This window comes from Mus musculus, chromosome 9 (genome assembly GCF_000001635.26).
Source record: "Mus musculus strain C57BL/6J chromosome 9, GRCm38.p6 C57BL/6J".
Taxonomy (NCBI): Eukaryota; Metazoa; Chordata; class Mammalia; order Rodentia; family Muridae; genus Mus; species Mus musculus.
In genome coordinates, this window is record NC_000075.6 from 69,876,631 (window position 1) to 69,948,719 (window position 72,089).

General features: G+C 43.1%; 2 long non-coding RNA genes across 5 annotated transcripts; both read left to right on the top strand.

The window, feature by feature from the left end:
• Window positions 1–11,023: 11,023 nt before the first annotated feature.
• On the top strand, window positions 11,024–28,808 carry Gm39368. The gene is made up of 4 exons (XR_870886.1): window positions 11,024–11,117; window positions 20,519–20,593; window positions 26,294–26,358; window positions 28,428–28,808. It is a non-coding gene; the product is annotated as a predicted gene, 39368 (long non-coding RNA).
• A 1,781-nt stretch (window positions 28,809–30,589) lies between these two features.
• Window positions 30,590–36,033, top strand: Gm31587. 4 transcript variants are annotated; one of them, XR_870888.2, is made up of 5 exons: window positions 30,590–31,050; window positions 31,811–31,914; window positions 34,341–34,492; window positions 34,932–35,154; window positions 35,461–36,033. It is a non-coding gene; the product is annotated as a predicted gene, 31587 (long non-coding RNA). The 4 variants fall into 4 exon arrangements; XR_870887.2 differs by having other exon boundaries at window positions 34,341–35,154; XR_870889.2 differs by having other exon boundaries at window positions 34,341–35,154; window positions 35,743–36,033.
• Window positions 36,034–72,089: the final 36,056 nt, after the last annotated feature.

A 72,089-nucleotide genomic window follows, 5' to 3' on the forward strand; every position in this document is an offset into this window, starting at 1 on the left:
CATACAAAGGAAAGAGGAGGCCGGAACAGGAACATCCATCTCTCTTGTGTTCCCAGTCACTGACACGCATGACCAACTACTTTCTGTTCCTGCCACCATTCTTTTCCTGTCAGGATGGGCTGTCTACCCTCAGTCTGTAAGCCAAGATGACTCCTCTTTGTGCAAGTCCCTTCAGTGGTCAGTTATTATGTCAGTAATGAGTAAGGCTACTAGCCCATCGCTCAGCACTTGGCTCTCTTGTCACATCAGCAATTAGGTTGAACCTTGCAAATCCCCTTACAGAACTGGCATCCAAATTAGTTTTAAGAAAGACAGGAAGGAAGGAAGGAAGGAAGGAAGGAAGGAAGGAAGGAAGGAAGGAAGGAAGGAGAGAGGGGGAAGGAAGGAAGGAAGGAAGGAAGGGAGGAAGGAAGGAAGGAAGGAAGGAAGGAAGGAAGGAAGGAAGGAAGGAGAGAGGGGGGAAGGAAGGAAGGAAGGAAGGAAGAAAGGAAGGAAGGAAGGAAGGGAGGGAGGGAGGGAGGGAGGGAGAGAAAGAGAGAGAGAGAGAGAGAGAGAGAGAGAGAGAGAGAGAAAGAGAAAGAGAAAGAGAAAGAGAAAAAGAAAAAGAGAGAGAGAGAGAGAGAGTGAGCAAACAGAATCTTCCCTGTGGGGGAATGGTATAACGTGGGACTCTACAGACAGACCTTTCTGTTGCAGCCTGGACCTTCTGAAAGGTTCCCTGAAGGTGATGTGTTCCCTCAGGATGAAAATGACCACCCTTTGTCACGATGAACTGTGATGCCTTTTGAAAGAAGGGCTGCGAATGTGAGATCAGATTTCAGCTTGGAGCCCAAGGCTTGCAGTGAAGTGTGAACACGGAGAGGTAACAATAGGGGGTGAGATATGCTAAAAGTGTTGCATATGAATTTACATTCAATAAAAAACCCTCCCAGCTATAATTATCACATTTTTGCTAATATTGAGATTCTAGATGTCAGATTTAATATTTGAGTAAACCAATTAAGGAATGTTTCTTCCTCAGCTTTGACAAACAATCTTGCCGAAAGTTTCAAATGTGCTTTTTTAGGTTGATTTTTTTTTCTTTTTCTTTTTCTTTGTTTTTTTTTTTTTTTTTTTTTTTTTTTTGGTCTGTTGATGTCACTTTGTTTTTGAAACCATATCCTGTAGGCCAGGCTGGGCCCCAAACTCACTGTATAACCAAGGATGACCTTGAACGTTTGATGCTCCCCTGGAGGGCTGGGATTATAGGCATATACATTGTCATAGGTATGTGTCATGGTGCCAAGACATTCTAAATGCTAAACATGTATTCTGCCAACTGAGCTACGTCCCCAGTCCCCAAGTATGCTTAAGAAGTAAAGCACCAGGTCAGGGGATGGGGCTGAAACGGGACTAATTGTCATTGTCTATGATGAAATTGCCAGAGTCTCACTCACACCTTTTGCTTCAACTTCTCCAGCCTTTCCATAGCCCCAAACCCACAGCTCTGTTTGCTTTCCTCTAAGTCTTAGCACCTAAGGGTGCGACCCTCAGACTCACCTCTTTAATGTTTGTGCTCGGGTGGATAGGATCGCCTCAGCAGATCAATTCTTTGGCTGTGGTGCCTCCAGACTCAAGTTGTCCTGTTCAGTGGGGCTGTTGTCACATTAAAATGGAGACACGTTTTGGCGTGCGTTACAGAACACGATGGGATCTCCTCTAAGAAGCTCGGGGATCAGAGTGCAGGAAAAAAGATTAATTTCTATGCACCGAGTCATTATAGAGGGAGAAGGAGACACGAAGATTGCTGGAGAGGTTTTCTCATCTAATATCAACACAGAGCTGTGCGCAGAGGACCGTGGGCTCAGGCCTCAGATCTGTCTTTACCTTTAACTCCACATCTAGGTCGTAAGCTTGTTTACACATATTTCAGGTCTCCGAAAGAGCCTCCTTTTCAAAAAGATATCATTTTCCCAGGATTTAGGAACATCTCAAAATATTTTGATTGTTCCTACTCCATAAAAATGCACAGCCACATTTCAGGCTGTATTGAAATAAAAGGGAAAATAACCACCACTCCTTCCCCTCCTCTCCTAATCCAGCCGCTCTGCGATTCTTCTTCATCTTGATATTATACCTGAAGGAATGTATATGTGATCTTCCATTCTGTCTCATTTGTTCCCCGATTTGATGCCACAGACGGTTTTCCAGGCCTTTACATAGATTCTATCATACACATATGCCAATTAATTAAGCTTTTTCTATTGATAAGCATTTGGGAAACCTCCAGTTTGTTCTATACACACAGACACACACACTTGCTGTAAATTGGTAGATAATTATGAAGTTCTTCACTAGATGTAGGTAAACAATTGGTTAGTTTGTGAGATACAGTTTCACTGTGTAATACAAGATGGCCTCAAACGCATGACCCTCCAGGCCTCCACCTGCTGAGGACCAGGACTACAGGCCAATTTAATTAGTGAAACGGACTAATCTGGTTTCTTAGTTTGCTTTTCTGTTGCTGTGATGAACACCATGACCAAAAGCAACTTGGGGAGGAAAGGTTTTATTTCAGCCAAGCTCCTGTCACTAACAGAAGTCATGGCAGGAACTCCAAAGCAGGAACATAAAGGCAGGAACTGAAGTAGAGGCCCTGGAGGAGTGGTGCTTACTGGCTTCCTTTCTGTGGCTTACTCGGCCTGTTTTATTATAACAGGACCAGCTGTCCAGGAGTGGCATAACCCACTATAGGCTGAGCCCTTTAGAATCAGTCATTAATCAAGAAAATCCTCCTACAAACTTGCCTACAGGCCAATATGATGGAGGTATTTTTGTTGTTGTTGTTTTGGTTTTGGTTTTTTTTTTTTTTTGTCCATTTTTTTATTTAGATATTTTCTTTATTTACATTTCAAATGTTTTCCCCTTTTCTGGTTTCCCCTCTGAAAACCCCCTATCCCCTCCCACCCCCTCTTGCTCACCAACCCACCCACTCCTGCTTCCTGGCCCTGGCATTCACCTATACTGGCCATCTTGCTGAAATCAATCTACAGATTCAATGCAATCCCCATCAAAATTCCAACTCAATTCTTCACAGAGTTAGAAAGGGCAATTTGCAAATTTGTCTGGAATAACAAAAAAAAATCTAGGATAGCAAAAACTATTCTTAACAATAAAAGAACCTCTGGTGGAATCACCATTTCTGACCTCAAGCTGTACTACAGAGCAATTGTGATAAAAACTGCATGGTACTGGTACAGTGACAGACAGGTAGATCAATGGAATGGAATTGAAGACCCAGAAATGAACCCACACACCTATGGTCTCTTGATCTTTGACAAAGGAGCTAAAACCATCCAGTGGAAAAAAGACAGCATTTTCAACAAATGGTGCTGGCTCAACTGGTGGTTATCATGTAGAAAAATGTGAATAGATCCATTCTTATCTCCTTGAACAAAGCTCAAGTCCAAGTGGATCAAGGAGGTATGCTCTTAATTGAGACTCCCCTTTCCCTAATGGCTCTAGCTTGTGTCATGTTCATAAAACACTAAGCAGAACAGAGAAAACAAGTTATATAGAGATTCCTATTCCCAGGTCAGCACAGATGGCTAAGCTGATGCCCTATACCAGTTAAAGTCTCTAAGTCACAGTGGACAGCACAAGATGCACTCAGCTTAAAAACCCTGCAGTTGGGGCTGGAGAGATGGCTCAGCAGTTAAGAACATTGACTGCTGTTCCAGAGGTCCTGGATTCAATTCCCAGCAACCACATGGTGGCTCACAATCATCTGTAATGGGATCTGATGTTCCCTTTGTGTGTGTCTGAAGACAGCAACAGTGTATTCATATAAACAAATAAAACAACAACAAAAAAAAAAAACAAAAATATCCTCTGCAGTTCGCAGATGTGGTGTTACACAGCTTTATCCTAGCACTTGGCAGAGGCGGAGGCGGAGGCGGAGGCGGAGGCGGAGGCAGAGGCAGATGGATCTCCTTGAGTTTAAGGCCAATTTGGTCTATATAGAGAGTTCGAGGCCAGCAAAGGCTACAAAGTGAGACCTTTGTCTACAAACAAATCCCTATAGTTAGAAAAGGATAGGAAGTGTTTGGGATGACAAACTCCTTTCTTCTTCTTCTTCTCCTTCTCCTTCTCCTTCTCCTTCTCCTTCTCCTTCTCCTTCTTCTTCTTCCTCTTCTCCTCCTCCTCCTTCTTTTCCTCTTCCTCCTCCTCCCCCTCCTCCTCCTCCTTTCCCTTCCTCCTTCTCCGCTACTTTTCCTTTTTCTGCACAGGCTCATCCTGAAAGAGGAAACTGCACAGTGGCTGTGAGCTACACAGGTAACTGAAAAGTGGGTGTAGGTAAAACAGGCTGGTGCCATCCCTGTAGTCCTTCAGGCTGAGTCAGGAGGATCACTTAAGTCCAGTTTAAGGTCCGTCTGGGCAATATGGCACAATCTAGTCTGAATAAAATAAATAAATAAATGTAAATAAAACCAAAGCATTCAACTCTATTAAACTTAACACACATGCATTCCCTCTCCAGTTGCCCAGGCCCGATATGATTCTCTTTAGCTTGTCTCTTTCCTCCTTATCTCTCCCTCCCTTGAGTTGAGTGAACAAAGGATATTATTTAAAAAAAAAAAAGCAAAACAACAACAACAAAAAACAACCCTGAGTAAATGGTAAATAAAAGTTTTTATAGAACAGACCCACTTTGGAGATTAAACTACTTGAGTGTGAGGCCCCCAATACCCTAACTTTGTTCCTGTCTCTTTATCAGTGCATGAAATAATAACCACTAGTCACAGATGTCCAGGCAAAACACTACAGTTTTGGAAGTGTTCCCTCACCTAATCAATGCACCCCAGAGTCTCCAAGACACAACAGCTTTGACTCTACCCTGTAGCTACTCACTCAGATATGAGTGTGTCCACATCAGCAGCTGCCACAGATTGTAGGGCACTGGAGTTTTGTACCATGAGCCTGCTTTGTGGCAGGTGAAACTAACTTCTGAAAAGGGGCAATGTCACTTGACTGGACCAAAATAGTCACCCCCTTATTAATAACTATCGCAGATATCTTCCTTTGTTTTCCTTTTCAGCTGAACTGCCTCCCCTACCTCTGTGGGTGGAGAGATACCTGTTCTACACACCGTTGGGAGACAAATCCACCATGCTACACTGAAGTCCCTTTTGACTTAGAGTTCCTGATACTGTCGCTCAGGGGGAGTCAGGTGACTCGGCAGGAGTCAGGTGACTCAGCTAAACCTAATCAGCAAACCTCCCAGGGTAGCTTCAGCTGAGATTTCCTTTGCTAATAACTTTATTTTGGATTTCTGACCAAATGGCACCTAGAAAGGTGAGTAGATGCATCTGGATAGAGTTGCAAAAATGGGTTTAGCCAGAGAAATAATCTTATGCATAGCCACTGGTGTTCCTAAAACTGAGAGAGGGGAGCTGGTAGCTGGGACCCACCCATTTGGAATGGTGCTGTATAGCTGTTGCCAAGATCTGCACAGCCAGCTACTGGTACTTTAGCATCTTATGCTATACACAGAGAGTAATATCTGGTCCCTTCTGATAAGTTATCAGACACGCGCTGTAGGGTTATTCGGTCCCGCCTCCACCTGGCCGCCGGGCACAGCTGCTCAGGGAGGCAGGACTCCATAGTTTTGACTTTGCTTGCCCCACACTGTTGCTGGGCAGGTGTTGGGCTGTGGGGAGCCGTGGGACACTGCTCCAGGGGTGGGGAAGCACAGTCTGAGGTCCCTGAGCTGACTTGGGGGTCCCCGAGCCTGCAAGGAGGCCGGGGCCATCTGGGTCTCAGGCTCTCGAGAACACCCAGGTGCCCCTTGGCTTGTCATCAGCTGGCTTGGGCTTGAGCTTGGTGGTGGCTGTCGATGGCCTGGGATCTCAGAGAGACCTTCTCCATGCCCCCCCCCCCCATAGCGGATCCTGATGAAAAGAGGCAGTCCATGGTTTTAAGGTATTTATTGTCATGGTGGAAAGTGGATATGTAAAACCCCGCCTTTCAGGGCAGGCCTGAGAGAGGAGTGTTTGGGAAGGAGAGTTTATTGGTTAAGTTCTCCAGCCATTTAGGTACCTTAATAAAATGGAGAGCTGTCTTGAGCCTACATGACCACAGGTCACGTCCTCTACCTGTGGAGGGGTTTGGGGTGTTGCCCTTACATGACTGATGGCCACAAAGCTATGGAGGGCTGTGACCTCATGCCAGAAGCCCGGTGCTCTGGAATCAGATGAAACGCCTACTGTCCCTTTAGAGTCATGGGGTTTCCAAGCCTTAGCTCAACCAGGAACCAGGCTGCCTTTCACAGTCCTACAATGGTCAGCAAATGTACTCAATAAGCTCTGAATCGTTGAGTCAGGAGCAAAAGAAAAAGAATTTAATCAAAACATGTCTTTTTCTCACACTCTCAAAATAAAGTGCAGCCTAATTCAACATAATTTCAGCCAAAGCATGAACTAGGCTGTGCCTTCTCTTGCCATTTCTTCATAGGAAGCTACCCACCTCCTCCTCCACCACTCTGTGCTTTCTGCAGATAATGATGCCATTCATCATGCTGTGATTGACAGGTACTTTCAAGTGGATAAACACACCCCCACATCACGGGGCCTTCTGGGGACTTTGTGCTATATCCCTGTTGTGCAGATGGAGAAACTGAGATTCAGATGATAACTTAGATGTTTTTCTCTTCCTTAATCCATGTGACATGGAAGACCTGGAATGAGGCTCTAGAGCTCCAACTGCCCAGAATGCTTTCTTCTTTACCTTAGGAATGCTACTGAATCCAACCTGTGGCCCATGGGCCACATGCATCCCAAGGGCCCAATACATTTGTAGATGCCAATGGTATGTCATAATGTCAAAAGGTTGGATACCCCCTCCCCATGTCTTGTGTGTTGCCTTCACTGCCTATTGTTTTGAAATATTGGTTTACAGCTCCTCTGCTGGGATGGCAAATTTAACTCAACACAACCTGGAATCAATGAAAGATTGTCTAGATGAGGTTGGCCTGTAGCCCTGTCTGTGGGGGATAGTCTTGATTATGTTAACTAATGTACAAAGGCGAAGTCCACTGTGGGCATCACCATTCCCTACAGGTAGGGAGGGGAGCTGAACTGTTCAAGAGTGAGAAATTGAGCTGAACATAAGCATACAAGCAAGAAAGCATGCGCACATTCATTTCTCACTGCTCTTAGCTGTAGATGCAATGTGAATGGATGTCTTAGCTTCCTACCGCTTTCTCTGCAATCGACCCAAACCTGGAATTGTGAACTGAAATAAACCTCATTCTTCCTTAAATTTCTTTTTGTCAGGGTATTTCATCTCAGCATCAAAAACAAAGCCAGGACACATATGGGTCTGTATGATACCACAGGAACAAAGGAGAAAAAACAAAACAGTACACCACCAAACTTCCTTTGCTCCTCACTTTACCTGGTGAACATTTGCCTTCACTCATCACTTCTGCTGGAAAGTGGCTGCCCTTCACAGGGCAGAGGACACAGCTGTCCACATGGAGAAGTTTTATAGAAGCATCTGAAGGGTCCCTGTGCTCCAGGCCCTTCTGTATCCAAGGACCGTGGTCTAAAAGTCCCTGTTCTTTTGGGTCCCCCACTCTCAGAATCTCACTGAAAACACAAACATCCTTGAACAGGTGACATTGATTTCATCTGTGCCACCAATTCGCTCAATTCCCCTTCACACAGAGACCCCTGGCACAGCTGGGAAGAGTCCTGCATAGAACTAGAAGGGCAGACGGCGAAGGTGAAGAGCAGCGCTTAAGTCAACACAGGTGTGTCCAGAAAGATCTCAGGCAGCAGTTCTTGTAACTGAGAGCCCAGAAGTCCAGACTCCAGCACATGGCCATCCAGGGGGTCATGAGTACCAGCCCCACCTCTGTGGCTAGCAAAAGAACCTTGCTAGCAAGAAGAGACCTGGGCTTCTTGTCATCTAAGTTCAGGTCTCCTAGTGGCCAGCCTTATCTGGGCTGCATTAGCAGGCATAGGAGCAGTGGTTGTAGACAGCGCCAACATGGTCCCTGGGTGAACTCCCAAGCTGTCTGGCTATGGAAGCCAGAAGTAGAAATTCTTTTGCTCTTGAGGAAGCCTTATGTTGCTCCTGGCATGATGACTGATGCAGTCATCCTGGAAATGGGTACAAAGAGAGGTACTTTTCAGGGAAGAGCTACTGGTAATTGCCTTAAACTGATAAAGATTTGGGATTAAGGTTTAGGGATCTGCAGCCTCTGGTCCTTTTGTGGGTTGCTGTTCATAGGCAGAGAAATGTGGAGTTTGTCATGTTGGGCTTGAGGCAGCAACATCCAGGGAGGAACTGCCTCCCTGCCTGTTTGTGGTCTTCTAGGTGTATGTTTCAGTCCCCTTTGACTTTCTGGAAGATTTTCTAGCCAATTTGTTAATTGTCTTGTGCCACTTTTAATGCCCAAACAAAATAATTTGAGTCCAGTGCTGTGTGAGAGGCACATACGACTCCAAAATGAAAGGGAAGTGCCTTTGGGAGTTTGTCTTCCATCCTCGATCTCCCAAAATGAGAAAGGACTTCAGTCCCGTCGTGTGAATCAGATCCTCATAATTGCCCGGGATGCTCCCCAACCTGAGCCATCTTTCCAGCTCTTATAAATTCCTTTCCACAGACTCTGCATCTGTCAGAGAAGATGAACTGGAGAGATGATGTGGCTAAATCCTTGTGAGAACAACTGCAGACTCTAGAAGATATAGCATCCTGTAGACATACCAACCCTTTGTCCTGCAACTACTCCTGGCTCTGAACTGTTTATTCCAGAGTACCTACCAAGTATGATGCTTTAAATAAAAATTGTCCCCTAGAGACCCATACATTTGAACATTTGGTCCCTGGATGGTGGTGCTGTTTGGGGAGTTTATGGATATGGAATCTTGCTAGAGGAAATACATCACTGAGGGACAGGTTCTGAGTAGCCTCTCCCCACTTTCTGCTACTCTCTGCTTTCTCTGTGTATCTGTAGATGAGAGCTCTCAGTTTCCCACTCTACTATCTGCTGCCATGCCTCCAGACTCTCTCTCTCCGGGACTGTAATTCAAAATATGCCCCTCTCTCCCAATAAGATTCATTTGCTCATAGTATTTTATCACAGTAAAAGAAAAGTAATGAATGCACTCAGTTGTAAAAGGGCAAGGAACCCAAGAAAATACTTCAGTCCCCTAAACCATCAGAGTTCTCTGTAGAAACACAAGCTGGAGGGGTGGTGATAGTGATGAACAGAGAGGGTCCTGATCCTCTTGCACGAGTGATTGGGGTGCATCGTCCTGCAATCTCACCACAGGACAGGGTGCTTGAAATGGAATGTGCTAGAGAAAGCCAGGAAGCACAGGCTGTAATTACTAAGTGAATTTGTACAGCCTAATGTGCTTCTGTCCAAGACACTCAGCTTATTCTAGAAACATTTTTATAGTCCAGGAATTTCAGTTCGGTGTTTTCCTCGAGCCATGCAAAAGATAGTCTGGGTGAAACTCCCTGAAGGGCTTATCACAAAGATGGAATGAGTTAACAGGTGGGAGAGATACACACGGTCAGCTAGTGCCTGCTGCTGCCTGTGCGGGTCACCCTGACTGCTTCAGCTCCCTGAGAAGGAAACTGAGGCTCAGGAATGCCCGGCCTTCTCGGCACATCACAGAACGCTGGTGTTGGAGCTGAGACTGGACCCTCACGACCCTGGTGATTCCCACACATTGCTCATTAAGTCTTTTCTTAGGTGCAGACTCCAGCTGGGGACACGAAGCCCAGCAGGAGCTTCTTGAAGGTGCGAGTGAAGAGTGCAACCCATACATATCACAGATGACACCTGGCTGGGGCCTGTAGGTGATTCCCCAGTGATGCAAGTAGTTTTAAAATTGCCAGTGAATACTTTGAATAGTTGTCATTCCCGACACCAGTCATAACGATTTATTTTTAAATGCTTCAGAGTGTGTAGACATCTGTGGGGTGTTTGTGTGATTCATCACCTATTCAAACATGCCTCAAAGAGATGAGTGTCCACACTGGCAACCCTTTGCCACCCACTCCTTCTAGGCACCATCTTTAGGATGCTTTCCTCAGAAGCACGATGGACTTCCCCAGAATCTGTTTCATTTTTCTAGATCCTCTTGAAAGGATATCAGAATATGTAAGGACAGTGAGGGCTGGTGCTGGATGCCACATCCATCGCCTCCTCTTCCAAGTCCCTTCCTCCCCCCTTTTCCTTCCCTTCCCTTCCCCTTTGCAACCTCCCTTACCTTTTCTCTTTCCCCTTCCCTTTCTCTCTTCCTTCCCTTCTTCCCTTTTCCCTCCACCTTTCCTTTCTCTTCCTTTCCCCTTCTCCTTTAGCTTCCCTTTCCCCTTTTCCCTTTCCCTCCCCCCACTCTTCTACCTTCCCTTCTGCACACACCCCAGCATCCCCTACCTTTCTCCTTTCCTTTCTCTTCCAACTTAGTTAAAATAAATGGAAATCAATAAATAATAAACAGATGATTAGAAGTTAAATTAAGTACCATGTGAATCACTGCATACAAACTGACTTCAGCCACTGCAAGGACCTGAGAAAGGTACAATACCAGCATTGCCCTGGTGGCATGATCCCATATGATGAGGGTAAGCCTTTCCTGGCCTTGCTTATCAGAGACTCTGCCCCACACCAACACTGCACAGGTATCCTCTGGTGCCTGTGTTGAGGTGGATTGACTTGACTTTCTCATGAGAATATTATTGCTTTCCTTCTTTGTAAAACCCCTCTGGATAATGTCCCTTGTCATACATAGTGACTCACACCAGGAAGTCAGTGAGTCTTCTTGGAGGTGGAGATGCTGGTTAGTTTTTGTCCAGTGACACAAACTGGAGTCAGTCTGGAAGAGGGAACCTCATTTGAGAGATGGTCTGTGAGGCATTCTCTTGATCACTGGTTGATGTGAGATAGCCCAGCCCACTATGGGTGGTGCCATTCCTAGGCAGGTGGCCCTCAGCTGTAAAACAAAGATAGTTGAGCAAGCCAAGGGAAAAGCAATCCCAGTAAGAAACATTCCGTCTCATCTGGTAGTTCTACCTCTGCTCCTGCTTGAGTTCCCTCGGATGGATTATGACCTGCAAGGGTAAGCCAAACCAACCCTTTCCTGCACAAGTTGTATTTGGTTAGAGTTCTTTGTTCATTTGTTTTAATGTGTATGGGTATTTTGCCTGTATGTATGCCTGTGTACCACATTTATGCCCTGTGTGTATTCTTGGTGTCCCCAGAGGCCAAAAGAGAGTGTCAGGACCTCTTGGAACTAAAGTTATAGACAGTTGAAAGCTGCCTTCTGGTTGCTGGGAATCAAACCTGGGTCCTCTAGGAAAAGCAGTCAGCACTCTTAACCACTGAGCCATCTCTTCAGTCAGTCTCTTACCACAGCATCAGAAAAGCAAACTAGGGCAATATGGGTAGAATTTTAATCATGAAAGGAATCAAATACTTATAGAATCTAGGCAGAGAAGCTTTGGAAAGAAGAAAATCCAAAAACCTGGAAAAACCAAGAATTACTGTTTTGTTTCTAAGAGCAAATTCATGTTTAAAGCATAATTTAACAACAGCTTCCCATTAAAACATAGTCATGACAGCCACCCAGCGTTTTATTTATTTCTGTCACCCAGCATTTTAAAGATGCTTCTAGATGCAAGGGATCTGGGTCTCTGCAAATTGGAGAGAACGGACTTTGCTTCCTCAGAATCTAATCTAAAAGGGACTTCGGAGGCCACCACCCCCCTGAGGAGAGGGGAAAGGATTTGTGAACATCCACCCAGCTCTTTAGGGACTGTGTTATAACCAGAACTCGGGGCTTTTTCTATTCTGAGGGAATGGGAAACTTTGAAGGCACGATTCAGAACATTATAATAACCCTCCATCAAACTGATTCTGTCATCTGTACCAGGCCTGATCAGAGATACTGAGAAGGTAGCTATACAGCTGCCCTTCTAAGATTCTGGCTGGAGCAAATTTGGTCATAGTAGCCAGAGTTGTTAAAGGGAGTGGCTTTTCTTTTCATGGTCAAACTCCAGCTGAACCTCCATAGAAAAAGGGCCGGGGGGGGGGGCGGGGGGGGGGAGCGGGGCTCAATTTGGGAGATAATGACCAACTTTTGATAGGAAGAGTAAGGAAACCAAAGAGGAAGGAAAACAACAGCAAGAGTTAAAATGTAGAGCGGACACCCAGCCTGGAGGCTGGGTCCCCTTTCCAACCTCACAACCCATCACTGGCAGAGAACAGCGACACTTTGGGACCAGCACTTTCACAGTCAGTCAGCACCAGGCAGGGTGTGGGAGACACAGCACTGAAGGAACCTAGGATGAGGAAAAAAAAAAAAAACCCACTCATAAATACTTTGGCAAGATGGAATTTCTAACACATTGTGTGCCTGGGGCTTGCAGGTGGACTTTTGCGATCTTTCCTCGGGGTTTGGCAGCATCACAGTGACTCTCTGTGGGCCTTTATTGATGTATCCATTAGAAAGTGACATGATTTGCTTGCTAAGTTTCTGTTTAATTTGCATCTTAATGTCCTATCATTAGGGTTTAAATACAGGCATTGGGGATTGAGCGATTTAGAAAGTCCCTCTGGGGATTGGTAACTCGGAACTCTGAACACACAGCACAGAAGGCGGGGGCTCGGAAGACATCTGAGCCAGTCGTTGAAGTTCTGAGGGGAGCTTGCTGGAGGTAGCATCTAAAGGGAAGTACTTGGCAGCCTCTGATGATGTCAGAGGTCTGAGGTCAGGGGGAGTGCTCCGTGGTCTAGGAAGTCTCAGTTGGACATGTTTTCCTCTTTGTATTTTGGGATCCTAAGATTTGTAGACAAGACCACATCCTCTGCTTCTGTGCGTTTCTGAGAATCCAAACTCGAGTTCTTAGCTCACAGAGCAAGTGCTTTAACCGCTGAGCCCCCTTGCCAGCCATGTTCTATACACTTTACAAAGCAAAATGGTAACCACTAAAACCCATGTCTTTCTTTCAGTTCCATGACTTTGTATGTGTCTCGTGTCAAGTTCAGCATGAGATTGTTCTTTACCTTCAGGAGGTCTCTGATCTGGTGACAGATGGCAAAGGTGTGGGCACCATGGTCTCTCATTTCAGGTGCTCATGATAGGCAATGCTAATCGATGGCAAAAGGTTTTTAAATATTTTAAACATGCATTCCTTTTCATTGATTGATTGATTGTGTGTGTGTGTGTGTGTGTGTGTGTGTGTGTGTGTGTGCGCGCGCGTGCAAGTGCACACATGTGCATCTAGGCCACACATACTTGCGGAGGTCAGGACTTGTTTGTGGGAGCCAGTTCTCTATTTCAACCATGTGGGTTTCAGGATGAAATTCATTGTCAGTCTTTTAATGGGCACCTTTAGCAACTGAGCCATCTCATTGGCACCTATGATAGAAGTCTTGATGCTTCTAAACTTGGCCTCAGAATCTTGCACCCTCGTGGGGCAGCTTTACAACTATCTGTAACTCCAGTCTTGGGGGCATCTCTGATGCCCTTTTCAGAACTCCTTAGGTACCTGCATTTATATTTGCAAGGGGGGAAGAGAGGGAGAGAGAAAGGAGTGCACACACATACACACACACTCACACTAAAACCAAAAATAATTTTTTCCTTTAAAAGAAAAGCCTGTTCTCCTTCAGCTGGAGTGCTGAACCAGGGGAGATCACCCTGGAATTTCCAGTGTTTATCTTTCCCACTAAAGGAAGGAATCACTGGAACAAAGAGCAGACCTGTGTAATGGTGAGAGGAATCCCAGAGGAGTGTGAACCCTTGGAGTGAGACACGCCTAATAGATGCCCACTCTCCTCATGCCAGTTCGAGTTGTACAGGACAGATTGATTGCCTTTGGTTCAAATCCACTCAGAGGCCTGGCCCTCCTTACTTTCCTAGGAGAATCATTGTTTAAGGGTGGACTCAGTGATAGGCTGCCCATGTTCCTGCAGATGACCTCACACCCTTGCATACATGGGCAGCCTGAAATGGCTTTAGTGTTTTGATGTGGTGTGTGTGTGTGTGTGTGTGTGTGTGTGTGTGTGTGTGTGTGTGTTTGTGTTTAGAAAAAGAAAGGAGTTCGGAAGTAGATGTAGAAAGAGATCTAGGGGCTTTTGTAACAGAGGAATGAGTGGATATGATCATATTTCATTGTATACAACTATGAAATTCTCAATGACAAAGAAAAATTCTAAAATGAATTTTAGTAAATACTGATTCTAGTTACTCCTTGGTGATAGAATTTCAGTGAATTTATTTATTAATCATTTTATTCTTTTACATTTCAAGTGATATCCCCCTTCCTGGCTACCATCCCATTCCTCCTCTCCCCCATCCTCTTTGCCTCTATGAAGTTTTCCTCCACCCACTCACCCACTCCTGACTCACTGCTCTAGCATCCCCCTATGCTGGAGCATCAATGAATTGCGGGATTGGCAGGTACTTTCTATGTCAAATAAAACTCTGAAGTCCTAAGGAGAGGGTGGTCAGCCTGAAGCACTCTGTGTGTCTAACGGTGTCTTGACTTGTCTGTGTTTGTTCTCGTTTTGGAGTTTTAGCCCACACTTGGCATCGCAGAGCTGTCATGAACTGGAAGTTCAGGGGTACAGGTTTCGTGAGACATCTCTAATGGAGTTTCATATTTTTGGATAGGGGTAATTATACATTCCTGCTTAGAAGGTCCCGGTGATGTATGTGTTTATCTTTGGAAACTATGTGGAGAATCCTGCTGTGGCAATCATCCCAGGCATTCTCCTTCTAGCTCACTAACACAAGATTTATGTTCCCATTCACAGAGCATGGCAAGGCTAATAAGTTAGACTCGCTGACAACCCTTCAATAAGGGAACTATTTTTCTGCACTTAACAGTCCTTTTTTGATATTAATAAGCTTACTTAGTGTTAATCATCTAGTCATAGGCAAAGCCACTCCCTAAAGCCCAGTAGGAAAGCCCGAAGGAAAACCAACCGTGTTAAAAATGCTTTTCAGCTTACACTTACATCCTTGAAGGCAACCATTGAACTTCTTAGGGCCCTTTGCTTGGTATGCTTGTACAGAACTACTGAAGGGGTGAAGGGTCTAGAACCCTCAAGTCATTTTCCAGGGAAAAACGGCAAGTGTTTTAGGACCTCTCAAGATGCTTGTCAAAATATTAAAATGCACCTCACCATCGATTGTAAATGATAATTATAACACAGTTTTAAAACGTGCATCAGTGCACTGCCATTTAAAACACTAAAAATATTTTCTTAGCATTTGTTTTCTATTGTGAATGTGTGTGTGTGTGTGTGTGTGTGTGTGTGTGTGTGTGTGTGTGTGTGAGTATAGTATGGTCACATGAGTACAATGGACACAGAGACTGAAAGAGGGCATCAGATCTCCTGGAGCTGAAGTTATAGAAGTTATAGCCATTTGTGATCTGTCTGACCAGCATGCTGGGAACTGAACACAGGTCCTCTGGAAAGCCAATAAGTACTTTTAACTGATGAACCATCTTTCAAAACCCCCCAAACACTAGAGATATTAAAAATTAAAGTACTTTGTCTATTCATAAATAAATTTAAAAGTAATTTAAACACTCCTTGCCTTCTTACCACTGTGTAACACAAGGTTAGAACCTGACCTGAAGCAGGCATCTTTCTATGCCCTGATGTGCTAAGCAGCTACCCGCAGGGAATTGGTCCAGGGTCTCCCCGATGCTTGACTCTCCCTTCTGTAAGTGATATATTTGCATATAAGCTACACACAGCCTCCTATAGACATTAAAAAAATCTCTGTATTACTTGCAATTCCTGATACAATGTAAAGAGTTAATATACAGTATTCAAGGAAAATGAAAAAAAAAAAAAAGAAAGACTCTGCACATGTTACATGCTGATATAATCCCCAACCGCCATACATTTCCAGTTTTCAGGTGGGTTGGCTCTGCCCATAGGGCATCCCTCCTAAACTGGGATGGGCTTCAGGCATTTTGTCCTTAACACTTTTTGTTGTGTGAACTATTTCCTAAGACTCTTTTAAGGTGAGCTCACATGTCCAACATTTTGAGAAAACATTTTGAGAAAATGTTGAGATGTTTTGTAACCTTCCTCTAATCCTTTAAACCTCTGTCTTGCTCTCTAAGCTGTGCTTTGGTCATGCTCCATAAGACTTGGTGGGGGCTACATGCATTACCACACTTGAAATGTTTTCTGGTTGGTTTCTCATTCAGAGAGAGCACTCAGATGTGTGTTTTGAAATTTCCAAGTTATTACGTTTTCCCCTGGCTCTCCTTTTTAATGTAATTGCATTTTGGCCACAGAAAATGAATATTTTAGGCATTGTTTATGATCATGTATGAATTCAATGTTGAGTGTCCTAAGTACAGCCAGTATGATCCGAAGAGCAGTGGGCTTCCAAAGATGTCTGTGCCCTAATGCCAGGGACATGTGAGAAAGTTACAGGGCACATACAAAGGATTTGTAAATGTACTTAGGAACATGGACTGTGGGGGCTTGAGCGATGGCTCAATCGCTGAGGGTACATGCAGCTCTCCCAGAGAACCCTAGTTCATTTCTATTGCTCTGACAGCTCATAACTCCAGTAGTACTGCAATTCCAGCTGCAAGGGATCTGACACCTCTGGTATCCTCCAGCATCCTCTGACATCCTCCAGCATCTTCTGACATCCTCCACCATCCTCCAGCATCCTCCAGCACCTGCCCCCATGTGCACATACCCATACACAGACACATATGTATACATAATTAAGTATAAACATTTTTAAAATGCAGACTATGGAATGGGGAGACCACCTCAGATTACCCATTGGGTCCAATCTAAACACATGGGCACATAGAAGTGAACTGGCCTACTATGGATCAAAAATATTACAAAAGATCAGGGATGTGAGAAGCATTTGACTGTGGTCCATGAGGCAGGAATGTGAGGTGGCCCGTAAGAACAATTGTAGGACACCCTACAGCACACCACTAGGACTTTAGTCCTATTGACATTGGTGTGACACCCTGTGCCTTGGAAACAGTAGAAATGAGACGGAGCCAAAGTTTATGAAGAAGACAGGCAAAGTTTTGTGAGGGTATGATTCAAAGCTGTCAGGCTTCTGCTCCAGCTGTGGAGAAGAAGCTGTGGGCAAGAGGGAGTCAGTCAAAAAGAAGCAACAAGCCTTTATTCTTGGGATTATCTTTTTGTTTTGATTTTATTTTTTTAAACTGAGGACTTGCTGAATAGCCGAGGCTGTCCTGGAACTTGATCTGCAGATAAGGCTAACCTTGAATTTACAGAGATCTTCCTACCCCTGCCTCCTGAGTGCTGGAATTAAAGGTGTGAGGCACCACCAGCTGGCTTGCAATTTTTTGTTTGTTTAGTTTATTTTGGTTTGGTGTGGTTTAGTTTGGTTTGGTTTTGTGTGAGGTTTGGTGATTGTCTGTTAATAGTGAACACAGTTCTAAAAGATGTTTTCCTTCTTGTGCTCAACCACCCTGGCCTTGCATTTGGTGGGCTAATGTGTGGTTAACTTCTCCAGCCCCTCAACAGGACCTTCCCCAGACTGCTAATTTTAGGTGAAAAGACTGAACAAAAGCCACCAATTCCTGAACAGAAAAACCCACCAATCCCTGATCTTCCCCCAAGCTCCAGACTTGAAATTCTACCAGTTCTCACCCTGGAACTCTCTACCCTACAAAGCTACCCCCCACCCCCAAGAACTCTTATACAAGCACTACACTTTGTCTAATTCCCTGCTGCTTTCTGCTCTCTCCCAAGAACGCAGGAAGCCATTCCTGGATTTGTCCCTCCACATTCTCAACCCTCCAATAAATCTCTTTCATGAGCTTTGCTGCCTGGTGTGACTCTTATCAAAAGAAGACAAGAAGCAAGGAGAAGAAGGGAAGAAGTGAAGAGAAGGAGAGGGGCTGAGGCTCCTGAGTTCCTCAGCCTAGCTGGAGATCCCCTCCCCCAGGAGCTGCTACACCTCTGCAGAGGAGGCTTCCTCTCAGACCTGTGTGGTTCCTGTCTCAGGATGCCCTTCCCTTAGGACACTGTCCCATCTCAGATCAGTGTGGCTCCTGGGCTTCTGAGTCTCAGTATGCTTTCCCATCCAAGCAAGAAGGCCAACAAAACCCGTGTTAGGATGAGGTGTTTAATTTTGATCAGGCCTGTTAATTAGGTGAACCAAATGGGAGCTTCAATACTTTGATAGCTGCACCTTGGAAGTCAGCCTCAGGAAGAGGAAGTGGTCAAATAAAGAAGCAGACCTTGGTGGCTAGTTAATCTAAAGGTTTTTAACAAGGCAGAGGGGATGGGGGAGAAGGACAAGGCCTGGCAGAGCTGTTTGCCAGGCTGGGCTGGCCACATTCTCGCTACCTCCCTTTCTTGGAAAGCCATAAGGGTATGCACCTACCCCGGCACTCGGGAGGCGAGGCAAGAGGATCCAGAATTTGAGGCCAGTCAAGGCTGCACAGTGAGGGTCTCCCTGTCCCCCAAAAGAAAAGGGTTTTCCTTTCTCCCCTCTATTTTCTTTTAGCTCAATAATATTCCCCTATCTCATTCTCTTTTTTGCTCTCTACTGAGTTGATAATTTTATACTTTATTTCTATACTTTTTATGACTATCCTAAACACCTTTTAATTTTTTTGAGACTTATTTATTCTATTGTATGTGCATGAGTGTTTTGCCTGTATGTATGACTATGTACTGTGTGCATGCCTGCTGCTCATGGACGTCAGAAGAGGGCATCAGATCCCCTGAGACTAGAGGTAAGGGGTGGCTGTGAGCCACCATGTGGGTGCTAGAAGTCAAACCTGGGTCCATTGCAAGAGTAAGTGCTATTAACCAGTGAGCCATCTCTCTAGCCCCTATCCAAGAACATTTTAATATAAATAAGTTTATAATATAAAGTTTATATTTCAACTTTAAAATATAAAGTTTATATTTTCATCCTCAAACTAATAGAAGAGCTCACTTTGTAAGCAGTGTCCTATTTTCTTCTTATTTTACTTATATCTCCATTTTTATCTTTTTTTTTCTTTTTTCTTTTTTTTTTTTTTTTTTTTTTTTTTTTTGGTTTTTGGTTTTCAGTTTTTGGTTTTTGGAGACAGGGTTTCTCTGTATAGCCCTGGCTGTCCTGGAACTCACTTTGTAGACCAGGCTGGCTCGAACTCAGAAATCCACCTGCCTCTGCCTGCCAAGTGCTGGGATTAAAGGCATGTGCCACCACCTTTATCATTCTTATAAGACAATATGTTGGTAAGTAAATTTTATTTGTTCGTGTGTGTGTGTGTGTGTGTGTGTGTTATATGTGCATGTGCACGTGTGTGTGAGTTGGTTCCTTCATGCTCTGACATATGGCAGTCAGGGACAATGAGATGTTTTCCTCAGTATCAGCTCTACCATATTTTTGAGATGGGATCTCTCACTAATCCTGGCTCTCACTGGCCAGCCAAGAAGCCTGGCTAAAACCACACACCTGTCTCAGGTCCCAGCCCTGGGGTTGGTGGCATCTCACCACCATGCCCAGACATGTACACAGGTGCTTTCGATCCAAACTCTGGCCCTCCTGCTTGTACAAGCACCTGACTCACTGAATCATCTTCCCAGCCCCCTTATTTGGTTTTATCAATACCCTTTATCTACTTTTATCTTTACACTATACACTAGTTTTATCAACATTTGTGCTTGTTGTTTTTTAATTTTTTCTCCTTAAATATCAAGTGGATTTCTGAGTTCAAGACCAGCCTGGTCTACAAAGTGAGTTCCAGGACAGCCAGGGCTACACAGAGAAACCCTGTCTCGAACTTCCCCCCAAAAACAAACAAACAAACAAACAAACAAAAACAAAAAACTTGGGTTCCTGTGCTCTCAAGGCAGGCTGTCTGTCCCACTGAGCTGTCTTGCCAGCTCCCTTCTTACAACTTACCACATATTCCACCTGTCCTATTCTCTCTAATATTTCTGTTCTCTGCTTCACTGCCATGCAGTGAGGAGTCCCTTTAGGTGTGTCTTTTCAGCAGCTCCTTCTTTCATGGTATTTATTTTATCCATCAGACTTTTATTTATTGGTTGATATATTTTATTTCCACGCTTTGCCTTGGTTCCTTTCCAAACCTACTTAATTGCCTTTAGGAGTCTGTGTGCCTTTCTTATACCAAACATTAAAAAACCAATTCATTCTATTTGCATCCTGGAAGCCATCACCTGGTCCCCACTCCTCAATTGCCTCTGTCATTTATTGTGTGTCACTTCTATCGTCTTACTGTGAACTCAGACTTTATGGGAACTCTGAGATATTTAAGTATGCTCCTCTAGAGAGTTTAAATAGTTGCCTTAATAACCATTTAAAAATGAAAATGTTGGGTTTGGCCTGATCTAGAATATTCTGCTAATGTCCTTTGAATTGAAACTCTGTGTCATGGCTGATTAGGGGCTACATAGGATCTGTTTGCTCTGTACCCATTCTCAAGATCATGACTGGCAAGTTTCCGTTTCTCTCTGCTGCAGGTGCATTGACTTCTGGTCTCCTTAATGATACAACTTCCTGTGGTCCTGGATTCGTGCAGATTGTCTCCTATCCAGGTGGGCTATGAGCTCTGCCCCGTCTTTCTTCTTTCTATACAATAGTTCAAATGGATGTTCAATGTCACCAAAATTCATCAGAGGCTCCCTAGACGAAAAGCTGACTTCTCGCTCAATGAATTCCACCCACACTGTATTTTTGACATCTAAGAACCCTCATTTCATTTTCAGCTTAATAAAACATCTCTGAAAAGACTCTTTGTAATCTACCCAGGGAGGGATATTTAGGGATTCCATTCTACCATCTTATTAGAAAGGAAATTCCTACAAACACTAATGATATTCATTCGCCTACTGAGGATTTGGCGCTAAGCACATGCCACACAATGAATAATGAAGCCCGATCCCTGTTCTCAAGAGATGGCCATGGCAGTAGCCAGCTATCTGGGGTTTCTTGTGGGAGTTCTCAACATTATACATATTCTATTTATGTGAGAAAATACAATCCAACCAGTATCTTTTCAACAATCATTTTAACAGGAACGTATAAATGGAGCTGCAGAGGTGATTCAGTTGGTAGACTGCTTGCCTGACATGCATAAAGCCCTGGGTAGGATCTCTAGTACCACAATAACAGTGTGATGCCACACACCTGCAGTCTCTGCACTCAGGAGGTGGAGGCAGGAAGATCAGGACGTGATTGGCTAGAAAACACATTTGAGGCCATTCTGAGATATATGAGAGTCTGTCTCAAAAAAAAAGTACACAAATATTTGTTGACTAAATATTTAAACTAAATGTTAATTGCTTAATGAGACAAGTTAGTATCTGCTGTGTTATGCTTGAATTTTCTTTCCCTGAATCTAAGGCTATACAAGAAGCAGAAAGCATCTTTACCTAAGTGACCTCACTGGAGCTGGGCTTGCAAGCCCCGTAGTGCTGCTTCTGTGTTTCTTTTGCCAGCGCGTCTGCAGTGTAAGGATACAGGAGGGGCACCATACATAGCCGATGCTGAACCGTCAGGCTGCCTCTAATATACATCATATGCAGGAAAGGCTCTTTTAAGTGCCTCCCTAATCATTTCCTGATCCTATCCGACATGCTCTGCTGTGTGAAGGCAAACGCTGGTGACAGCCTGAAACAGTGTGGTGGAGGCAGGGCTGGGAAGTGAGCACGTACCAGCAAGGCCAGTCTGTTCCGATTTCTATAAGCTCCTTTTTACGGAGAAGACTTTAAATTTAGTTTTCAGGATTCTGGGAGACTGGCACTGTCAGAAAGACCTGGTGAATAACCACTTTACCTTAATACCAACCAGCTCTAGTAATGTTTTCAGATTTATTTTTATTTTTAGATTGAGGGGCTGGAGTGGGCGTGCCTGCAGAGGCCAGAGGTGTAGACGTGGAGTAACTACATTTGTGAGTTGCACCTGAGTGCAGAGGACTAGACTCAGGTCTTCTGCAAGAGCACTGAGTGGTCTTAAACCTTGGCGCCATTTCTCCAGCCCCCTGATACTTCCTATCTCTATAAAGCTATGTGAAACCATCCTGTAGTTGATGGGAAACTAGATATGGACACAGTGTGAAATACTTCTGCACTGAAATAGGGTGTTCTGCATTTATTTCACATATAATTATCTATTTAAACTTCATGGGTCAATTTATTAGCACCTTATTCATCAGGGTGTAACCTTTATTAGGCTTTATTGCCACAAGAAATTATATTCTACACAAATACAATAGAGATGTAAATGTTCTGGAGGACGGGCCAATAGCATCTGCCTTTCCAGTAATGGACCTTGACCAGCAGAAGGTTTGATAAGTATAAAATATGACTGCTCCATGCTAATTTGGTTCCTTTTTAATGACTGATAATCCTTGTCGATTTAGTGTGATCGTCACAATCCAGCACCATCTCCTACCCCAGATGTGACAGTAACAGGAGCCATTAAACGTGTCTGCATAATAAAATTAGTCAGGGAAGCTCCTTACATTGTCTCTAGGCGTTCAGATTTCCGCAACAGTACTGTGATTCGTCCAAGTGCAAAAGTCTGTCTTTAGCTCAGCCCAGTCCACAGCTCTCCTGATGCTAAGCCGAGGTCTGATGATGCTGGAGTTAAGAAATCTGAATCCTAAACATTTGTCATATATAAATAGGGGCTGTAGATTTTGAGCTAGGGGATGGTTTGGTCATTGATTTGCCTAACAAAGCTTTACACAGCTCCAAAGCTTAAATACATAATCAGTCTTTCGAGGCCACAATTTGAAACGGGAGAAGCCTCTCTTCGGTTCGCAGATTTATCATTCCGTCAGAAGGCTGCTGCATTAAAGAAGTCGGAATAGCTTGCCGTCTTTGGAAATAATTTAAATGTACGATCTGATCCCACCGCCCCCTTGTGGGGATTTATGGGGCTCCAGGAAGAGGCAGAGATGAGGACTTCATCACTATGTAAAGGCAGCGAGATAAATAAGTGTATCTGCCTCCTCACCCTTCCCATTTCCCAGGCTTATGAGGGATCAAGTTCAGATGCCTTCCTGCTGAAGCGGCATGGAGCCCCCTGAGAACCAGTTCCCTGGAGCCTTCTAGGAAAGGGGGGAGGGGACTTGGTTCCAGCGAAGAATCTGTTTTTTGCGGCAGGAGTTAAATAGCTCTCTCTCTCTCTCTCTCTCTCTCTCTCTCTCTCTCTCTCTCTCTCATTTTAACAGCCTCAGAGTTTGTATTCTTAACACTCAAAGGCTGAAAGAAAGTGGGAGAGTCATTCAACGAACAGACAACTTCAGCTTTTCTGGCCAAGCTGGGTGATATTACTAGGGGCAATGGCAGAGGTTTTGCTTGCTTGCTTGCTTGCTTGCTTGCTTGCTTGCTTGCTTGCTTGCTTGCTTGGTTTGATTTAGGTTATGTTATTGTTTTGTTTGTTGTTTGGTTGGTTTGTTTGCTCCATGTGTTTGGCTTGGTTTGTGAAGCTCTCTGGAGTTTTTATAGCTTGGGCTCTTAGACACAAGAGGACTTGAGTCAGTGGGATGGCTCTGCTTCATAAGGCACTTGCTTCAAGGCCTGATGACCTTTGTTGGAGCCCCAGGACCCATATGGTTGAAAAGAGAGAGCTGAACTTAAGGAAATTGTCCTTGACCTCTATGCATGCTGTGGAATGTGTGTCCATGGGCTCCCTATGTGTGTGTGTGCGTGCACACACTTGAATACAGACTGTCACAAAGCAGATAAATAGAATACGATCTTAAAATGTTTAAAAACAACAGGACTTGCTTGTCACTGGACTGGGAACAAGCAGCCTAGTAAACCAGCAATTCATGATTCAAAGTAATTAATTAAAAGCAAATAAACAGAAAACATATAAATGTATATTAGCATTTCTCCTCAGCAGGGCTTCTCTGTTTGATCAGAAAAATATTAAGCAAACCAGGACATGGTTTGTTTCAGGAAAGGCTGTAGATCTGGCAACCCATTAGCAAGCACAGATCTCCCCCTCAGGAATACATCCTCCTTGTCTCTATCTTTGTGTCTTCAGTGCTGTCATCCCCGAGGCAGAGCCGCCATCAGTGGCTACCGCCAGCCTGCTCTAGGAAGCCTGGTCTTTTGAAGGTCCTGTTGGAGGTGACCCAAGAGTAGCCTGCCCCTGCCCATCATAGTGATAAAGGCAGCAGCTGCATCTGTGGAGCCTGAGGAAGACTTGTTTTCAATGTCGCAGCGACCTGCCGGGCTGCCTTTACTTCCAAGCAATAGGTCTTTCAGCCCGACTTCTTGTGATGGAGGTCGTTGCAAAGGCTGGGATTTTCTGGAAACAGCTTCATTCTCCCTTCTGGGTGCCTACAGCTGTTTTCAGTCATCCTGTCTGCCCATGTCCAGATCACAGATCTCTTTTAAGGATTGTCGTTCTCACATCTCCAACTTCTGGCATAGTGCCTGCCTGCCTGTGATTTGGCATCCAGTGCATATTTGTTGAATAAGCCATTGCTTCCTCTGGCCTCACTTCCTACCTGAAACCACCAGCAACACCTTAAAATCCGAGTTAAGCCCTCCAGAAACGCCTCTCAGATGACTTCACATACAGCACCAAGACACTTCCTAGCTGTTGCTTAGGGGGGAAAAAAGCTGCTTACAGCATTTTCTTATTACTGGTGTATTGTATTGCAACTTCAAGGTTTAGGAGAAAGGTAGCTATCTCATCTCTAACCAAACTGCAGAACTCTGAGAAAAAAAAATCCATTCTAAGGCTGGGTGGTGGTGGCACACGCCTTTAATCCCAGCACTTGGGAGACAGAGGCAGATGGATTTCTGAGTTCGAGGCCAGCCTGGTCTACAAAGTGAGTTCCAGGACAGCCAGGACTACACAGAGAAACCCTGTCTCGAAAAAAAAATTCACTCTCACTTGGAAGCATCCCATAATAACATGGTATTTTAGACCTATATTCATATATAATAACTGCTTATGCCCAGGCCAGCATTTCTCATATAGTATATATGCACTTACTGGTAAATGGGTTGATAGTGGGAAATATGATGAAAGGAACCATGAATGTTGGCCACTATTGCTTTTTCTATCATCTGTCTGTCTGTCTACCCATTTCTATATAAGCTCATCTAAGCTATCAATCCAGCCTCTGCCTGCTGAGGCCTCATTTGTCATTTCTCAAATTAACTCCATCCTTCCAGTCATGGATGATCAATCCAATCCATGATCGGGCAAGTCTGTAGTCAAAATGATCAGTCAGGGTCTTTTCAGGGTCTCTGGACATTGGCTCAGTATTAGAAAGTGAAGGTCAAAGTAATAAGATACACAAGAAGGGACAACATATCAGGTGACCTGGAGTGGCCATGAGGGTGCATGTGAAAGCCAAACTATTGAAGAAGCAGAAATTATAAATAAGCAAATAGAGCCAGTCAGAGCAACAGGAAAGAGTCGACAATGCTATAAAAAGAAGGCCCGCTGCCAAGGCTACCAGAAACAGATCTCAGAGAATCTCATCAGCTTCAGGTCCAGTCCATACTATTATTGTGTCTCTTTATCAAAACTCTGCACCCACCAAGATGCTAACTACCCAAACACAGAAATGTTGGTCAAAATGTGGGGAGACTGAATGAACCCCAGCATACTGTTCCTGAGGAGGTAAACTCTGTATGATAGATAATCAAAGAGTCAAACATGGAATTACCCCATGATCCAGCAATGCATTTTTGGAAATATACCCAAAAAAAGAGAGAGCATTAACTTGAAGAAACTTGATGGCAGCATTATCCACTACAGCAAAGGGTTAGCTATCCAAGAGTCTATTGGCAGACAAATATATAAATAAAATGTGATTTGTATGTATGGTGATAGTTTTAGTCCCTGTCAACTTGATAGGGTCTGGGCTCACTTAGGAGACAAACATCTGTACATGTGAGGGATTGTATTAGTTGAGCTAGGAAGTCACACACTAAAGTGGGAAGCACCAGTTCCTGGCCTTTAGTCCTGGAACACATATAGAGGGAAAATAAGCTGAGCACAAGTATTCTGTGCTCCCTGCTTTTAAAAGTGTGTGTGCTTGTGTGTTTGTGTGCATGCGCACATGCATATGAGCATGCGTACTTGAATAGAGTGCCCTCAAAGGCCAGAAGAGGGCGTTGAATCTCCTGGAGCTGGAGTCATGGGTGGTTGTGAGTTGGCCAGTGTGGTTACTGAGCAAACTGGGCTCCTCTGCGAGAGCAGAGGCTCTCGATGGTGGAGCCACCTCCCCAGCTTCTCTCTCTGCTTCTTAACTGTAGTGGTGATGTGACCCAACTGCTGCAAGAACCTGCTGCTTTGAATTCCCCAAGAACTGTGAGCCAAGGTAAACCATTTCCTCTCTTAAATTGTTCTTGTCATGGGATTTTATCACAGCAACAAACATCACTAGGAATGCTACTCAGTCTTTGCTAGGAAGAAAATTCTGATACATACTGCTACGTGGATAAGTCTGGGGGAATATTATATGAAGTGAGATAAGCCAGTAAGGTGGGAACAAATACTGTGTAATCCCATTTCTAGGAGGCACTGGAGTAGTCAGTCTTTGTTTGTTTGTTTGTTTGTTTGTTTGTTTCTCAGTTTTATGTGTATGGATGTTTAGTCTGAATGAGTCTCTTTGCACCACTTATGCACCATGTCTGTGGAGGCCAAAAGAGGGTGTTGGCTTCCCTGGAACTAGAGTTACAGATGGTTGTGAGCCACCTTGTGTGTGCTGGGAATTGAACCCAGGTCCTCTGGAAAAGCAGCCAGTGCTCTTGACCATGGAGCCATCTCTCCAGCCCCAGGAACAGTGAGATTCTTGAGGATGAGAAGAAAGGAGGCTGAAGCTGAGGGGGAGAGAGAACATAAAGGATTTAAGGGACCAGGAAAACAGGGAAAATGAAAGGCAGGTATGGTGTCTAAAAACTCTAAAAAGTCTAAAAACTCGAGTGTGATAAAGGTCCCTGCACTCTACACACAAGGATTTAAGGTCGGTGGGGTATGGTGGTCCATGCTAGAATTCTAGCATGCAGGAGGCAAGACCAGTTTGAGCTAATAGCAGGACCAAGATAGCCTGGGCTATGTAAGATCTAGTTTTATATATATATATATATATATATATATTTTTTTTTTTACTTGCTATTTGAGATCTTGACTCAGACATTTTTTAAGGTAGGCTAAGGGCATTGTTCAGTGGTAGAGCACGTCTCTAACACGTCTGTCTCTTTTCCACAATCAGCATTTATTCTGTCTCAAATCCTCTGTTCCTTTCATGTGTTCAGTCCCAACACTGGCCCTCCCAACTTTCTTCCCCACCCCCACCCCCAGCATAGGATTCTTTAATCCAGCCAGGGACAAAATTATCATTGAATCCATTTTGCTATTCCTTGAAGAATCAATCACAAAATACTTTATGTCACTGACTGGTTGACCTAAAAGATTTAAAGAATACTTGAAAACTAAAGTAGCCACCATTATTTGTTGTGATACAGAAAAATTAAACTGTCTACTTCTACATACAAATTCTCATAAAATTTGGAAGTACATCTATACTTAGTTTCTATACTTTTAGCTTCTGAAAAGAAAAATCTTAATCTACATTCTTTTTAAACTAACAAGACTAAAGAATTTTCTTGTAGCTTTTAGAGGTTTGCTCCAACAGCTCTGAGAGCCCTGACTTGTAACCTTGAGATTATAAATATTTGTTAGCAAAAAACCACATTTATCAGAATGTTTGTTGTGCAGAACTGGATCTGTTCACTTAAAAGTTGCAAATTCTGTTTGCTCACCAAACCTGTGTAATTAGCCACTGAACAAGACCTCATTCATTTAACCACAATTAATTCAACAAATATAAATGGCTGTGCAGATTTTGTTTTTTAGTTAAGGCCACTTTTAAAGGAATTTGCCCTTGCAAAACTTATTTTGAAAGTAAAAATTAAAAAAGTGATTCTAGGGCTGCAGAGATGACTCAGTGGTTAAGAGAATTTGAGGCTCTTGCAGAAGACCCCACATTGGTTCTCAGCATCTATGTTGCCTGGCTCATGACCATATGAAACCCCAGCTCTAGGAGATCTGACACCCTCTTCTGGCCTCCAGAGGAACCTGCTCACACTTGCACACAACCATACACAGATGTTCACATAAGCACATGACTTTAAAAAAATAAAATAAGTAGTTTTTATTTTAAGTGACTTTGGTAGCAAGCCTTGTAAATAGTTTCCAAAAATCTCTGCTTCTTGGTCTCTTACACTGGTTCATACCCTCCCCTTGAGTCTGACCTGGGTCTAATGACTTACTGAATAAATATGAAAAGATATATATATTGACTGAAGTTTTTGATATATCCACATGATTTGGCTATATAGTCTCCAGTGTCTTGGTTAAATACTGATATGAGGTGTTCCTGTGCAGGTCTTTATCAAATGTGACTGAAGTCCCTAGTCATTCGTACCAGAGACGATGCAGTTTGATAAGGTGGATAAGCTTCAAGCAGCTGGAAGATGTTAGATACCGCTGAGGCTTCCCTGAAGACGGGCAATTCTGCCCATGAACTGCAGCTCACCACCGGTGCACCTGAAAAATCTAGCCCACCCTTTCTGATGGCTAGCCCTGCAGATCTTCATACTACTGGTTGAGCCTTGAAATAGTCATGGCCTCAGCCAATGCCTTGAGTATATTCTGGTGAAAGGGGGTAAGGCAGAAGACCTGGTTACTCCACAGTCAGAACTGTGGAGTAAAGTACTGCCAATTGTCTGACAGCCACAAAGCTTTGGGATAAATTTGTTATGCTACAGAGCACAGGACTGTTGAGCACACAGGTGTATATAGAGTAACTATTCAAATGACGAGTTTCTCAACTGGAGCCACCCTTCTCTCCTCCCTGAAGGTAACCGTGGCAACTGTAGACTATTTCAGGAAATCCTGAGACATCAGGACCAACTTCTGAGAATTCTCTGCTGAGGCTCGAGGGTCATCAAAAGACTGTTTGAGGGTTGTTAGTGGTTCATCGTTTCAGGGTGTCCTTAGTAATGTTCACAAATGAAACCCCCTACTTCTGGGCTGGATGTATGCAGAACTTCACAATCTAACTAATAATGCCTGTTCATTCTTCCCTTTGTAGGCAGAGATAGGTTATAGATTCAAGGTCAGAAAAAAAAGATGGTAAATATGAACTCCTCCTTTACTTCTGGTCTCCTGAGAGGAATACACTTCCCCATCCTTGGATTTTTATTTCTTTATTTTGTGTATGTGAATATACTATAGCGGTATAGATGGTTGTGAGCCTTCATGTGGTTGTTGGGAATTGAATTTTTAGGACTGTCGCTTGCTCTGGTCAACCCCACTTGCCCCTGTCAACTCTGCTGGCTCAGTCCCTGCTAGCTCCAGCCCAAAGATTTCTTTATTATTATACAAAAGAACACTGTAGCTGACTTCAGATACACCAGAAGAGGGCATCAGATCTCATTACGGGTGGTTGTGAGCCACCATGTGGTTTCTGGGATTTGAACTCAGGACCTTTGAAAGAGCAGTCAGGGCTCTTACCCGCTGAACCATCTCAACAGCCCTTCCCCAACTTTTGATGCACACTTGGCCATGTGCTTTGCTACATAATAAGAAGCAAGTCTGATTTGGGTCTGGTCAATCAGTTATTTGCTCTTGGGCCAGTGGGGTATCAGTAGACTTGATGCAATAGATGAATTGACTCTGCTCTGCCAATCAGATATGCGTTTTAATTGCTCTTCTTGTCTGGCTGTGAAGAGACACCTGATGAAAGAAACTTAAGGAAGGGAAGGGCTATTTGGGCTCGGAGTTGGAGAGTACTTGTCCATCACTGCAGAGACTGTCTAGCTGCAGGAGATTGGGGAGGCTGCTCATGCTACATCCCCAGTCAGGAAGGGATAAGACATGGCTGCTGCTACTTCTCTTGCTTCCTCCTTTTTATTCAGCCCAACCAATAGGACAGTGGTGTGCAAATTTATGACAGAGTCAAGAACCCTCTTCAGTGATGTGCCCAGAGATCCTATCATGTTGGTAATCAGTATTATTCCATAGCAAAATCTTAGAAGACTTGACACAGGATTTGAAACTAGCTCTCATTATCTTACCTTGGAGAACTTATTTAATCAGGAAAGATGAGATTAGCCACAGAACAAAATCCAAACAACCAGGGAGAAAAAAAAATGTTGTGGAGAGATTTTTCTCTTATCATTTGTTTGTTTGTTCTTAAAATTTTGTTTCTCTAATTATATGTGGGATTGTGTGAGTACCTGTGTGTATGTATATGTACCCTGGGTGTATGTTGCCTGTGGAGGCCAGAAAAGGATATTAGGTCCTCTAGAACTGGAGTTACAAACAGTTGTGAGCCCCCTTGTGAGTGCTAGGAACTGAACACTCAGTCCCAGTCCCGTATGTGAGCAGCATAGATAGCTCTTAACCACTGTTTCTCCAGCCCCCACTTCCTCTTTCCTTCTCTCCCTTCCTTTTTCCTCCCTCCCTCCCTCTCTCTCTCTCTCTCTCTCAGATAGATAGATAGATAGATAGATAGATAGATAGATAGATAGATAGATAGATAGATAGATAGATAGAGCATGTTCAATGGTGGCCTTGCAAGGTACACAGAGAAACTCCTAGCAGATAAACAGGAGGCAGTACAAAGAAGCCCCATGATCGGCCTGGGCTGCACACCCAACATCAAGGACCATCTCTCTACAGATGTGCCCAAAGAAGTTTAACAGGCAGCTTAACAGATGTCCAAAGCTGCAGATCAGAGGGGATATAAAACAGTTAAAGCTGCTCCAAGGCACAATGTGTCACCATCTAACAGTTACAAGCATCCCTGACCGCACTGAGGAGGAACATGCGCAGGCCGGTGCTCCTGGCTGTCCGCATGCCAGGAAGATTATAAAACCGCCACGCTGTGATATGTAGCCCTCCTGCCGGGGAAGCAACGATTAAGCTGAGTATTTACGGCACCTATTCAGACAGGAACGGCCTGCGAGGAGTGCTACCTGTCTTCTGGTTGGATAAATTAGTTGTGAGTGTCACAAGATTAGAGCTGCCTATTGTTCTGTCTGTTGAAGGTGGGAAGGGACGAAAGCCCCCTATCTGCCCTTGTAATGTTCAGTGTGAAATGCGGGAGGCGGCCTCTTTTCTTCCTGCGCTAATGGTAAAACAAGATTTCGACTGGCTATATTAGAGTTTGGGGCATCGTTAAAAAGACAACGCACAGCAAAGGAGGAAAAGAGCGTGCTTATTTATAGCAGGAGGTGTGTGTATGAAAGGGAAGGCGGGCAAAGCCAGGAACCTGGGAGAATCAAGTGTGAGAGGCAGGCGAGGTGAGCTCCCGAAGTCACTGCATAAATTGGTACCATAATCAGAGCGGAAATGCTTGCCAGTCAATGCAAAAAAATGATCCTCCATTTGCTCAACTCCTCTCAAAATATTTTCTATATAAATTGTTTTGCCCTCACATTTCCATGATCTATGGAGCTATGAACCCTAAATTAGTGTTAACAGGAATTGACAAGCTCTGTACTAAAAACGATCAGCCAGGCAGCCCGCCCTACGGGCTTAATTATGGAAGGATAGTATGGAAGGAGCAGAAAACCCTCTTTCAAAATTTTACCACATGCAATATAAATAAAAGATTATCTCATCCACTCATAACCTCACAGATCAAACGGAGGACGGGAAGGTGACTTTGCTGGCTTTCATAATTATTTATCGTGCCTGAACAGTTGTGTTGTGTTTTGACAAATTCAAGATTCTTAATTTTTTTTTTTTTTTTGAGACAGAAGCAGCAGTCATCCTATTCTGTGAGTCTCAGGCGTAGGTTCAGGAAATGACTTGAAGTAAAATCAATGGAGCCGGCCAGGTTCCCTACACACGGGATATAATGGTAGGGATTGAACCCTCAGCAGATATCTGTTGGTGTCTGTTATGAGGCTTTACAGGGGCTTGTATGTGTATGTTTGTGTGTGTTCGTATGTGTGCATGTTTGTGTGTATGAATGGTTTTATGTGTGCATGTGTGTGTGTGCATGATCCTGTGTGTGCATGTTCATGTGTGTGCTTGTTCATGTGTGTATATACGTTTGAGTGTATGCATGTTTGTGTGTGTGCATGTGTATACATGCTCCTGTGTGTGCATGCTCTTGAGTGTTCATGCTCCTATGTGTACATGTTCCTGTGTGTGCATGTTCATGTATGTGCATGTATGTGGAGGCCAGAAGCTGATATTTATATTTTCTTTGAGACATGATCTCTTCCTGAAGTTGGAGCTTACTGATTGGCTAGGCTGGCTCATTAGTGAACTCCAGAAAATACCTGCCCCCCCCCCTCCACTCTATGTAGCCAAAACCTTATTTTTAAAATGGAGGGAAATTTTTATTTAGAAACATGGTCCATACATGTAGCACATGCCTGTAATCATAGCACTTAGGAGGCAGCAGCAGGAAAATCAGGAGTTGGAAGCCTGCGTGATCTTTATGAGACCCTATCTCAAAAATACAAAACCCAAAGAATTGAATTATGTGTCACACATAATGGCTCAGGAACTCATAGACAATTCAGGCTCAGAGTTCAGCCTCCACTCACTGTGGTGGGCAGTCTGTCGTGTTTTGGTATTAAACTTCCTCTACAGCCTTGTGTTTTGAGTGCCTGCTCTTGGCCTAGCTATTTGGAGATGTTGGCAGAACTTTTAAGAGGTAGAGCCCATAAAAAGAAAGTAAACCATCAGGGGTGGGTTATCCACAGCCACTTTCTGTCTCATCCCCTGCTTTCTGGTTCATCCAAATGGGAACTAAACTGCTCTATCATGCCATCCCACCGTGGCAAACTAACCCCTAAAAGTGCATGATGGTGCATGCTAGCAATTATAGTGAGTGGGTAGCCGAGGCAGCCAAATCCCTGGGGCTTGATAGCCAGCCTAGGATACTTGGTAAGTCCTAGGCCAAAGTGCACCACACCTGAAAAATGACATTTGAGGTTGACCTCTGACTGCCACATGCACATACATACATACATACATGTACGTACACACTCAACCGTGCCCATGTACATGTATGTACACCCTCCACACAAATGTACACAATGACACGTTGAACAGTTGCCCCAAGAATTAGGTTGCTGCTGATGCTGTTTCAAAGTCCAGTAAATTGACTAGGATATGTCTCAGTTGTGTGTGTGTGTAAGTACATACTTGTATGTGGTACACATGTGTGTGCATGTGTGCATATTCTATTTAAAAATGCTAAAGCTGTACTACAAAGTATTTTCTCTGAGTATTGCCCTCTGAGCTTCAAGCATGTATATGGTTCACCTCCTTTGTCTTCCAAGCCCTTGCCTTCCTCACCCGCTTTAACACTGCTTTCACTATGCTGGGCTTCCCTCCCTTCTGACTCCTACTGTTTCCAGTTTCCACAGTGTGCCTTGCAATTTCACATTTGTTTCTGTGATTGCTTCCATTCCTCCCTCACTTTCCTCCTGACTTCTGCCAGATCTCACCTCTGCTGCTCCCAGATCTCGTCCTGAGCTCTTCTGTCTCCTGTTCCTGTGGTTTGTTTTAAAGATTTATTTATTTATTTTATGTATGTGAGAACACTGTAGCCGTCTTCAGACACACCAGAAGAGGACATCGGATACCATTACAGATGGTTGTGGGCCACCATGTGGTTGCTGGGAAGAGCACTCCATGCTCTTAACCACTGAGCCATCTCTCCAGCCCCTCCTGCTCTTGGTTTTTCTTCATAGAATCAATCATTCCAATTCTCAATTTGCTTTTCATGTGTTTGGTTTTGTTTGGAGTCAGACTCTCACTACATAGCCCTGGCTGGCTTAGAAATCACTGTGTAGACCAGGCTATCCTCGAACTCACATAGATCCACCTGCCTCTGCCTCCTGAGTGGTAGGACTTAAGGCATGTGCCACCATGCCCAACCATCTTTTAAATTTAAATTTGACAGCCAAGTATCTGCTCATACGTCCTGTGTACCCTGTGGAGATATTTTTCTGGTGCTGTTGGCCGTTGTCTTAACACTTTTCTAGTGCTGATATAGATCGTCTGCTTGTTTCTTGTAGATTTTTCATCTTAACAACATGAGTCTTTCCAGGACCTAATATTTGCTGAAGTCCATGCTGGGGAAGGGCCAAGGCCAGCCAGAACTTTTCTTATGTTGCTGAGTTTTACAAGTTTGTTTTTCTTGAGTTAATGGCGTTAAGCCAATGTAAGGTTTTGTTTTTCCAAAGCAAATTTTCTTTGCTCTGCCTCAGGCAGAAACAGATTGCTTCCCAAACATATGACTTGTGTCTGTGGTTTCTTTCCTAGCTTCATTTTCTTCCTTTCTGAGATAAAAACAGGGACAAAGAAGCCTCTCCAGGGGGCAGCAAGCTCGCCCTCTTCTGCCACTGCGCACAGACTTTAGGTTCCATACCTCAGGGCACACCTCCCTGGAGAAGTGTGTGTTGTCTCTTTCTAAGGTAAGTGCACAGTGCCATGACTTTCTGTTTCCCTGATTCCCAGGCAACCCTCCTACCTAGGTTACAGCTATTTTCTCCTGTTGTCAGAAATGGGGTTTAATCTTTTTCTCGTTCACTTTCTCTGTTGCTCTTGAGGAAAAAAATGGGAAGCAACAGCTTTATGTCCCTGTTTGCAAACCTGAATCTCTTCCTTCCACTCTCGTAAAAGTGACCATTGTTCTTTGCGTTTTATAATGTTGACAGCAAACTAGAACATGTATAAAATTATACACAAGTTCACCAGTTTATATTGTAACTTGCATATGTCTACATTTATTTGTAGTCTATTCTTATATAATCTCCCATTTCCTATTTGAGCCCAGCCCAGATCTTATTTATCCCAGGCTGGCTTCAAACTCACTATGTACCTGAGGATGACCTTGAACTTTGAATCCTCCAGCCTCCATCTCCCAAGAGCTGGGATTACAGATGTGAACCCCCACTCCTGGATTGTAAGGAGTAAACACACCTGACTGGCTGAGCTACATCCAAGCCAGCATGGCTCTCACTTACTAGATAACTACTCAAAGAAGCTTAAAGAATGCTAACAGAGATCAGTGGCATTAAATGGTGCTATAAGAGCAGAGACACAGAGCTTTGGGTCCCTCTTCTAATAAGCCAGGGTAAGTATCACATGCTATGTGACGAGCACATATTAAAGAAATGGCTTAAAGAACTAATTATCTGATAGAAATATATATAAAGCACAAACCTGGATAACATTATAATTTAATAGTAGAATCTTTATTTTATGTGTATAGAGTTTTACCTACATGGATGTATATACATCCTGTGTGTGTAGTGCTGGGAATCAAACTCAGGTCCTCTACAAACGCAGCCTGTAGACGCTGAGCCATCTCTCCAGGCCGCTAATAGTATAATATTTGTAAACTGCTTCAATTTATTTATTATTTCATTTGATCTTCCAGATGACTCATTGAAGAGGATGTTGTAAATCCTTTATATAACTGTGGAACACAAGACTCAGAGTGGGAACGTGTCCTCTTAAAAGGCCACACAGCTGAATGGCAAACCTTAGTCCCTGAGATTCAAGAAGTAACAATGTCCCCTGGTAGAACATGTGGTCAAACAAAAGCAAATCCCACTGTTCAGAAGCTGCTGAGTCACAGAACTGTCCTAATCAAGATACCTTAGCCCTCTTCTCTTTGTAGTATTTTAAAAAGGTATCTATAATGAATGCTTTCCTGCAGGTATGCAAACATATCACATGTGTGCACTGCCAGCAGAAGCCAAAAGAAGACATCAATTCCCCTGGAAATGGAGTGACAGACAGTTGTTAGCCATCATCTGGGTGCTCAGAATCAAACCCAGGTCCTCTGAAACAGCAGCCACTGCTCTTAATGGATAAGTCATCTCTCCAGCCCCACCCCTGCACTCTTCATATTTTAAAAACAAAAGTAGAAATCTTTTTTTTTAAAAAATCTAAAGCAATCTCTTGATATTGGTTACATAACACAAAATAAAGTAGAGGTTCATACATACTTCTGTCTGTTTGGTCAATGTACGAGTTTGGGTAACTAAACCTGAAGGGTTTTCTCAGTGGGATCTGGGAAAACAGCCTTTGTTAGCTTTGGTGCTTGCCCACACACGTGCGTGCGTGCATGCATGCGTGCGTGCGTGCATGTGTGTGTGTATTTATATACACACAATATATGTTTATATAGAGAGATTTAGTTAATGTGTGTGCATGATTGTGTGTGCAGGTGCAAGTGCAGTGTGCATGTGTGTGAGGCCGGAGAACAGCTTCAGGTGTCATTCTCAGGAATGCGGTTCTCTTTGTCCTCTTGAGAGAGGGTCTCACTGGCCTGGAGCACATTGAGTAAACTAGCCTGGCTGGCAGGACTTGAATTCCCTTGTCTCTGCCCCCTCAGCACCAAGATTGGCAGTACATGCCACCATGCTCAGCTTTCATTCCCCTGGATTTAGGGGATTGAACTTGAGTCCTCAAGCTTTCAAAACAAGCATCTTAGCAACTGAACCATCTAACCAGCCCCCATCTAATGTACCTTCTTTGAGATGACCAGTGGCTTGGTGTTGAGCCAATTACTATTAGAGAGTATATCACATAGCAATCAATTAGCCTGTCAGGATAGCTTCATTCTTTTGAAATAAACTGCTTCTTCCATAACTCACTCTGATGCTTGGTAGTCAGATGCTATGCAATCAAATAATTGAGATTTCTATAATATTAAATGTAGTAGCATTGTTACAGCCAAGTGCACGACATTTGACTGATTTATTGGTGGGGGGGGGGGTTGTGCACTCGCGAAAACGCGTGTACACGTGCTCACAAGCTAGGAAAGGCAAAGGGTGATTGTGATAAAATTAGCTGTACACAAAGATTTTAAAGACACCTAAATAACTTGTGGGTTGGGTTTCATGTAACCATTGTGACCAACCCTTTCATAAACAGCTGAATCACTGCCATTAAAATAGGTTGAACTGATAGAACTGAAAGACCTTCCAACATAGGTCTGCGATGGGTTCTTTTTCCATGAACATTCTATCCTTAAATATTTATATCTTATGAGTCTTTTTTTTTTTTGCCTGCATATGTGCCTATGCCCATGTGCATGTAGTACCCACAGATCTGCAACTGGAGTTTCAAACAGTTGTGAGGTGTCATACAGGTGCTGAGGATCGAACCTGGGCCCTCTGAACTGAGTTATCTTCAACCTCATGGATATTTTTTTAATGTTATTAAGGTGTTGATTTTATAAATTCTAGGCATTGGAAGGTAATCTCTCCTTTAAACTAGCACCATGTAAAAAGTATTCAATATATGTGGCTAAAAGATAAATCAAAGCCAAATTATCAAAAGAAAGAGGAAAGCAGAAAGAAAATGAGGGAAGGAAGCAGGTATGACTGGAAATATGGATACTTAGAATTTCATATGAAACTAAAAGTTAAGAGGGGGTGGTATATGCATGCATACATGCATATATACATACATACATGCATTCATTCATATATACATACACAACATATATGTGAAATCATTATCCTGCCTTCTGCACCTAATTCTACAGGCCCTAAAATGCTAATTAAAACTTAACTGTGGCGCTTAGTTAATTCAGCTGACAGCCTACCATGGGGAATATTTTGGCAGTTAATTATATACATTGACAGTTTTTATATGGCGGGTATAAATTTATAGTGATACGGCTATAAAAAAAAAAAAGAGCTCACCCCAGCAACCGAATTTTTGTTCCTCTGAAGGTCCAGATTAATCTTAATCAGTTGTAGGAAACGTAATTGGGCAGGTTTGATTACTGACTTCCTGACATACTTCACGGGGCTCGTCGTTCTTAGGAATTGTTTTTTGTTCTGTTTACTGCTAGAACACAATCAGCAAAAGACCAGTATTTCTAAAACAGGTGCATTAGCCAATGAATTACAATTCTCTCCCCATGCCTCTGCCTCTGCCTCTCTCTCTCATCTCTCGCCCTACCCCCTCTCTTTTACACACACACACACACACACACACACACACACACACACAGAGGCACACACACACACACACACATTCTTTAAAATAAGATATCTCTATACCTTCCAGGTTTGTTCAATTACATTCCTATTTGTCTTAAAAATCATCAGGGTCACATAGGGGCATTTCTGTTCAGTCCTGTGATGTCCCTTGCTTTCCATCTCCCATCACATCACCACTATCACCCCCATCCTGTCACATCACCCCCCCATCACGTTGCCACCCCTCTCCCTCCTTCCCTCAGGAGTCCCCTTTGTTCTCTAAGCAGTCTCAGTTCTACTTGCATACCGTCTATACATATATGATTTTACATATCCATAAAGTCTAGGCACAAATGAAAGAAAAGATGTACATTTCTCTGAGGCTGATTTAATCCCCATCATGCCATTCTCTCCAGTTACATCTTTTTTTCCTGTGAAAAAGAGAAAAAAAAAACCTTTATGACTGAAAAAAAAACCCATTGTATACACAAATATATTTCTTTATCAATTCCACACCCGTGATAAATGGCTACCCTGAACAGAAGATGTTACTAGGTTAAATATATTATAGAAACCCATACCAAAAATATTTATGGCCTAATTGATGTGTCAAAGTGTTAATGATATAAAGTAACCAGACAAGAATCAAGGTACAGGGAGTCTGGACAGATGGGTCAGTGGATACAACACTTGCTCCTGAAGTTGGAGGGCTGGAGTTCCCAACACCAAGCCTGGGGGCTGTGCTGTTCTCCTGTAATGCTGGTGCTTAGGAGGCAGAGACAGGCATCTCAGGGCAAACTGGCTAGCCACACCAGGAAAATTGGCAACCTCCGAGTTTAGTAAAACACCTTGCCTTGGTAAAGAACGAGGAAAGCATTTGAGGAAGACATGTAATGTCAACTTGGGGATGCTAAGTGCACCCCCACACATGTGAACATGCATGTGTGTACATGAGTGTGTGCCACACATACTTGTTGTGATGGTTTGAATGAAAATGGCTCCCATAGATAGGCTCATAGTGGGTGGTACTATTAGAAGATGTGGTCCTGTTAGGAATCATGTCACTGGGGTGGGCTTTGAGGCTTCAGATGCTCAAGCCAGGCCTAATATCTCACTCTCTTTCTCCTGCCTGCTGATCCAGATGTAGAAATCTCAGCTACCTCTCTAGCACCATGTCTGCCTGTGTGCCACCCGAGATGACAATGAACTGAGCTGTAAGCCAGCCCTAATTAAATGTTTTCCTTTATAAAAGTTGCTGTGGTCATGGTGCCCCTTCACATGCATATGCCAAAATAAGTAAGTAAGTAAATAAATAAGTAAATAAATAAATAATAAAATATTGGATTTTAATTGTAGCAGGGCTTTGGAAGCAGTGGTCTAGAGAACGTGTATTATAAGAGGCAGTGGGGCTGTGGGGATAGGGGAAATGAGATGTGAGACTGTGGTGTGGTATGAGGGGCCTGTGAAAGACTTAGACACTCAAGGCTAGAGAATACTTGACACAGATAGCCACCCTACATGGGAGGCAGGGTGACATCACTCACAATATGATGTTCCATTTCTACGTTCTGAAGAACCTCCATGATACTTTGTAAAACACAAGTACTCATGGCTTCCCCATCCTACGTTTTTATTTTTATCTTTTTTATTTTATTTTATTTTTTTGCTAGTGGCCATTTTTCCTGGATGAAGGTGATTTCTCACTTCTGGGTTTGTTTTTATTTCTCCAATATTTGGTGATACTGAGTACTCCATACGTGATCATTGTGAACAGTTTCCATGGTAAAAGGTTATGGTTGTGACTAGAGAGACGGCTCTGAGGTTAAGAGCATTTGTTCTTGCAGAAGACCAGGTTCAGTTCCCAGAATCCACATGGCAGCTCACACTGTCTATTACTCCAGTCTCAGAGGACCCAATGCCCTCTTCTGACTTAATGAATATCAGGCATGCATGTGGTACACAGACATACATGTGAGCAGAGGTTCATTACAAAAAAAAAAAAAAAAAAAACTCTCTGAGACGAGCTTTAAAAGGCAAGAGTTCGTGAAGAGGAAGAAGTCAGGCAGAGCAGCACACAAGTCAAAGTACTTATAAATGCTAAGAAGTTATATTTTCCCATAAAGTATTGGGGACATGACAGTTTGTCAGTAACAAGGGTGTGACTCTAGCAACACTGTACATGCCCCTGATGTTCCCTAATCTCAGAAATTAAGCAAGGTCAAGGCTGGCGAGCTCTTGAATGGAAACAAGAGGAGATGAAAAGGGTGGAGCTTAGCCTCTGCTTGGTAAATCTAAAGGTCCCTCTGCTTGTTGTTGGGATGAAATACCCTAGAGGAAGAGATTCTCAGGAGGGAAGGCTTATTTTGGCTAATTATTCTAAGGAATGAAGTCCACCATAGTGGGGAAGACATGGTAAGCAGGACCGTGGGGCCCCTGATCCCATCCCACCCAGGCAGGAAGCAGAGTGTGGTGACTGCTAGAGCTCAGTTCACCCCCTTTTCACTCAAGTGGGGTACCAGTCCTTGGAATGGTGCCACTCGCTTTCAGGATGGGTCTTCCCACCTCAGGTAACCTAGAACCCCCGCACACACATACCCAGAAGTCAGTCCTCTACTTGATCCTAGATCCTGTCAAATGGATGTTTCATGTTAGTCATCACATTCCGGAAGGGTGGAGAAGGTCCAGAGAAGGTCTGTATTAGAGCTGGGGTGTTATAGATGACAGAGCCAGAACAAAGGAAAAGTGGAGGTGATGGTCAGAGGATCACCTGGCCACTGCATGAAGGGAGTCTGTGGATTTATGTATGTCATAAATACACATGCCAGTATGCATTCATTACTGGTTCTGAGCACTTGCTCAGGAAGGCTTAGCCAAACACAGCTTATAAATGGTTACTTTCTCCAGAGTTAAAGAAACTATCTTCTGTCTTCATCTATTTTTTGTAATCTGGGGTTCTCAAACAAATGCAGAGGTGTTTGTGGACCCTGAGAGTGGGCTCAGACCTGGGCAGGTAGCTTCTCTATGCCTCCTCCCAAGCTGCCCTCACCATCAGAAACTCAAGTCGCCTACAGGGATGGGCATCCTATAGTTGGCCAAGCAGCTATGTCTGCAGCCTTGAGGAAGAGGAAAAAGAAGACCGCCATCTTCCACTGCCCAGTGAGCTCTGTCCATCTGCCCTTCCCAAGGAATCAAGTGTAAACAAAGCACCATAACCAAGTTTGCCAGTAACAGCTATTAATCAGGGAAGTAAATGTCTTTCTTCCTTTCTTTCTACTCTGGAGCCTTCAATAATGTAGAAGGAAAAATGGTGACAGAAGGTCAGTTTACCTCTAAGCCTGTGACACTTCGTCAATACAGTATTGACAATTCAGTTAAGGTGAAATATAAGGGCATTATTTAGCTGTTAGGAACTAGTAAGTATATTATTTACTATGTTGGCAATCAATCATAGCCAAGAGATTGAGACATGAGCTCCCTGAAAATTCTCCTGCAAAGATCTAAAAATGATCTCTCTCTCCCTCTCTCCCTCTCTCCCTCTCTCCCTCTCTCCCTCTCTCCCTCTCTCCCTCTCTCCCTCTCTCTCTCCCCCTCCCTCCTTCTCTTCCTTTCTTCTTCTCTATCCTCTATCTCCCTCTTCTCCTTGCTTATCACAATCTCTTTCTACCTTTATCTCTCTCAGTTTCTTTATCTCTCAATGTCCGTCGTTTGATCTTTCTTCCTTCTCCTCTCATCCCCCCCTCACCCTCTCTCTCCCTCTGTATTAGTCAGGGTTCTCTAGAGTCACAGAACTTATGGATAATTTCTAAATAGTAAAGGAATTTATTGATGACTTACAGTCGGCAGCCCAATTCCCAACAATGGTTCAGTCGCAGCTGTGAATGGAAGTCCAAGGATCTAGCAGTTACTCAGTCTCACGCAGCAAGCAGGCGAAGGAGCAAGAGCAAGAGCTAGACTCCCTTCTTCCAATGTCCTTATATTGTCTCCAGCAAAAGGTGTAGCCCAGATTAAAGGTGTGTTCCACCACACCTTTAATCCCAGATGAAAGGCATAGCCAGATTAAAGGTGTGTTCCTTAACTCGGAGATTCAATCTTCTGGAATCCATAGCCACTATGGCTCAAGATCTTCAAACCAAGATCCAGATAAGGATCTCCAAGCCTCCAGATAAGGGTCACTGGTGAGCCTTCCAATTCCGGATTGTAGTTCATTCCAAATATTGTCAAGTTGACAACCAGGAATAGCCACTACACCCTCCCTCCCTTCCTCCCTCCCTCCCTCCCTCCCTCTTTCTCTTTCTCCCTCTCTCCCACCCTCCCATTACTTCTTTTCCCTCAGTCTCTCACCTTTCCCCTATGACTCTCTCTTCACTCCCTCTTTCCTTTCCTTTCTTCCCTTTTTTCTCTTCCCTCTCCCTTCTCTCTGTACACATAAGTCTCAAATGATCGTATTTTTGGTTGATGAATGTAGGGATTTATTAGCAGGAAATGAAAACTGATAGGTATTTAACATTTAATGTAAAATAATCTACTATAACATAAAAAACTCAAAATAATACTAACTGTCTTAATTGTCCCTGATAATTAAACTGTCACTGTGGTCATTAGAAAGATAGGTGGATATAGTGAGTTATTGACAGAAGTTCTTCAAATAGAGTGGTATAATTTTAAATCTAAATTTAATTTAAATCAAAGGTATTTTCCTCTCCCACTCTCTTTGTCTCCTATTTCTTCTCTCCCCCTTCCTCACTTAGTCAGTATATAGTGACAGAACATAGATTAGTTATTGGGGATATGTTTTTGACTCTGTGTGTGTGGTGTTCGTCTTAAATCAGATATCTAATAAACTGGATAGATTCAAGGTTGTTGTTTTCTTTTAAGTTTAATCCCACCACAGCTAACATCCTGTTTCCATTATTTCAAATTAAAAGGGGCAATGGGAACTGGAGGGATGGCTTACAGGGTAAGAGCTTTTCCAGAAGACCTGGGTTTGGTTCTCAGCTCCCACACTTGGCAACTCACAACTGCCTATAACTCTAGCTTCAGGGAATCTGACACCCTCTTCTGAACTCCACAAGTACTTGAAGATATACATACATACATACATACATACATACATACATGCAAAAATCCAACATTTTTATTCACTTTATTGATCTGTTATTGAGATTAAAAATCCATTTGAAAGAACTTACATATAGGAGGCTTTCCTTTTTCCTAATTATCAAGATGCTTCGGCTGCACTTGCTGGGGCAGTTGAAACAGCAAGATTACACTAGTCATGGAACTTAGTTCCATACCACATAGTGGGCAAGAGGCATTCCCCACCACAATGTGGTCACAGGGGATGGGATGTAGGTCTCAGTTCTAATGCTGTGGCCACAGACAGCTCCAAGCAAGAGCATTCAGTGGGAGCATTAGAACTCAGAAACAAGACGCACAAAGTGGCTCGAAGTAGAAGTATGGTGTTCCCATTTAAGCCTGACGCCAACAAGAAATTATCATCAGGACAGTCACGGAGTTCAGTTTACATATCAGGTGCCAGGCTGTCTCATGGGACAGAGGCTTTCTGCCCAGGCAGCCCCTCATGGGTGATCATTGATACAAATGGTTTTCCATGAACCACTGTGACACAGAACTTACAGACTGACAGGTGGCCCCTAGCTGTCCATCAATAGCCACTAATGTATCACACTGCCACCTGCCATCAGGAGAGCTTTTCACCACCATGAGATCACTTGTCATTGCTGTACAGAAGGCACTCAGCTGGATCTGCTTGTAATACACAGACTCAACTGTGTAATTTCAACTCCACTGCAGCACTAAATGCCAGAAGAGCAGGGTACTTGTGGCAGAGAAGAAAGAGAACGTAGCAACTATCATTACCTCCCTAAACTTCAACAACTTGAAAGAGCCCTCTTCCCAAGAGGTTCAGATCCCCCAATTTCACACGGTGTAATGGCAGCCAGCTCCACAGAACACACACAGGCACTTGTCTGCTGATGAGATCACTTTCCGACATCACTGAACAGGTGGGGATGATCCCACAGCATCAGCGCCAGACCAAACTTTAGGTCATCGGCCTCATAGCCAATTTGAGCCTAAAGCAGTTGTCCTTATACACCACTTAGAAACTTAGTAAAAGTCAGTTCAAAGTATAAACTCTTCAAGACAAACGTGCACACACACACACACACACACACACACACACACAAACACACAAACACATGTTGCATGGTTGTCATTGTTGGTTTCTTAAAAATTCCCCCCAAATCTTGATCCTCAGCCAATGTGCTATTGGGAAATAGAAGTTTGAGGGTGGATCTAGCTGGAGGAAGTTGGGACATGGGACACATTCTTGAAGAGGATATTAGGACTCTGTCCCATTCTGTGATGGTTAGTTTTTAGCTGCCAACTGACCACAACCTGAGATCACCTGGCAAGAGCCTCAGCTGAAGAACTGTCTAGAACAGGTTGGCTTGTGAGCATGTCTGTAGGGGGCTATATTATCAATTAATATAGGAATTCTCTGATCATTGTGAGTGGCACTACTCCCTAGGCAGGGTGCCCTGAACAATAGAAGCAAAGAAAAGACTTTCTGGGAGCTAGCAATTAGGCAAGCACAAGGATGTGTTTATTCTCTTTGCCCTTGATTGTGACTGCTTCGTGACTAGCTGTTTGAGACCTTGCCTTGTCTTCCCTTTGGCAATGGTCTGTCACCTGGAATTGTAAATCAAATAAATCCCTTCTCATCCAGATTGTGTTTTATTAGTATATTTTACCATAGTAACAGAAAATCATAATACCTCTGCATATCTTTCTCTTGACTCCCTGGCTGTCTATGAGCTGAATGGCTTTCTCTACCAGGTTACCACATAGTCCCTACATGATAAACTGTCCTGCCATAGGTCCAAAGCAATAGAGCCAAATGACCTTGAACTGAACCTCTAAAACCATGAGTCTTAATGAAGCCTCCCTCGTTATAAGCTGTTTGTTTCAGCAAATGAAAGCCAAATAATGCAAGGATGCAGTCTCGGTGAAACTAAGCTTCAGAGGTCCACACACAGAGCCCTTTAAGCTGCTGGCCAGCTCCCTCTGCCCTCGTGCCTCTGTGCTCCATTCTCATGCCTGCTTCAGGCCTTATTAATAGACTAGGCAGCTTTATTTTGCTGAACTCAAAAGCAACCTTGTATGCTTTTTTTTTTTTGGTCTTAGTTAAGGTTTCCAACGCTATAAAGAGATACTATGGCCAAGGCAACTCTTATAAAAGAAAACATTTAATTGAGACTACCTTACAGGTTCAGAGATTCAATCCATTATCATCATGGTGGGAAGCATGGCAGCATCCAGGCAGGCCTGGTGCTGGAGGAGCTGAGAGTTCTGCATCTTCATCCAAAGGAAACCAGGAACAGACTGTCTCCCACATGGCTAGGAGGAGGGGCTCAAAGCCCAACCACACAGTGACACTTTTCCAGTCAGATCTCCACTCAGGCTAAAGTTCATGAACCCAGCAGATAAAGCATCCTTGTCATTTTCACCGCATACACACATGTGAGGGTTTGAATAGGAATGGCTTCCATAGACTCATGTGTTCGAATGTTTGGCCATAGGAAGTGGCACTATTAGGAGGTGTGGCTTTGTTGGAGTGGGTGTGGCCTTGTTGGAGAAATTGTGTCACTGTGAGGGTGGGGTATGAGGTCTCCTATGTTCTTTTTATTTTTTATTAGATATTTTCTTTATTTGCATTTCAAATGTTATCCCCTTTCCTGGTTTCTCCTCCAAAAATCCCCTAAACCATCCCCCTCCTCCTGCTCACCGACCCACCCACTCCCGCTTCCCTGTCCTGGCATTCCCCTACACTGGGGCATCGAGCCTCATAGGACCAAGGGCCTCTCCTCCCATTGATGTCCAACAAGGCCATCCTCTGGTACATATGTGGCTGGAGCTATGGGTCCCTCCATATGTATGTACTCTTTGGTTGGTGGTTTAGTCCCTGGGAACTCTGGGGGGTACTGGTTAGTTCATATTGTTGTTCCTCCTATGAGCTGCAAACCCCTTCAGCTCCTTCGGTACTTTCTCTAACTTCTCCATTGGGGACCCCATACTCAATCCAATGGCTGGCTTTGAGCATCCACTTCCGTATTTGTCAGGCTTTGGCAGAGCCTCTCAGGAGAAAGCTATATCAGGCTCCTGTCAGCAAGCCCTTGTTGGCATCCACAATAGTGTCTGGGTTTGGTAACTATATATGGAATGGATCTCCAGGTGGGGCACTCTCTGGATGGCCTCACCTTCAGTCTCTGCTCCACACTTTGTCTCTGTATCTCCTCCCATGGGTATTTTGTTCTCCCTTCTAAGAAGGACCAAAGTATCCACACTTTGGTCTTCCTTCTTCTTAAGCTTCATGTGGTCTGTGAATTGTGTCTTAAGTATTCCGAGCTTCTGGGCTAATATCCACTTATCAGTGAGTGCATACCATGTGTGTTCTTTTGTGACTGGGTTACCTCATTCAGGATGACATTTTCTAGTTCCATCCATTTGCCTAAGAATTTCGTGAATTCATTGTTTTTAAACCAGGCCCAGTCTCTTGCTGCCTGCAGATCAAGATGTAGAACTTTTAGCTCCTTCTCCAGCACCATGTCTGCCTGCATGCTGCCATGCTCCCCACCAATACGATAATGAACTAAACCTCTGAAACTGTAAGCCAGCCCCAAGTAAATGTTTTCCTATATAAGAGTTGCCATGGCCATGGTATCTCTTCACAGCAATAAAACCCAAACCAAAACAAAATATATGTTCAAGGGGCTAGAGAAATGGCTCAATGCTTTAGAACATAGCCCTAGTGAGGACCCGATTCAGTTCCCAGCACCCACACCGCAGCTTATCACTGCCTATAACTCGAGTTCCAGGGGGTATCTGATACTCTCTTCTGGCTACCTCAGGCACTTATACACATACACACACACACACACACACACACACACACACACACACACACACACACCTAAAAACAATAAAATAAATAGTTTAGAAAAGAATGTCTGTTTAAGACAAACCTTGTCTGGCCTGAGTTCCTCTTCTGGGGATTCCTGTCTAGCTCTTTAATGGTGTGGAAAAGCAGCCTACTCTGGTGTTGGGGAAAAAAAAACAAAGCCACCTACAGTAAGAAATTAAGAGCAAAATTACATAAGGCTTTACAAAAAATAATAGTATGCTAGCTGCATTTTTCAACCGAGCCATAAAATCATTTCCCAAGCCAGGAGGATCATTATCTCCATTTCACAGGTGGAGAACTGGGAATTACAGAGAGGTTAATGGCTGTGTCTAAGAGCACACAGCACGCCCTCATCAGAAAGTGCCAGAAATACAGGTAAGAGTGCAAGGCTCACACTGCTCGGAGACAACCCGAACTTTCCTGAACAAGTTAGACTTGGCCTAATTGGCATTCAATTTTAAAAAATGTCTTTCATTAAAATTATAATTTGAAGAACTGGGTAATTGATTCACATTTGATTAAGGCGGATTCTGTTGGATTAACATGATTAATAGATAAAATTATAATCAAACAGAAAGCAGTGCAAAAGGTGTTAAGCCACGGATCACATCCAGACTCTGCATTTTAAGATGGGTGTGCTGGGGCTTGATTTATATTAGAAATATCCATTTCGTTGTCCAACTCACACTGTCCAGTTATTACTGGGGAGGAGTTAGGATGAGGCCTATGTCCAGGATTAAAGGGAATATTGGGAAGAGGTTTTATTTCTCATCGAAGGGAACCTTGACCATCTTCTTTCTGATGCTCCCCAAGTCAATTGGTTCAAGCTGGGTGGTAAATCTCTCAACTTGATAAGGAAGTAGGCCACAGTGGTTATCCAGGCTCAGACCTGCACACAGTTAACACCACATTCAACTTCCAGGAACCCGGACAGGTATATTACCGTTCACAATGTTGTCTACAGATGCAAAAGTCCTCACTCCTCCAATAGCAACTTGGGGGTTTCCCCTACCAGTTAACTGATGTGAGACAATTCCTGCACTAGCCACATCCTAGCAGGCAACCCAGAGGCTAAAGCAAAAACTAGCACATTTGAGAATTTGATATCCAGTCGTAAATTCCTGTCTACCAGAGATAGGAGATGGGGAGTGGGAATGGAGGTGGTGGCATGAATGGAGGTGGTGGCATGAATGGAGGAGGTGGCATGAGTGGTGGTGGGTGTGAAGAGTAACTTCATTCTCACCACCAAGACACCCTTGCTTTCAGAGAACTGACTGGGTAGTGACAGCTTTCTTCCCTAAACATCCATGTCTGTATAATTGAAGCAAGAAAGAGGACCAAGACAATCCTTAATCATTTTCGGTCTTTGTCAATGTCCCAAAACCAACTTGCGTGACATACAACATAACAGAAGCCCTGTGTTCCTGCAAATCAACCCCAGGGTGGCCTCTTGCCAGCACCCCAGGTAGGTTGGTCCTCAGATTTTACCACTACAGTTCTACTCTATCCATATGTATGATCAAATGCTCTGAGTAAATATCTGAGAAGCACTTACTGAGTGGGGGTCTTGCAAGGGTGTTACCTCTTTTTTGCATACAAAATACAGACTGTTCAAAGGTGGATTGTATTTTGTGTTGGCAAGGGCTTTTATTAAAGTACAAGTTGTAAGGTAACTGGGTAGCATGCACCAAAGCAGCCGCGTATGTGCATGTCCTGTGGCATCGTTTCACCCGTGTCTGTGCATAGTAAGATCAATTTAAGACTCCGACTGCAGCAATATTTGTAACTGTATTTAAAAATAGCAGAAGCAATCTAATGTTTCCCTAAAAAGAAAGAGTCCAATAACTCACAGTATAGGTACACCATGGAATATGAACCCAAGAAGGCTCAGTAATTCCTGCCCATAACCCTAGTACTTTGAGAGGCTGAGACAGGAGGATTGCTGTGAGTTCAAAGCCAATATTGGCTACATGATGAGATGTTGTTTCAATTTGAAAAAATCATTAAAGGACTGTGTAGATATTGTTCAGCAGTTAAGAGCACTGACTACTCTTGCAAAGACCCTGGTTCAGTTCCCCATATCCACATGGTGATTCACAGCTACCCATAACTCTAGTTTCAGGGTATCTAACAGCTGCTTCTGGCCTCTGAAAGTATTGAACATATACAATATCCCCATAAACCTACAGGCAAAATACTTATACACATAAAATAAATAAATTCTTGAAAATAAATAATTCAAAAGGACTAGAGCCAACCATATTGCAGGAAGTGATTTTTAGTGAAGTTTTTTTTTAAGTAATAGAAATAGAGGTTTATATAAGATATTCATTTAAATAATGTAGTATGTCTATGCATTTTAATGGATTTTTTAAAAACTAGAATGGATACACCACCAGATATCATTGGACTAGTCTCTGAAGGAGCTGTCATAAAGCTTGCTTGCTTGCTTGCTTGCTTGCTAGCTTGCTTTATTTCTTTCTTAGAGAAAGTGGATATGGGAACCTGTGTGCAGTACTTGCATCTCACTGAGAAGATAAAGAACTTGTCACTCAAGCCTGACAACCCAAGTTCAATTCTTAGAAACCATGTAGGCATGGCATTCCTGAAGAGCAACACCTGGCTGCTCTTCACACACACACACACACACACACACACACACACACACACACACACACACACACACACACAGAGAGAGAGAGAGAGAGAGAGAGAGAGAGAGAGAGAGAGAGAGAGAGAGAGAATGAATTTCTTCTTTAAAATCTCCTATAGTTTTATCTCGGATGTGATTGCCAAGATTTGAAATTGCTCTCTTGGCAGACTGTCTTGCCTGCTTGTAAATCCAGACCCCACTGCAATTTGCCTTGACACAGTTGGGCCCAAATAGATGGGTGAAAGAAAACATTCAAATTCTCTTTTACTCAGATCTGGAAGCCATTGAGAAATAATGTGTTTCCTGTAACATTGGGAAGCATCACTCTGCTAGCAAGCTCCATCTGTATCTTAATCGCCACACATAGCCCTGAGTTCTCCAGACACTGCCCCCAAGTCAGAAGTTGCCCTCACAAAGAGCAGCCATTGCCCTGGATTTGCTCTGCCTGTCTATTTGAATCAGATGTAATGATAGCAATAATAGCCGCTAACATTTCTGAATGCTTCCCACATCCCAGCACTCTTCTGACCTATCTAAGTGTAAATTAGATATAAACAGCTCAGAAAGCCTCCTGGTACTTGGCATTTCCTCCTCTGGGATGCTTCTGTGGGAAATAAGTAAGGCAGAGTTGATCCTTCACCTCCCAGCCAATGAGCATTCCAGCATCTATACTGGGACGGTTTTGAAAACAAAACAGGGAAAATAATTACCACAAAAATGATCATCCAGAAATAGATCACATGACCTAGAGCAAGAGGCCACTGAACTTACAGGACCTCCTCACAAGTGGCCAGTGTTGCTCGGAGAGCCATTGGTGCCAGTCCCTCTCCTCTAGAAGATGCTCAACCTGCACTTCTAGTTGCTAACAACATCTGTACTTGCCATTATCTAATTAGTTTCCTGTTGATGGACAATTGAGCTGCACTTTCCTTTCACTTGTTAAAGTCATGTAACACTTATAGAATTGGCCTGTGGTCGCTATCCTAGAGGTAGCCCAAGAGCTTCCTTTTGCTCTGTGTCCTTCTCTTTCCTTAAAAACACTGTAGCAACTGATCGAAATATCTTACTAGCTCCCTCACTGGTTAGTTAATAACAGCCATGGAATCTTAGAAGCGTGTTTATTTTACATTTGTATAAGAGCCATCATGTTGTTCCTTTTTAAACCCTAGTCCTCTGCAAGAACACTACGTGACCTTGGCTGCAGAGCCATCTCTGCAGCCCCTTGGAGGTACTTCTTTTTAATTATCCTTTTATGGTTTTGATGGCATGCACCAAGAAGCCCTGACCAAGCCAGGCAACTGTGTTGCCTGTGAATTTCATTCATCCAAAGAGCTAAGTGGGGCCAGGAGTTGCTAAAGACCAGGAACATCTTTTCTTAGCTTCCAGAGTAATCGACTGTCAAATGGTACTAAGATGTTATCTCTGTCTCTGTTCCTTGAGATGCTCGTCCACTTCTGTCCCTTCCTCCCTTCTCTACAAAGTTACCCAATTTTGTTTGTTTCTGGTTTGTGAATGAAGGATAGGTTATGGTGACGACTACAATACTAGAGCTTGATTTCACATTCATTTGGTAATAAAGTTAATTGACTAACAAACCATCAGAGACTACTTTCCTCTGAATGAAAGATGGAAAGTTCAATTCTTAGACATAAGTGAGCAGTAGTGTGATTAGTGGTTAGATTATTTAACAGATTTTCCATTTTATGTGTGAATTGAATAAGAATTTCAGGCTCTCCAACAGAGTAACAGCTCTATGCTATCTGAACCTGTGAGTTTTCATTGTCAGACTCTAGTATTTTTGTTAATGGCAAAAATACTAGTGGTTGTACACTCAACCACTGCATCATAGCTTCAGCCCTGCTGTTCCTATCCCCACACTGTAAATAAACCCATAGAAATGAAGTTATAGGGGCTGGAGAGATGGCTCAGCAGTTAAGAGCACAGACTGCCCCTACAGAGAACCTAAGTTCAGTTCCAGCATCCACATAAGGAGAGTCACACTGTCTGGAATTTTAGCCTCAGGGATTTGATGCCCTCTTCTGGACTTTGAGGGCCATGCACACACATGGCACATACAGACACACGGTTAAAAATAAAACCAAGTTTTTAACTGAAGGTACACACAATACTTGCTTATGTGTCAACATGCCTAGAATCCAAAAATTTGCTTAGCTCTCCTAGTGTGAAAAGAAATGACTCCTGCCTCTGGAGGGAAGCCAAGATGGCAGCCACGTGTCAGCTTTAATTCTTCACTTTGATGTGTATTGTGGGTCCACAGGCGAATGCATTTATTCATTTGTAGGAAAGCAGCATATCAGCATTTACTGGAAAAATAGAGAGAAAAATGTCTTTTGAGTCTGTTTGCGATTTGGAAACTTTTATATTGTTTTGAAAAAGAAAACCCACTTGCTACAAAGGTGTGAACATTTTAATGATGCCTGGTCGAAACTGCTAATTTTCTGTCCACATCTTCGAACCATGCAGCTCGATTTTTTTCCTATTAAGTTCTTGTCATGTAAGGCAGGCATTAGCTGTACTCAGAGACCTTTTTTCAGTCCCACCTGTCATACCCCGCAACAGAAGTGCTGATTCTCATGGGCTCACTTATTATCTCCGCATGGGGGCCATCACTCATTGTATCATTAGCTGATAATGACCAGATGAGTTGATTGAGCTGTAAATGACCACGGTTAGAGACTGCAGCTTTAGCTGATTAGATAAATATGCCACATATTTCATTTTGATCATATCAATTTCACTATCATTCGACTGAAATGTCTCCTGTCAACCTCAAGTTCTCATTAAGGCATGGTAATTTCCCTGAAATATGACTGTATGCCTGGCTTCTATCAGCCAAAACCAATAGTTACAGAAAAGGAAGGTGATTTTATATTTTAGCAAGAGCTTTAGCCTCCTGCTCTCCCTGTTCTTCCTTTGTGCGAAGGGATGGCGCTGTTACTCACAGAGCAGTGAGGGGCAGGGAATGATGCTTTCAGTGAATTTGATTAAAATGTTTGGGACCTCCTCACTCCAGGAGGCCCTGAAAAATAAGTGCCCTTGGCACCTCACATCTGACATTGCTGAGACTTTCTAGTCCAGTGCCCTGCAAACTGAAACCTGAATCCTCAAGGGATGCGACTCCAGAAGACCCAAGAGATTGCATGTCTAATGAGCTCCCAGGCAGATGCCAGCATTGCTGGTACCCAGGCCACACTGAGTGTGAACACCAGGGGCCAGCAAATGGGTCACTTCTGCTGCTTGTCAAGAACAGACCATGGAGGTTGAGTGAAGAGAGGCTCAGCTGAAATGTTGAATCTTGGCTCATGGACTACCTACCTACTGGAGAGTGCAGCTGAGCCAGTTATCAGCTAGGTGGACAAAATGACCACAGGGGCTGCTTTGTTACATTTAGGTTATGTGGGTAAGAAAAGAGCCAAAGGGTGAGGCTGTAGCTGTGATAGAGCACTTGCTCAGTTACTGCCACACAAAGGCCTGGATTCCGCCTCAGCAAAAAGGGGGGGGGGGGGCGGTGGAGTTGCAGGGAGAAGGAACAGTAAAGGAAAAACTTTTAAAAAGTATTTTGTTCACGTAATGCTATGATCCTTACTGGAATGTGAGCTACATCTTCTTCTCCTCTTAAAATTCTGTGTGCATCTCTGGTAAAGAAATGCACTGTTCCTCCACAGAAGACAACACTTGGGGGAGTTTCACAAGCCATCTCTAGATGCCTCCGGGTGAGTCAGAGCGTTTTCTGGTCTGAAGATTCACAAACTGACCTAACATTCAAGTTTAGATGTATTATGACATCAGTGTGGTGGCCAGGGAAGGGGCTCTTTTATAAGTGAGCAGTGATATGCTGCCTAGACTCTTCCACAAGGAGCACAATTCAGGATTTTTAAAGAGGTAGGTTACCCTGGTAACATAAGTGCCCCAGTATCTTAATAAGTCAGCACTTTCCATTTTAAGTAGTCTCTTAAACTTGAAGAAAATGGATCTTACTATTCTGGGATGTTGATCTGCAAATGGCGGTTTAGAGAGTCAACTGACTTGCTCAAGTTTGCATAATCTAGTGAGTGGTGAAGGTGGGATTTGAACTCTGCTTGCATGACTTCAAAATGCAGTAGCTTGCTAGCACACAATGTTTCTTCTCTATAAATATCTGTAACAAAAAAACAGTCTTTAGAAATGTGTGTTTTGAGTTGGTGGAAGATTATTAACACTGATATTTGTTATTTGACCACAATTATGCAGCTGTTAAGTGGAGGAGAAAGAATTAAAACCCAGGTGTAATTGATGGTATCCGCTGCTCTTAAGGACAAAGAAGGATGTGCAAGTAGCAGGGTATACTTATGTTGTCAGGGTTTTGGACAGCATTTTACAGAGTTAATATTTTGGCCTCTCAATGTCCCAGGATGGTCATAGATCAGACGACAGCAGCTTATCATGGGCACTTGCTTGGATTCTAAATTGTGAAAGTGGAACCCAATGTGATGGGTTGAATATGTTTGGCGCTATTAGGAAGTGTGGCCTTGTTGGAGTAGATGTGGCTGTGTTGGAAGAAGTGTGTCACTGTGGGGGTAGGCAATGAGACTCTCCTCCTAACAATGTGGAAGACAATCTTCTCCTTGTGGCCTTCAGATGAAAATGTAGAACTCTCAGCTCCTTCTTCACCATGCCTGCCTGGACACTACCATACTCCATCCTTGATGATAATGGACTGAACCTCTGAACCTGTAAGCCAGCCCCAGTTAAATGTTGTCCTTATAAGAGTTGCCTTGATCATAATGTCTGTTCACAGCAGTAAAACCTTAAGACACTCAAGAACTCACAACTATGAGGTGCTGGTCCCAAAACCAAGGTTTGAGGCATCAGATGCCAAGAGCCCTCCACCTTCGCTGTTACCCAAAGACCTCTGTGTGTTTCTGAAGTATTTCTAATGGTTACATTGCCAGCTATGCCTGGAAATCCTTATCTCTATTTAAAAGCTAGTCAAGGCCTTGAATTGCTTTAGATTCAATAGGAATAACAGATAATAAATAGCAGGCTGTTAAGAACCTACAATCTATACAATTGAAAATGGTACAGCCCCTCAAGGAGCTCGCCCACCAGAGCACATGCAAAGATACAGACATTGCTACTTACACAAGATGGAAAGTCCATTCAACCCTATGTATAGAGATAAACTTACTCTGCTACTTCATGAATATAGAACACAGGACTCCTTAGCACAGTAGGCGGCTCATCAGCCTCATGAACAGAGACATTGCTGCTGGAAAAAAGGGAGGATTACTTTTGTACTTTTCAGTCAATTCTTGATAAGAGACCATTGTACTTTGAAAGGTTTATTTATTTACATACCTATCTATTTTATGTATATGTATGTTTGCCTATGGAAACTTATGTGCACCATGAGCCCATGGGAACCCTTGGAGGACAGAAGAAGACATCAGATCTACAGGTGCTGGAGTTACATGTGATTGCGAGCTGCCATGTGGATGCTGGGAACCAAACCCAATTTGTCTGCAAGAGCAGGACACATTAACTGCTGAGCCATTATATTTTTGGTCCACAGTTAGGCTGTGTCTTTTCCTACATCCCAAAGATCAAAGAGGCCTGTTAGAAGTTGTTTAGCATCTTATCCTGACATGTGTTAATAATTATAATTCCCTAATGATTCTCTTACAATAGCAGTGAAAGACGAAAGCAAACATCTTGCCAAGACATGCTGAATTCTTACTGTGCCCAAGCTTCATTAAGGTTGTGGCCCCTGGAACACCCCTGCCTTCTGCTCTTTACTTAGACTAACTCCATTTCATCCTTCAGGTTTCAGCTTGTAGCAGTTTGCATGGGTCAGGATAGGTGCAAAACCAAACATCTCCAATCTGTGTCTTCAAGGCATGAAAGTCTATGTATCACACACTGAGAACTTCTCAGCTGGTGCTGGGCTCCATTTCAACCTCACTCAGGTTCACAGTAGAGCTTCCAGCTTCTGAAGGGAAGAAGATGAGGACTGTTATTTCTATCAATAGGTGACCTGGATTGTCTTCCACTCATGTTGCATTAGCCAGAATAAGTCTTAAAAAGGTACAGTGGGATCTTGCCATAGGCAGAAGAGAGCTTACGGGACCTCAAGTGAAAAATCCCTATAGCCACCTACAGCTTCCTCTGTTTTCTCATGGCAACTTCAAGATGGATAGCATCACACCACCATGACCTGATTACTAGTCAGCAACACCCCACAAGTTATGTAGCTACCTTTTAGGAACTGAACTATTACTTCCTGGGGGGAGGGGGGTAAGGGAAACTCAGAAGGTTCAGTATTAAGCACAACTCACAAGTCTTAGGAAATTCCTGAAACTCACAAGATTCACAGACATGGTTGTATAAGCAGAAACAGTTGCTCGGGAAGACGAGACTCTCTGATCAGTAAATCTGTCTCCAGACTCTGCGGGAAGCTCCAGAAAGATACAGCATTCATGAGTTATCACCCAGGTTGGCTGGAGTTTTTGGTAACTCAGCTGCCTTTGAGATATTCATGCTCCTACAAGTAAGTCCTCATCCATGCTTCTTTATGTAACCCCAATAGACTCACTAGTCCTGTAGGGTACACTTGGGGGAATAATTTCTTTGATTTTTTTTTCATAAGAACCTCCATTCTGACATGAGGAGATGTGTGCTCATATCTCTTCAAGAGAAGTCACAGAAACAACCCAGCTTCTCTGGGCAGGCACATCTTTATATCCAGCACTACCATCTGTGGCATAGCTACACTAGTGGTGAGGGTAAAGAGATCAGTAGGGAAGACAGTGTTTCCTTTTTATAAAATGTAAGTCTGTATCTTTAAATGTATGATTTCATAACAATTACCATTCAAAAATGCTGTGTGTGCCTTCCATTCCTTAGATAGGATATGCAGCTAGCCTAAAGCTCTAATTCTAACTTCGCTTGTGAATGCAAATATTTTAATAAGTATAACACACAGAGGCTTGAACTATCAATTATTCCTAGCAGCATATGTAAAATACCTTGTTTATCCGAGAGATCCTGCATCAGACTGAAGGAGAGAAAAACATTACCTTAAAAAATGCATCTGAGATTCTGCCTTGATCCTCAGCTTTTCTTGCAAATGATTCAAAAGTTGGAGCTACTTAAGATTTATGAAAGGTAAGCAAAAGCTTTGAGTGAACTTTGATGGTTGGCCACGGCAGATAAAGGCAGCACACAAGTTATTTGTCATAACTGTCTATGCTTACAACTGGCCAGTAATTTTCTTGTATACTTAAGGGTTACACAGATATCAGCTGAGTTTCTAGTTCCTAAAACATGGTTTAGAAAAATTCACCAAGGTTGGGGAATGTATTGCTCAGTGGAGAAGTGTTTGTTTATCATGTGTAAGGTCCTAGCTTAAGAGGGAGGGAGGGAGGGAGGGAGGGAGGGAGGGAGGGAGGGAGGAAAAAAGAGAGAACAATTTGCTGTTGAATTCAGCCAAAATTACAAATTCTTTGAAAACATCTAGTTACTTGCAAGTAGTTCAAACAAATTAATTAATGTGTTTCCTGCAAGCTAGATCATCTAAATGTAGACACAAAATACTTTGAGAGAAAATAAATGTAACATGCTTAGTATTAAAACTGTACTTAACTAAAATGACGTATTTCCTTAGGTACAAACTCTTTTTCAGATCCATATAATTTTTATGTGCAAGTGTTTGTTTAATTATCTGTATTATCTATATCTCTGTGTGCCAGTCTCTATGTCTGTGTACCAGGCACAGGAGCCTTGGAGGCCAGAAGAGGGCATCATATTCTCCTGGAACTGGAGTTACAGATATTTGTGAACTACCCTGTTGAGTCCCAGAACCAAACCCCAATCCTCTACCAAAGCAGAAAGTTCTCTTAATGGCTGAACCAGCCTTTCCAGACAGTACAAATACAAATATTGTCTACAAATACAAATATTATCTAGCCATCATGAGATTTAGCACAAAAAGTGCACAAAAGTTTTACTTCTGTCACTATGAAAGTTTTTAAATTGAATTGGCTCTAAGGAAAATCTGTGACCTCATTTCTTAAACTGTGGGTCACATAAGAGAATGTGGGAATTAAAAAAAAAAAAGCAATAAACAAAAAACCAAAAAAGGACAGTGGTAAAGGCTTTCTGAATGCCAAGCAATCAAAATTCAATTCAAAATAAAAAACATAATAAATCCAGGTTGTTCCTGGCAGCATTTGTGCGTGTTGCGTCATGGGACTTCGCTGCACTCGGAATGCACATGCGCACTTTGTGTCATGAATACAGTCAGGTCCCACAGTGTCATCAAACACTTTCCGAAGTGCTCTGCTCTGAATGGCAGTGTTTGCTGTTGTTTTTGTTTTGTTTTGTTTTGTTTTATACACATGAATTTCTCTGCTCTTCAAGAAACACTGGTTTAATTACAGAAGTCAAGGACTTTACACATTTTCCTACTATTATTCTTCAGCATGTAAGTATCAAACTCATTACACCTTTGGAATGGATTGTGATAGAGTATGTGGTTTTTAGATTTCCTGTTTGAGTGAGTAAAGGCACATGCTGCCAAGCCTGATGACCCAAGCTCAATTCCCAAGACTGCATTTGTAGAAGCTGAAAGCTGCCTCCACAAAGTTGTCCTCAGACGCTGCCTCGGACTGTGGCGTGCTGCCCCTCCCACCATGCAAGGTAAATGGAAAACAGAAGAGAAAAGGAATTGTAACTGTGTTTCAATTTAGAAGATAGCTCTGCCCTAGGCTAGCCTCCACCAGACCCTAGATTCAATTCCTAGGACTGAAAAAGAAAGAAAGAAAGAAAGAAAGAAAGAAAGAAAGAAAGAAAGAAAGAAAGAAAGAAAGAAAGAAAGAAAGAAAGACCTTTGAGTTGCTGGTTTTTTGTTTTTTGTTTAATCATTAAATGTTTTTGAAAATCGTTAAATGAATTTTAGCATCAAATTAGGAAAAGTTTTCCAATATTATCTATATCATTTTGTATGCTATGCACTCACGTGAAACAGTGTTGTCAGCATGGATAATTATTAATCAAAATCCTGATCAACTCTGAAAAACGTTGAAGACGTTCTACATGCTGCAGTATCAAGCATTCAGCCAACATTTAATTCTTTATGTAAAAATAAACAAGCACTTCCATACAGTTAGTATGCAAATTTGTTTTCTTTTACAATCAGTGGTAAAAGTGTGAACATACTAAAGAAGAATATTAAGTAAATTCCTTGGAGCTGAGAGATCACTCAGGGGCTTCTCAGAGCATTTGCTGCTCTTGCAGAGGACCTGGGTTGGGCAGCATTCATATCAGGTGGCCCACAGCTGCCTGTAACTCCAGCTTCAAGGGATTCCATACGGATCCCATATCCTCCTTTGGCCTCTGCATGCACCTGCACAGATGTGGAACATGCCACACACATAAATAAAAATAAATCCTCAAAAAAAATGCTACGAATTTAGCATCAGTACGTTCTTGGTTGTATACCTATTACACACACCTAAACACCAGAATGCCTGGTGTTTAAAAATAAAATTTCACTATGGCGTTTATTTGATCCTCTTTAATACTATGAATGAATAATCAAGTTGGAGTTTATGAAAGACTCCTGAAATATGGGATAGTTCACATCCATTCTCTCTGCAAAGCTAGAGCACAGGTTAAAACAAAGTAAAATTGTAATGAATGAAATTGAACCTGCCTATCATTCTGACTCTTCAGTCTCTCCACAAATACTGACAGAGTTCCAAAGTATATGCCAGGTCCTGTGTTTGTGCTTAGTATAAAATAAAGTGAGAAAAACAAGCCTAGGGGATAATGGGGAGGTGGAGCATTCATCAGATCATCACACCCAGGACCACAAGGTATCAAACTGAGGCATGCGCTCTGAAGAGTGACAACCACCCACTGACAGTGAACAACACTAAAACATTGTGACCTAGAGGGAGGGAGCAGGGGCAGGATTCAGGGAAACCTTTTATAAAAGGATGGCCCTTATTCTGAAAATTAACAGGTGACAAGGTGCAGGCGACAATTGGAGAACAAGCAAGAATGGGCTGGAAGTTGAAACCTTTAGAACAAGTGAGGTAAGTGGGCGGGGGGGGGGGGGGGGGGGGGGGAAAACCTAAGCTCAAATCGGATGTAGCCAGAAAGGATTCAGCAGATGTAGGATAGGTGCCAATACCTTGTTCTTCATCGTGATGGCAATAGACAGAATGCATTTAGATGTATTTTAAACAATGGAGAGGGCTGCTAGATTGGTGTTCTGGTAAAATGGCTCTTCTCCCATTTGCAGATAGTAGACTTAAAAGAATGAGGGGAAATGAGGTGTCTAGACGAGAGGTGAGATTGTCTTGATTTTGATGTTCCAGCATTGGAGAGGAAACGTACACAAACGTAAGAGGTAAGTATATAAAACTGAGAAGTTTGGAAGGAATATTGACTACAAAAGCTACAGAGAAAGGGAGGCTTGTGAATGAGTCTGAAGTTCCCAGCTTACTGGTATTTTGAATTCTGGCACTAGTGAGTTGGGAGACAATACAAGATCAGGTTTGCATCTTGGACGCGCTGAATTTGTGGTGTCCTTGGAACAGCCGAGTGGAGGTGTGAGCTGGGTACCTGCAGCTCAGAGACAGTCTGAACTGGAGACTCAAACTTGGGGCTCCTTAGTTAGCTATAGTGGGGAATTCATAGACTGATTTTTAAAAAGAGGCAAAGGGGTATGTGTGGACTTCTATAGACTCAAGTAGGTGGGACGGAAAGCTAGGAGGAGGCCCCTGGAAATCGTTTCAAGGACAGAAGAATCAGTAATATCTATTTCTGCAGAGAGATACGCATCACTGGGATGCGTGCACGTACACTGGAATTTAAAAACAACGTAAACAGAGTCAGAGATTCGAATGCGCTCAAGTATCAGTGAGAATCATCTACTCAGCAGGGTGAGGCCACACCCACAAGATGGAGGAGCCGAACCTCATCCGGATTCTTCAGCAGCAACCCCGCGGCCTGACCATTTTGCACTGTGTTGGACAGAGCATCTCTCTCGATTGTATCTCATAAAAATAGCAACAGCACTCCTCCAAGACTCAGGGAACACAGTAGAAGGAGGAGCAAAAAGAGGGCAAGAGCTGGTATGTTGTAGAATACGATCTTTCCGGCATGACATGGACACTGCACCCTTGAACTTGCAGCAGCCGGGGTTGCCTGCAGGAGACCTGCTCAAGCCAGAACATGAGTGGCAACACTGCTCTATGACACAGGACTGTTAGAAAGATCCCAGTAAAACAAGAGGCGACTCTAGACTGCACAGTGGGATTCAATGCAAGACAACTGAATTTTACTTTTCCACCTTTAAGTTAGCATCTCAAATCCTGCTCCTTGCTGGATGGGTAATTCAGCGAGTGAGCTTCTCTGTGACCGATTGTGGCTTACTGCAGTTTCTAGCTGTCAAAGGAGGCCTCCTATAACTCCAATGATAGTGCATAGAAACAGGGTCTCAGCATCCTACGTAGGCAGCATGGCTGACCAGCAGCAAGAGATTGTTCTAAACAAGGACCTTTTTAATCCAGTGTATGTACCTAAAATCACAACCCCTGTGCAAATGCTTTATCCACCTGCTCAGAAAGTAATGCTAATTCCATAAGATTAAAATGTCACTTTTTCCTTCTCTTAAATCGAATCACCCAGCCTTGTGAGGATTACAGGTTTTGTGGTGATTTCTGAGCCAAAGGAATCAATGAGAAAACTGAGGCAAGAATGCCATCTTGGGGCTTCTGCTGACAACACAGTCTACCTGAGCAGCAGATGCCAAAAGGAGGAGCTTCCAGGGGTTGTCACCACAGCCACAGGTATTCTTCGGGGGCTTTCACCCATCACCCATTTTAACCATCATCCTACAGTTAATCAAAGGCTGACTGAGCAGACTACGTCACCAGACTTGGTCTGGCCTCTGTTTATATTGACCTTCCAGCCGGATCAAGCTCAGCTGTGTCTGCTCCAGGGTATTATATCTAGTCATGTTCTGGGTGACAGGATGACTTGAAGTCAGGTCCCTTCATTTCCCACCCATCTTTTCTGCATAGTTCAGATGAGACAGAACCACACGGGGATTTGTTATATTTGTGGATATATGGGGCCAGTGGCTTACACAAGCAACTCGCAAGATTGGATAGTGACAACATTCTTTGGTGGGAATTAGCTTTATTCCCTGATACAATAGAGTTATCATCTGTTCACTTGCACAATTGTCTCTTGGTAACTTTGCTTGGGCCATGAAATATTACAGTTAGATTTTTTTTCCATGAATTTTAATAGCATCTTACCTGCAATTCCTGAAGGCAAGTGAAAATTCAGCCAAGCGGGCAGGAACTCTTGTAGCTAATAATTTACAATTTTAATTTTTGCATGTTTCCTTTCTTAACTGTTTAAGATGAAATATTGCTTCAACTTGCCTAGTTATCTAGATAATCCAGTGCATCAGAGATACAATATAGAACGAGAAAGAAATCTGCAAGATGTAAACACTTTACATTTTTACTTTGATTATAATCACGTCTATGACCATCTCTACCAAGCCCAGTATATCTTTAAATTTGTGTTTATTATTAGTAGAGTGAAGGCACAAGCCGCAGTGCAGGCAGAGAGATCAGAGGAGACTCCGTGCAGTCGGTTTTTGTTGGTTCTGTTTTGGTTTGGTTTAGTTTGGTTTGGTTTGGTTTGATTTGTTCTGGTTTAGTTTGGTTTGGTTTGGTTTGGTTTGGTTTGGTTTGGTTTGGTTTGGTTTGGTTTGGTTTGTTCTGGTTTGGTTTGTTCTGGTTTCGTTTCTTTCATTTGTTCTGGTTTGGTTTGGTTTGGTTTGGTTTGTTCTGGTTTCGTTTCTTTCGTTTGTTCTGGTTTGGTTTGGTTTGGTTTGGTTTGGTTTGGTTTGGTTTGGTTTGGTTTGTTCTGGTTTCGTTTCTTTCGTTTGTTCTGGTTTGTTCTGGTTTGGTTTGGTTTGGTTTGGTTTGGTTTGGTTTGGTTTGGTTTGGTTTGTTCTGGTTTGGTTTGTTCTAGTTTGGTTTGTTCTGGTTTGGTTTGGTTTGGTTTGTTCTGGTTTGGTTTGGTTTGGTTTTCCTCCATGGATTCTGGTAAAGACGATATGCTTGGTTCCTTTTCCTATGATAAAATACCCTTGACAAACGAAACTTACAGGAGAAAGGTTTTCTTTTTACTCATGGTCCAACATTCCTCATAGGGAGAAACCCAAAGCAAAGGCATGACACAGCAGGTCACATCATGCATATCGTCAGAAGAGAGCAGTGAATGCATGTACTGCAGTGCTCAGCATGTGTAGACTGTTTGTGTTCACATATGCGCAAGTGCCCATTGAGTCCAGAAGACAGCATCAGATCCCGTGGGATGTAAACAGGGAGTTGTGAGCCACCCAGTTGGTGTTTGACACCGAACTTGTGCCTTTTTAAGAGCATGTGCCTCTAACCACCAAGAAATCTCTTCTGAATACTCAGAAACTTAACCTTAAAGTTCAAACCAGAAGAAGCTCTATACAGACTTCTGCTTTCCTATTTCTTTCTTAAAAATCTAAGCTTCACAGAAGATCAGTGTGGATTTCAGCCACTTGCTTACCTTTCCTAAAGACACGCTACTCAGGGATGGAGATAAAAGCCCAGAAGGTACAGTTCTTGCCTTGCAAGGAGGGCTGGTGTGCAGCCCCCAGAACTCATGTTTAAAATGAAACAAAACTTCATGTGATGATACATACTACAGTCTTGGTGTCAGAGAGGCAGAGTCAGGTGGATGCTTGGGGCTTGGTGACCAGCCAGCTAAACCTATACAGCCTGCTCCTAGGCAATTAGAAATGTTGTAAATGGTGGACAGTGCCTAAAGTTGACACTTGAGATTGATAGCTGGCCTCTGCTCACCCACACACGTGTGCAACTGAATACACACTGAGTGCATAGGTATACACAATATTAAAATTATGGGTTAATTTTAAGCATTAACTATCACTTTAATATCAAAATGGGCATTTTCACACATTGTTGGTAGGCATATGCCACATGGGCTCCTTTGTGTTTAGGTAACAAAGTGTTGATACAGGTATCTGGTATGAGTCTTCAAAACATCCAACATCTGCAAGTTGGGGGAGTGGGTATGAGTCAGCATCAAACGGCTGACACCAGATGTCTGGAGACCCCAAAAGGAAACCATCATATAATCTGTATACATAACTAATTTGAGGAGAGTGCTATTTTGTATGACAAATATGCTTAATTGTACATACAGCCCTGAGGTCAGAGGCCTGAGCCTTTGTCAGCCTGCATGTATATGTCTGTCTGTAGGCCTATATGCCCTACTCCTATGCTGGTTGATATACATGTCTGTTTCAACTGACATCATCCTGCCTTGCACTCTGGGTGGTGACATTTGCTCAGAGTGAATCAACTGGGTCTTATCTGCCTATAGCCCTTCAAATTCTCCTCAACCCCCCAGCTTCCTGTTCCTGGCATGAAAACATGGAGCTCACAGCTTGCAAACTGCTATGATGGTCTCAAGATTGCAGATGCTTCTTAATGCGCACCCATCAGGGATATCTGACAGAGCTTTTATCATGCCCTAACTTTCTGAGTTACTCAGAAAAGAGTACTATGTAGATTCCCTCCCAACATAGCCACAGACAGGAAACCAAGGCTGGCCATGATGCAAGCTGTTGGGGAATCCCCATCAGGTGAATATGTGTGGCGCTAGCTGAAGTCAGCAGAGAGCTGCTGCCATAGCTGAGGCTACTCTAAGAGGTGAGTCTTATGCTGCCGAAGTGAAGCAGAAGAGGTATCCAATGCATGATGCATGTCACACGAGGCAGGGTCAATAAACATTGTCTCAGTGAGAAGACCTGTTTCCACCTTACTTTTCTGTCCTAGTTGGCCAACCCAGACATTTTAGAAGTTACCCCTGTCAAAGGATGAGCTCACCACAGTGACAGAGCTTCCCTCCACCTTGGCCAACCCAGCCCCGCCCCCACCCGTGACTCACTGCACACTGGCTCTTTGCATCCTTGGGCAGCTTCTACTTGCCTCTGCATCGATTAAACCTTGATCTCATTTATTATCTCAGGAAATGGTCTCAAGGTCACAGGGCTGGAAATTTAATTATGGTAGCAGTATATTAAGTGGCACATTTAAAGATGCTGAATGGTAGTAATTAATTTTTTGGATGGTGGTCTCGGAGGAACAGGTTTTCTGCACACTGGGTGTTTGGCATCCATCATGGCCATTGAGCTTGGCAGCTGTCTTTTAGCTTTAAACTGCCTCGTTATTCATCTTTTATGACTAGCTTTTAAAAACACTAGGCGCTGATATCCTCTTTTATTGTAATATATGTGTGTGGTGGGAACGGAGCCATACTTCACCTTTGCTATAAAACATGAACCAAAGGTGCCAGCCGCTACCTGAGCTGGCCTCTAAATTGAGACAACAATTACCCTTCACTGACATCTAGTGTCAAAGCATGAGATATAGCCAGAGTACAGAATCCATTGGCCTGGAAAACCTAGACTTCTCCAATGACAAAGCCTCTTTCCAGCCCACGAGGCTCCGGCTCCAGCTTCAAGGAAGTAGGGGAGCCTAGGAATTAACTTGGCACTAACTATTGACTTTGTTGGGTCTCTAGGTTATCTGGAGGGGGGAGGGGTACCCCTGTCTGCCAAGGCCTCACATGGCTTGTGATGTTTAATGAAGGGACAGTCATTAAATGTGTTTGGTTCAAATATTAGGCTTCATGAGGCTGGGTGCCATTTAATAGAGAGGTGGGAAAATATGAATTAAATTAAAGAGATTCATTAAAGAAATTGGCCTGGGGCCCAAGAAGGGTGGTTATCATTCTGGGTTGTCAGAAGTCGATCGAGCTCATCCAGGAAGACACTGGTTTTAGTTTCAGACTTTCATTTCTTATGTTCTATCATAAGTTTAGACACTGGTCGGCCTTGGTTTGTGGCGAGAAGAACCGGTAGAAAATCTTATTCTTAGATAACTTGTTCTCTTTGGATCCAACAGGGGAGGGCACAAGATGTGCTTACATTGTTTCTTTTTCTTTTATATTTATTTATGTCTGGGGTGGGGATAATGGGTGCATACATGCCATCCATGATGAACCCGCCAAGGTAAGAGGGCAACTTGTAAGAGTCAATTTTCTCTTTCCACCATGTGGGTCCCAGAGGGCAAGCCAGGTCATTAGGCCACAGGTGTCTTTGTCTTCTGAGCCACGCTGCTGGCCTGTATGTACAGATTCTAGTTTCTTCCCACTTCACATAGGGTCTGTCCTATACCATCTAAGGTTTCTCAACCCAGAAGACTGGGATCCAGGCAAGATAACTTTCTATGGGATGAACAATAGCATCCTTGGGCTGGAGAGAGGGCTCAGCCATTAAGAGCACTGGCTGTTCTTCCAGAGGTCCTGAGTTCAATTCCTAGCAACCACATGATAGCTCACAACCATCTGTAATGGGATCTGATGCCCTCTTCTGGTGTGTCTTAAGACAGCTACAATGTACTCATATAAATTAAAAAAAAAAATCTAAACAGACAATAGCATCCTTGCTCATATTCATTAAATTCACCTTTTCACCAACTGTGGTGACTAAAAATGCCCCCAAGATATCATCAGATGCCTTGGAAACTAAAATTGGCCCCGGTTGAGAAATCTTTTCTATTCTGACTTTAGGAGGTGAACCTCCCTAGAATGGTTATATCCACATTTGGGTCCATTCCTTCAGTGCTCACTGGTAGCCTAACAAATGGAATTGCCATCCTGGTTTTCCTAGTAGCCACTCAGTCCTGATTTTGACTATACCTCTGTTTGATGTTTGGGGTGGTGGCTCTTGGCCTGCTTAGCCATAACTCTTGGCTGTGGCCACATCCTCAGGTCTTTTTACAGTGTGTGTTCTGTGATCTCCTTCCTTGTTTGGTAGCATTCTTCCTGTAGCAGAACCTTCACACCAGGACTTAAGCACATTCGCCAAGCCATCACTGTCTGTACCTTCATTGGAATTCCATGAAAACAGTACAACCGATATCACTGCGTCTCTTCTTGCATTTGTGTTCTTGAAGGGCCTTTCAGTGCCAGATAAGTAAGCTGATTCAGAGGATGAAGACAGTGTATTGGTTACTTTTCTGTTGCTGTGATAAAAGGCCATGACCAAGAGCAACTTGTTGAAGGAGTAGCTTGTTATGGCTTAGAGTTCCAAAGTAAGAGTCCATAATGGCAGAGAGGCGCAGCAGCAGATGCCTGGGCAGGAAGCTGAGAGATCAAATCTCCATCCACACACAGAAACTGGGAGAGTAAATTGGAAGTGGAGAGGGGCAAAGAACTCTCAAAGCCTGTCCCTTGTGACCTACTTCCTCTCCAAATGGTGCCACTAACTGAGAACCAAGTATTCAAATACGTGAGCCTCTGGGGCACTTTTCTAATTCAACCCACTGTGGACTATGAGGAAAACAAGCAGACAACTAGAGAGCGATGGGAAAGGTGAGATTCTCTGTCCATGGTCAGTGATGGCCTCTCTGAGTGAGTGAAGAGACTGAGAGGAGAACAACCAGGGGAAGGCGAGCCCAACCTCAGGGTTCCTTGCAATTGCAACAGCCTGCATGTAAGATTATGACACACAGAGGGAAATGCCAATCATAGTGCATTTCTCAAACACACACACACACAGGTATAGCAGTCCAGACCCAGGTATGCACCAGATATGCAACATCTCCTGGAATCAGTCCATAGAAGAGTCATCTGCACTCCCATGTGTACTGTGGCCCTGATCCCAACAGGCACATGTGGAACCAACATGGGTAATTGAAGACAGAAGAAATGATGAAGGAGAAATGACACAAGAACAGAGTAGAACACAGATCAACACACACACACAAGGATGCGCACTGTCATTTCTAGCAATAGAGATAGGAGAGGAGATTTGGTTCTATGATTGAGTGCTTATCTAGTAAGGGAAAGGCCCTTTGTCCAGTTCCTAGCACTGAAAATATAAATAAATTAATTATTAATAAATATAATAATATTTCCTTCTGTGGGATAAGCCAAGCTCAGAAAGACATGCTAATCATGTGTAAAATCTAAAATAATTGACCTTATTCCAGGAGAGTAGAGCAGCAGAGGCTGGGGTTAAGGTCTACAGCCTGGATGGAGGGGTCCTGATGTTCTATATCACATAGATCTGTATCTATGATCAATAGTAACACAACAGTGTGTATTTAAAAACAGCTGGAAGACAGAAGTTTGAATGTTCATTGCCTTTGCGACATGATGAATATTTGAGGTGGTGAATGTGCATCTTGCCCTGATTCCATTAATATATAATGTATGCACAAATAAAAAAATCTCACATTGTATACCATGAATATGTTCAATCCCTCCCACAGCAGAAGTTACTTTCTTGTAGAAACTAAAACCCTATAGCATAAACTAAAAACCAAGACATTCTCAAAATGGAGAATGGTTAAGAACACTGACTGCTCTTCCAGAGACCCAAAGTTTGATTTCCAGCACATCCATGACATCTCACAACTGCCTGTAACTTCAGCTCCAGGGGATCCAACACCTTTTTCTGGCCTAAGCAGGCACCAAGCACGCGTGTGGTGTACAGATACACATACAGACAAAACATCTAGATGTATAAAATAATTTTTTAAATGTTTTAAAATGACATATATATTTACACTCTTCACATATTTACACACCACACCGAGAGTGTGCATGCACACACACACACACACACACACACACACCTGTTCTCACCCTTTCCCTCTCAGAGCACACCTCCAGAGACAGCTATTCTCCTTTCCAGCATTGCCAAGTCATTGGCTTCCATAAGCTTCATTGAATTTCATTATATTTTGATTTTTCTGCAAAAGCCACTCAAGTCTTCACAGCAGCAAGTTTTCATACATTTCAATAAGCTTTAGTTACTCACAAAGCTGAAAGGGAGCTGAGCGCTGGAGAGATGGCTCAGGATCTAGAGGCACTCACTACCAAGCAAGCCTGGCAGCCCGATCCCGGAACATACCCCAAGGTCAGTGGAGACAGCCAACACCACAAAGTTGTCCTCTGACCTCCACAAGTGTGCCATGGCATGTGTGCCCCCACAACACGCAGCATTTACATACACACACCCTGTCACTGCCACCACTGCCACCGCCATCATCATCATCGTCGTCATCATCCTTTTTAAAAAAATAAAACTGGAATGGTTCCCCTGGAGACTAAGTGGAACCCACCAAGCACCAGCAGACAAATCCAGCCCTGGCTGGTTCAGTAACACTGAGAGAGAAAGAAAGAAAGAAAGAAAGAAAGAAAGAAAGAAAGAAAGAAAGAAAGAAAGAAAGAAAGAAAGAAAGAAAGAAAGAAAGAAAGAGAGAGAAGCACAAGACACAATCTCTTTGCCTTGATCCCCGCTTTTCCCCTTTTGACATGTGGGCTCACATATTCCAAGCTGGCCCAAATGTCTTACAGCCAAAGGTAACCTTGACCCTTTGTTCCTCCTCCCTCACTTCCCTAGTGCTGAGATTACAGATGTGCCACCAGAGCCAGCCTGTGCCATGCTGAAGATCAAACCCAGGGCTTCATGCTAGGCAAATACTCTACCAACTTGGGCTGCAGCCCCCACTACTGCCTTCTTATTTGCTGAACAAACATTCCTGGCTAAGAAGACAGCAGAAAAACACTGGGCTCTGCCAACCCCTTGTTAATCAATGAGCCCACAACAAATCACAGATGAAGCCCGTGACACATCAATTACACTAATAACTGAAGGAATCTACGGGAAGTGGTAATCAGGCGCAGGTCCTGGGGGAGTCACCTCCACAAACCTCCACAAACTGGTGAGGCCTGGACACTTAGCTATTTACTGGTCCAACTGTGGGCTGATGGCTTAGAAGTGAGCTGGTAACTGCAGGGGGAGAAATGCTGCATACCAACACTAGTCTGAAGAGAGATTCTGAGATGTATTTGGACTGGACATGCTGTTTGCTTTATGACAGCTCTAAATAACTGTTCTTCACACAGCTTAATTATGGTAAAGAGCAATGACTCTGAAGTGAGAAACTTTCCTCTATTTCTGCCATGAATGAACCATATACTTGGCTAACTAACCTGGACACTTAGTGTCTCAATTTCTTCACCTGCTACACAGATATTATTACACATGACCTCCCATTCCATGGAATGACTATCTGAGAAGATAGAAGATATAGATAGATAGATAGATAGATAGATAGATAGATAGATAGATAGATAGATAGGCAGATGATGAGAGAGAGAGAGGGATGGATGGATGGATGGATAGATGGATAGATGGATAGATGGATAGGTAGGCAGGCAGACAGCATATAGATAGAAATATGTATGATAGATGTATCATGTATGAGATATGTATAGATGATAATACATACATAGATAATTGGTGATATATATATGAACATGATATATAAATAGTTGATAGGTTGAGACAAATGCTGGAAGATGATAGATACAAGTATTCATAGGTGATTGATGATAGATATATAGATAGGTAGATAATGCATAAATGGCAGATGATGACACATATACACATTGATGGTAGATAACATATAGATGGATAGACAGGTGATTGATGATAGATGATTAATAGGAAGATGATAGATACTCAGATGATACACAGAAGACACATACATACATACATACATACTTACACACACACACACAAAACCATAGATAGAGATATAGAGTATACAAAAGGGTCAATAAATATATAAATTTATGGATGATTATGTTTCCATATGAGGTGTCATTAGCCATCACCGGCTGACAGACTTTCAGTGTGTAATGTTTCATTTCTTTCCAGACACCACTTTGGAAAATAGAAGACAGAAGTGAGAGACCCACATGGAAATATCCAACCAAGGATGCTTTATATCCACCACCAAGGATCAAGTTCAGCCAAGGGTAACACAGTAGTGATTCCAAACCTGTTCTCCAGGCTTCTGACCTTGTTCTTCTTTGCTGCTTCTGACTGATAGAAGGTGGCTTACGACAGAAACTCATTTTGGCTGACAAAGGAGAAAGTGAGTCTATTTAAAAAGAAAGAAAGAAAGAAAGAAAGAAAGAAAGAAAGAAAGAAAGAAAGAAAGAAAGAAAGAAAGCACCTTATACCCAGAGATAATGGTGGTCTTACCTTTCCCTCATCAAAGAAATGTCTCTGCAACAGATAGAGACCATTAAAACAAAACAAACCCCACAGCTGATCAAACAGCAGAGAGCGAGTGATGGTGGGGTGCCCAGTCCCAAATGATACACCCACAATACAACTCCTGCAGAGAAGGCTCCAGGATCATAGAGGAAGAGAGAGCACAAGGAAAGAGCATAAGAGCCAGAGGAACAGGGAGGTTGCTGTGATGCTGTGGCTGCTAGAAATGTCAGAGTAACTACACCCCTAAAGTCTCATAAGTGTGGCTGTCTAAACTAGACCAAACAAAAACAACATCAGCAGACATACTAACCCAGAAGAGGAAAATCTCATGGGGCCTTGACCCTAGACAAAGAACACAGGCTTACAAGGGATGCTGAGAGTGAGAGAAATAGTCTTCCCCAGGGAAGAGAACCCCAGTTGGTTATCCAATGCCAGAAGTCAGCCCTGGAAACATACATACAAGTGTATGGACTGAACAGTATTTATGAGGAGGTACACACACACACACACACACACACACACACACACACGCAATCAAAGAAAACGAAGCTATCAAATTGAGGGACAATAATAGGATATGCGGAAGGGGTTAGAGGGAGAAAAGGGAGAGGAAATGTAAATATATTTTAACTTCAAAATATAGGAATTATATATACCTATGTACACACACATACACATACATATGTATATGATATTGCCATGTCAATTTATCCAGGAGGTCTTCACACTGTAATGTGGAAGATTTGGGGGAATGGGGATATTGACTGCTGACAAATGAAGATTATTTACTACAGAAGTATTTGTAAAAGGGAAAGGTTCCATTTACAATGGAGTGACGCTCCTGACAAAGTGACCAAACTCAGTGCCATTAACAGCAGGATGCCTCAGTAATATATCATGTGTGCAACTCCTTTATGGAATATGCTCATCCAAAACATACTAACTTGAATTTCATCAGGCATCCACCCCTAATTTTAGTCTTACAGAGAATACAAGGAAGGAGAATAAAGTTCAAAGCACCCAGAGGGATTTCTAATATGAAGAGTATATAATGGTTTGCCTTCAAATAGTCAACACTATGAGTAAATGTTTAAAAGCTAGAAATAGGGGCTGGAGAGATGACTCAGATGCTAAGACCACAGGCTGCTCTTCAGAGGACCTGGGTTTGCTTCCCAGTATCCACGTGGATGCC